The sequence below is a fragment of the Centroberyx affinis genome, unplaced genomic scaffold, assembly GCF_046629955.1.
Source record: "Centroberyx affinis isolate AG114_WGS23_722 - 3 ecotype Tasmania unplaced genomic scaffold, CSIRO-AGI_Caff_v1 ptg000108l_1, whole genome shotgun sequence".
NCBI classification, from domain to species: Eukaryota; Metazoa; Chordata; class Actinopteri; order Beryciformes; family Berycidae; genus Centroberyx; species Centroberyx affinis.
The window spans coordinates 175,237-246,806 of NW_027278810.1; the positions used below are offsets into that span (position 1 = coordinate 175,237).

Below are 71,570 nucleotides of genomic sequence, written 5' to 3' on the forward strand. Positions count from 1 at the left end.
AGATACTAGTGGAGCTCTCTATGCATTAAATTGCATTTGGCTGACTCACATGCACCACCAAAGCGTTGCGAGCATCAGCCATTCAGGTTATTAGACTGTGACTTCTATTCACTGATAATGGATCTGTGGTTCATAAAATACTGTAGTTCAGACTGGCAAGCACCAAATGTCTTTTTCTAAATGGCACTGCCCTCATGCCCCCCCCCCCCCTGCTCTGCGGTTAAAGGCCTCTTGTCCACATCTTTAATCTATTTTACAATCCAGAGCTGGAATCAAAACCTTACTCTGCCTGCCCTTTGTGGTTTCACGGGGCACAGGTTCAAAACTGTCAGTGGGAAAACACAGGAGCCAGCCTCTACACAGCTACTCAGACTGCACTCTAGTTGGAGACATAGAGGTGTTTTTTTGCGTGTGTGTGTGTGTGTGTGTGTGGTTTCTATGTTTTGCATGCGTGTGTATGCATGTTAGTTTATGTGTTTTCTCAGCTTGAAAATGACATTGAACTACACACAGTGCTGTTCGAAAGGGACTCACGGACTCAAAGTGGCGGTCTCTCTCCGCCCTTTTCCACGTTCTTGACAACATCCCTCTTAAATCATCCTCTGATATCATCGACTTCATTTCATGTGTCCAAAAAGTTAGAACAAATCACACATCCACGCATACAAGCATCACAAAGTCCACTTTATCGCTGCCAGCCACACCAGAATGGATGTGACTGACCGAGACTGTGCCGGCCATAGAACACCAAAGGAACGGCTCCATGGATGAAATATAGCCCTGTTTGTCATGGCATTGTGTGTATTTTGACTTTAAACATGTTCTTATTGGCTTTCGCGTGTGAGGCGCAAGTGAGGTTATTAATTATCACAGTCTCTCAGCTCTAGTAAAGGCAACAGCTGCATTTCATAGAGAACTTGCAGGCAGTATTGTATATAAAGAGAGGGCCTGAAATAGACCTTTAAGCCTCACCATGATGTTTTGCCCACAAACTGGGAGGAAAAAAGGAAAAGGGATATTGATGAAGTAGTTTGATTGATGTTACATCTCCTGCTTTTTCCCTAGAAAGTCGATGTGCACAAATTTCTCCCACTTCTCCCATTTTTTTGGGGTGTTAACCAAAACAAACAACTACTTTGGCCAATCAGCTTTCTTTCTTTAGTAAACTGATAGTGAATGCATGAACTACAACTGCTGTACATTCAGTAGGTAAGATTCCCTGATTGGTTTGTGAAGATCCAAGAATGCGAAATCCACTTTGAACAATGTCCTCTATGTTGGCAACACTGAAAATGACCCTGGCAGTTTCTGAAGAAATAATGAAGTAAAGAGAAATATTGATTGTGGGTGACTGTCAAGCTAAATGTCCTCAGCAACCTGTGGCGTTCGCATGCTGGAAGGGGGAAATAGACCTGGTGGTCTCTCTTTGTAATAAGTACATTTCCTTCTGTGGAATTCAGCTGTCGAACGATGGAGACAGAACACACAGGCAGCTTCTTCAGAAGATATGATCATAACCTTTGAAGTGACTTGTGACAGTAGTTCATATATCTGGCAATGGTTTTGTCAGGTGGACAGCCATCCATAAACACATTCCAGAGGCCCAGACATAAGCCGTTTTCCAGAGAAGGTGGAAAGCAATGATGTTAAAATCACATGCTTGTTTAGGGTTTTGCCGAGTGATCACTACATTATGAAACTTTACATCTCTGACCCCAGGGTCTGGACATGCCCACGTGGACACATGGCTTTTTCATCGTCCTTACAAAGCCCATCTATTGTCTGCCTCCATTCTCTGTGTCTCAATCAGAGACTCTGACGCTGCCGTGCGGATGCACCTGGCCCATAAGGTTTCACTCATGCATTCTCCGTCTCGGAATATTGAAACACCTACAAAAAGCGCAATTGAATGGCGCTGCGCTGTTTTTAGCAGACCGTGCTGTGGCGCGATATCGGGTGCCTTTGTCTGGACGGGGTGATCACGGAGGCCAGACAGTTTCAGTTAACAACGGCCTAATCTTTACTGGGGGATATCATGTGTTTTGGGAGACGAAGACACGATTGTTTGAGCTGGGTCTGGGTTGGGTTGCGGGGGCGGAGGTGTTGAAGAACAGACTCTGAGGACGTTCTGAGTCCGACGGTGGCTCTGCCTGCTGGCTTTAGTCTGGGCAGCGCTGAGCTCCTGCTTAGACTTGGTGTGGCTAGGCCCAGTCATGAGCCTAACAGATGTTGTCCTCTCTCTGTTCCTCGTCCAGCGCTGCCATGGCAGTCGTTCAGTTATTCGTTCTCAGAGGTTCAGCCTAGGGAGTAGAGGTTTGGGCCTTGCGTGAGGCCTCCACAGTGTTTACCCTTCATCCTGTCAGCGTGGCTGGATACTGGCTAAAAACAGCCCACAGCTGATGATGTCCAGGACTGATAGAGGTATCTGCTTTCATTAAGGAAGACTCTATTAGCCAATGGTGTGAATTTAACGTTTGTTCTCTGAGGCCAAGCCGCAAATAATTTAAGGGTTATCTATAGCTCTCTAATTGGAACCACCTTGATTCTTGTTTCTCTCTCTCCCTCTCTCCCTCCCCCTCTCTCTTTAGTCTCTCTAGCGAGTGATTTCATGACTTTTGTCCGTTGGCGTCACAAGAACCAGATGTGAGCGAGATTCCTGCAGGTTTCTGTTTTCGATCGCAACCTGGTAGATGGTCGGATTGATGACATTTTGTTTGCCTGTGAACATGTTCTTCATTGGATTTATGGAGTGTCTCTCCCCTTTCAAAACACCTGCTGCGTCAGGGCGAGTGCCAAATCAAAGCTGATACTTTCTCATCTCTGACATCGCCCTGCAAAGGAAAGTCCAACTGAAAAATAAAGGCTGGAAAAGCATGGAAAAGGAAAAATATCTTGTGCTTGACATTATATAATTAGTGAACATCCTGTAATGCTCATGAAACATAGTAGATTGTGCCAAACAGACTATGTTATACATAAAGGAAAAACATTAAAACAGCATCAATCATCAAATTATGCCCTATAAAAGTATATTATCTTGACAAATTATACTATCTTCACTAAAGCATACTCAGGGATGAAATATTACTAATATGTTCTTCAAACACATTGCTTTGTTTTTGCAAACTTCTCCAAGAATTTTGTGAAGTAAGAGTGCTTTCATCTCCATATGATTTATAATTCTAGTACATAAGTCATGGGTTTAATTTGTATAAAGGGAGCAGTATGATATACAATTGAGGCTACACATTATGATAATGACAAAATGATATGCCCTCGGAGTTAGATTATGCTGTTAAGGGTATAATTTCTATCATATAATTGCGGTTACAATTAGAGCCATTCCATCTCATCAATTAGAGTTCAACTTGTCAAGTAGAAAAACGATTAATGTTGGATGTAAACGTTTTCACTGATTTGTGTTTAACCTGTGGTTAACCTGATAACTCTTCGACTGGCTCTGGAAAGCAGAATGATCCTCTATTCTTTCCCTGTCTTTAGAGGCGCTGTCACTTTGCATTAGCGCTAACAGTCAGCTGCAGCCCTGCCTGCTCTGTTTGGCAATCAGCTAGAAAGCCTGCAACACCTGCTCATGTTAGGCAGTTTCCATGGAATAATGCAGTAATTCCATCAGGAATTGATTGGGATTGGGAAAAAAGGGAAAAGGGAAAACAAATATGCGCCTGCACATACAGTAGACTCGACTGGAAAGAATGCCACTGTTTGTTTTGTCAAGCGAAGGAAAAACCTCTTGTCTTTTTTACCGCCGGGAGATCAAAGGGGTTTGTGATATGAGATGGTCTGCATGCACCGCTCCGAAATGAATTACACCCTCCGTTCCCCCGCTGTAAAGTCAAGAGCCCCCTTTGATAATTGTGAAAAAATATGAGCTGTTATATCTGCATTGCCATGGGTATCTGTCCTTATTTATGTGAAATAAGTCAAAGGTCAGGGCTGGGGTTTAGCTCTATTTTCAGATAAAAAAGATACTTGGTGTTTGAAATTCCATACATATCCAAGAACTTTAAATCAGGAGTGGAACATCGACAGGCAGAGCAAATTAAACATGAAGCCTCTTAGCTCCTCGCACAATTTTATGTCTTTGCGGTATTTCCTGGATCAAACTGTTAGCTTTTTTTGGAGGACATGGTGCTCTTTTAATTCCTCCCAAAGCACATGGAGAACTCCCTCCCTCTTCAGTCACTATTACAATCCATCAGGATTTGCTCTCGCTTTTCCTTGGACACCCGACTGTTTTTTCACCAACGGCATCCTTACTGACACGCAAATACACACATGCCTGTATAGCCTTACTGTGAAATTCCCCAAAAAAGCAGTAGGATGATTTGATTGTAAATGCTACTGTTCAGTCGGCCATGATGGCTTTATGCAGGCTTGCAGCAGTGCAGTCTGGGTTTAGGGTTGGGCCTCAGAGCCTTTGCTCCGTGGGATTCATTCTCAAGCTGGTGGGCTTCCATGTTTCCGCCATTTTGACTAATAGAAGAATTCCCACACCTTCCAGAGGGGAGGGGAAAGCGCTGGTGTTCTCGCCAGGACCGGGACTGTACTGAATAAGCTGGGGGGAGGACATGATATGGAGGGGCAGGGGAGGATTTGGAGCGGACTACTTTGAGGTAGCACGCCCCTCGGACCCCGGAGAGCCCCATTCTTCACATCTCTTCACACATCCATCATCCCACTCACCTAGAACACCATTAACGTTGTTATCCTTCGCCCAGTGGAGAACGCTGTTTTCCTCATGCTTGATTTCTCCCCCAGAACATGCGATCTGAATTCCTTCATTCCTTGCCGAGCGCCATCACGCTGTTTTTCAGACCGCCGTCATCCTTGTCAGCATAACCTCATCCTCGGCCGTGCTTTATCTACTACTTCACCACAAAACAATGGTCCGTAGCATTGAAATGTGTCCATCCAGAGCTACTTTCAGCTGCTTCGGTAAACCGCTGCCTCTAGTGGTTGCATGAAAACACAATGTGATATGAGTGGTTACAGCAAGAGGTACTGTGAAGTCAGCTATTGTAGTTTAATGTGTTTGGAAACTTGCATTTTAGCTGGAATGAACTGCGTGCCTTAACACTCAGCAATCACAAGTGTTTAAAAAAAGGTTTTCTATTTATACAGCATTCTTTGTGGCTGATATTTACATGCTATGCTTCCTGCAAATGAAAGTGGTAATGACTGAAAAAAATTGATCTTTCCTCATAGCAAAGCTTGGATCATGCCTAGCTGATGGAAAACCATTCCTGTGTGCGGTGGAACTTTCCGCCTCCCTCTAGGAACAGGTTGTCATGTTACTGCTTTGCTTACTCGCTGTTTACTTTGTCTCCTCAACCTGCTAAGACATGAGATATTGTCTTCCTACTCAGAGGTATTCTACGAGCTGTCTCTCCTGAGCCTACACTCACACACACACGTACACAAACACACACACACACACATACACACACTCAAACAACAATTTCCCCCTGTGTTGACGGGTGAGGGAGGAAAAACATTCCTCTCAGTCAGGAGGTGGAGGTGCCCTGAAGGATTGTGTGTGTGTGTGTGTGTGTGTGTGTGTGTGTGTGTGTGAGAGAGAGAGAGAGAGAGAGAGAGAGAGAGAGAGAGAGAGAGAAAGAGACAGAGAGAAAGAGGAGCCACATCACAGCAGCTTTTCACCCACAAGACAGTGGACACAATCACCTGTAATCCTTCCTGGTGTAGTGCTGGAGACACACACTCACACATCCACACACACCCTAACATGCACACACACATTCACACACACACACACACACACACACACACACACACACACACACACACACACACTGCAAAATATGAAGCAGCTCTTCCTCTTGTTCAGACAGACACAGGTAGCAGAGACACACAGTGTGCTGGATTACATCAGCAGTTGGGTATTACTTCAGGTGATGCCTTGTCATCTGCAGGGTGTTGGTGTTGTACAGGGACTTATCCAGGGAATACTAAGCAGAGACACTTTGTTGAGGGGAAGGCAAAACAGCGAAGAAATAAACATGTTGTCAAGGCAATATCAAGCGTGTTCCCTCACGCCTGAGACTGGCAGCGGAGTGTTTCCGAAGTCTTACCGCTGTTTCCGCGGTGCCTAGACCAGCACTTAAACACCTGTGACACACGATATGAGCGAAGCCTGGGAAAAGCATGGTTGTGGTTCCCTCGGGGAAGTAGGGGGACGAGGGTGGGGATGTGTGTGAGGCCTGGAGACATGTGTGTGAGGCCTGGAGACATGTGTGCCTCTGCGTGTGTGTGTGTGTAGATGTGTGTGTGTGTGTGTGAGTTCCTGGGGTGTTTGCCGTGGGCCCACAGTGCAGTGTGTCGAGCCGAGGGCTGCTGGGGACTCCGGTGTGTGTTCAGCTGGACTCACAGGATGTTTTTATAGGGGAGGCGATCCCCTCCTGCACATGCACGCACACACACACACACGCATGCACACACAGGTGCATATGGGCTTTAGTTCTGACGGCATAGGGTTACGTGGTCAGCGCGCCATGCGTCACTGCGCAATATGGTCGGTATGCAATATGTAGGTCTGTCTTCCTGTAGTCTCTTTCTCTGATGTCTGTTTCATGGCAGCCAGTCCTATAAGTCTCCTCCTCTCTGCTGTCAGTCTGTCAGAAAGCTCGTTCTGAAACCTGGAGGCTTTGTCTGCCCCGCCGGGCCCCTGAGGGACCTCCACTCACACGTTTCCCACAGGCAGGCCCGCCGAGGAGGAGGAGGAGGAGGAGGAGGAGGAGGAGGAGGAGGAGGAGGAGGAGGAAGAGGCCAGACGCTCACAGCCAGTTCCTGTAGTTACAGTAACCGTCTGGCTATTCCCAGCCCAGAGGAGCAAATAAATAAATAAAGGGAACTCCAGTTCATAACATTTTAATTGGCTTTGGAGGCTTAGCTGTGGCTCGCCTGTGGTTACCGCGGTCAGGGAAGTATGGAGCCCAGCAGCCACTGAATGTTTTAGGCTCTCATACACACAAATGCTCCCTAAAACACACACGCACGCACGCACACACACACACACACACACACACACACACACACATGCTGGCTACATACTCCAGCTCTGTCTCTTTCTCTCTCTCGCTCGCTCTAAAAAAGGCCAGCAGCGCACAACACCACAGAGGTTGGCATTTGCTTGCCGAAACCACTTGTTGAAACCCAACTCCCTCATTACACCGTGTTAGAATTTACCGTACGGCGCGGCGAAACATCCGTGTGAACCAACCAATGGCCTATACTTTTATTCCAAACAAGTCACATCGGACTGTAAACACGTCGCACTTGTTTCTGTCCAGCCTCCCGTCCCGCCGCCCGCCTGTGTCTCCTAAGTGTTTTGATGTGTTTTGACTGGAGGCTTTTATGGTGTGTGTGGTTCCCATGCCATTTGCAGCGGCGCTGGATGGGGTCCTGTCAACATGGAGCCTCTCTGTGATGAAGCCTGGAAGTGGCACATTGTAGGGTGTGATGATGTCATTACCTGTAGAAAGCTTAGGAGATTGCTGTCAGTGCTGGGGCCATGATCGTGCTTATGTGTGTGTGTGTGTGTGTGTGCACGCACCCGCATATGTGCATGTGGTGTGTGCATATTCCTTATGTTTGGTTCTAGCAGGGATTAAGTGGTATTTCAGAGTGGCCCCTCAGTTCAAAGGAGATGAGATGATATGAGGACCACTGCCAGTACAAGATGGTGTCTCTATTTCCCCTGCCTGCCTGTCTGAATGTTCCCTGGTTCCCCATACCTCTGAGTGATAGAAAAGTCTCCAATTAGAGCCTGAGCTCATGTCACACATCTGCTGATCCCATCCAGCCAGCTCCAGGAGTTTCCTACCTATTTATGAGAAAGCCATCCATCCGCCTTCACGCCTCCTAATCCCCCAGCCTCCATTATTCCTGGGAAGCACACTGTCACCATAGAAATCAAGAGCAAGAAACAGCAAAACAAAACAAGAGACAGGGAAGAGAAAAAAAAAAAAAACATAATGGGGGGAAAATGTGGAAGAAGAAAAAAGGGACACGGGCCGGGTAAAGGAGGGAACAATTGTGAAAATTCTCCAAAGGTCAAAGCGCTGGTAAAAAAAAAAAGAAAAGAAAAACGAGAGAGCGAAAAATGAAAAACGAAGAAACAGAAAAAAAGAAAGAGCCATGAAAGTGTCAATGTGGAGCTTGTGACGCACTGGCGGTGCGGGGCTTGCCTGCTCAGGCGAATGGGTCTCAGGGGCTCTTTATTTCTGAAGCTTGACTGCAATTTGGATAAGAGAGCCAGTGGTCCCAGGGAAGGAGCCGCCAACACTGACAAGCTGCTGGAGGAGCGCTGCACGGGGTCACACAGCGAACCCCATCCTCCACGACCATACACACATGCACAATATGCACATACGCACACACACATGCATTTATGACTCACACACCTCACCCTCACCACCCTGCAGCAGTAGCTGTCATGGGTTCCTGTGCAGAGGGTGAGTGGAGCGGGTCGCCATGTAGTGCATTACTGTTTATCCATTCTCACTGCCGCCACCTCCCCCACCTTCTCTCCATTTCCCTCTCTGTCTCTCGCTCCTTCACTCTTCCTCCATCTAAAAGACAGGGCAAGGCGCCCGCTGATAGCCTAGTAAATGCTCTGACAAGAAAAGTGTTTCTAATGAATTGTGGCCATAGAAACCAAAAAATCAAAGCAGAGGGCTTGCGAACAAATTGAACCCTGCGAGGCAACATCAAATGAGAAGCTATTTCCCAGCTATTATTCTGCTCAAGCACATGCACGCAAACATGCGGAGACACACACGCACTTGCACGGTAGAATTTCCCCTCATGCTGGTCGCTGGGCTGTGTACGCATTATCACAAAGTGTAATTGGTCAGACCGGTGCTTGATGTCATGTAATAAGGACAAAGAGCGTGGGGGAGAGGAATGTGACATGTTTCTGTTTTGATCAGGAGATTCCATTATAACTCCAAAGGTTATGCCTCCAGAAGGGTGGCTGCTTGACTGGTTGATGGACGAATTAGAGAATACATAATTGTTCGCCAGTCACATGTGTCATATAAATGGGCGCCAAACCCTTTGTAATGAGCATTATGTGTCTTTTCCATGCATTCATTTCTCCACTCTGTGACATTTTTGTGTGTTTGGTGTGTTGTGAGGGCCTCTATCTCTCCCATCCCGACTGTCTTTGTCTGATTACACACACTGGCCAACTACCTTGACTTTCCACTGTGCACTCTGAGATTTTACTGGTCAGTGTGGATACGCAGCACCGTTGGCCAAAACCCGTAAAACTAACACAAGCATGTTTCATTGAGGTACGAGGTGTGAACTAATAGAGATTCAGTGTTTGGCAGCAGGCGAAACTGGAAGTGAATCCTTGGCCCTTGACTGTCTGTAGCTGCTCATTGTCTGTTATTTTGCCTTTACATGAGACAAGTCAAGCTGTCAGTATTCATTATGGTTTATGAATCTTGCTGTTTAGGTGCTGTATGTGTTGGACTGATGAAGCCATATTGGCCTAGTCTTGCCTTAAATGCCTGTGCGAAGCTGTTTATTGTTCAATATATTAATTGATTAAAGTGCTCCCCCAGGCACTGTAAAGTCAAATGGAATAGCTGTAGCTGTGGGATAAATCCTTCAACATGAGCTGAATACAAAGACCACAGTTTCATTCTGTTTTCTCTTTGTCTGTGTGTGTGTGTGTGTGTGTGTGTGTGTGTGAGAGAGAGAGAGAGAGAGAGTCTCCATGAATGTACAGTATGTGTTCTTTACGAGACCTAAACATTTACGTTGGCGAAGCCTCAGAGGGTGCAGGGCGAAGCCGATGTTTGTTACAGGCAGGTGGGTCAGTGGTTGACTTTGGTCACGGTCGGCTAGTTAAAGCTCTGGGCTTTGGGCTGCGAAGATGGTGTTGGGTTACATGAATCATCACCCTGTATGAGAACAGAGCACATCTGCAGGGAGGACATCACCTATCTAGATGGTCTAATAAAGACATCATCTGTAAGGGTTGTGATGAAAAGTACCACTGCTGTGTGCGGACATGTAGCTCAGTGGAGGTGATTTTACTGTCTCCTCTTTATCTCTTTTCTGAAGTTAGATTTATTAGAAGCCTGTGTGTTTGCAGCAGTTTGGGGTGCAGTGTGAAACTTGAGGATTATTCAGAGAAGAGTAGAGAATGAGCGACTGTAATGAGATAAGAAACAATTGAGAGCATGAGCGTATACATGAACAAAAGAAAGAATGTTAGAGAGAGTGAGAGAGATGCAGTCTTCCAAGCCATACAAGGAGCACTGAAAGCTTCTGAGTGTGGTGGAGTGGAGGCAGAAGTGTAGCGGGCCCCCGGGGGGCCAGTCGGGAACTCTCTACTGCTGTGACCCAGGCCCTTTATTTGTTGTGGTCACAGCAATGGCTGCACTCTCTCTGTAAAACAGACACTCTGCTGCTCTGCAACTTCATCACCATCAACTTCATCAACCTCTCGTACACTCACAGTTTCCCATATTGCTGCTTTCCTCTCTCTTTTCTCTCTCTATCTTTGCTGCCGATCTACAGTGTCTGTCTCAAGCTGGTCACATAACAGCGTCTGACACAGATGATTCTAGATGTGTGTGTGTCTGTGTGTGTGGAACAAAGGGACAAAAGTTGCCAGAGAGCTGCTAAGTGTAAATGCAAAGTGATCATTGGAGCGTGCACTGAAATAAGGCTTGGCTGTGGGGGAAGGAAACATTAAGTCTTGCGCTGCACAGCAAACACCAGAAAATGCATTAAACATTACGGTCACATTGTGATTTTACAGCCTGTTTTAGTATTGCACATGACTCTAATGTATGAGTGAGGCAATCAGTGCGCGTGAAGCACAGGAATCCAAATGAACTTTGAAGTGCACATTCGTGTAATGAGTTTTCTCGCACGCCAGGCAGTTAAATTGTGGGAACTGGGGGACAGACCAAGTCCGCCCGGCCTATCAAGCCGTCTGAGGTGTTCGCAGGCTGAGCTGTTAGAGGCCTGCTGCTGCTTAGGCCCGACTGCTGCCACAGTACATACATGGACTGGAGCTAGTCATGGAAAAGAAAAATGTGTCACCAATCTCTGACCAGTGATGACAGTCAAAACAGTTGGTTCCCCCAAGCAACCTTTGTTCCTCATTGTCAGCCGGTAAATGATAAAACGTGCAGGGCTGGATGTAATGTCATTTTACAACTCCATGCTGAAGTTGATAAGTTAATAAGAACATGTTTCTGAATTTAGTTAACCAAATAGAATCATGTTCCTCTTGAGGCTGTGTTTAAAAGATGAAATCTGAAATCAAGTGGGCGTAGTATGTTTTTGTGTCTGTATTCTTTCTGTTTCTTTTTGAGCTGGGACAGTGTGTCTGCATGTAAATGTGTTTGTGTGCATGAGAAACAAACAGAGAAGGCGGGCGTGAGAGTGTGTGCGGTCCTGCTAGTGCACTTCTTCAACACCCTGAAAAGCGTAAAATGGCCCTCGGTGGAGCGAGCCTCCACATTGCCTATCACTCCATTACCAGCCGCGCCGCTTGACTCAGGCCAATGTGCAAAACAGCTGTGGAAAAGGCCTCATGCCTTTTCTTTAATAGAGTGTCCCCTTAGAAATGTTTTTCCTACTCTCTCCGTTTTTATCAGAAGTATAGAAATACCCACCCACTTCTGTCATGTAAGATTGGTTCCCCTCCAAGTATGACATGATGGAGCTCATCTGGATCGAGTTAGGGTGGGGCACCCTGTGGAGATAGAGTGGACGGGAATGTCATTACTGAATCGATAAAGCCTCGTTAGCATGTTTGGACTCACGGTGTGCAACAAACACTGGGCTCTAACGCTCAGTAGGACGCTCGGTCCCCGCGTTCGGAGGTAGCCGCTGTACCATGACGGTGCACCATTTTGCGTTTTTTGGGAGCGCCTGTCTTTATTCCCCCACCCCCGCTCCTGTTTCTGGTATGTAACTTGTGAACCACATGTTGCACAAATTTCAGCACCATTAAAGTGCTCTCTGTTGCCACTCGGGCTGTAAAGCACAGATCATTCTGGCAGGAAGCAGCAGGTTTGGTCCTCTCTGTATTTTTGGGGGCTGTTCGCTAGTCCCAGAACCAGACTGCCGCTGCCCCCACGCTTCTGGAAGCTCAACATTCTTAGGAACATGTTTGTGACTCTTTCTTTGACTTTCTCTCCCCAGTTTTTCTCTTCAGCACCTCTCTTTTAACATCTAACTCTTTCTACACCCTTTCTACACTCCCCCGTCCCTCCTGTCTCTCTGCACTCATTCACCAAATCTTCTCCCCTGTCTCCTTGAGCACAGCCAGTAGAAATAGCCTTTAAACCATGTGCTTAAGGGCTGAAAATTCTGTTTAATTTGTTGAAGCACAATCTCTGATGAGAGTTTATGTGAAATCATATCAAGTAATGGGAAGCAGAAGAGGTCAAGAAACAGAGATTGAGCGAGAGAGAGAGAGAGAGAGAGAGAGAGAGACAGAGTGACAGAGAGAGAGAGAGAGAGAGAGAGCATGTGAGGATTACCTGTATCAGGTGTCCCAAGGCATTACCTGCGGGCCTCTCAGGCTGCGACTACCGCCGGCTCTGAACAGTCCAAACAGAGGCTGAGAGAGGAAGACTGCTGCAGATTTGTTTGCCGTGGCTCTTGTTATTTTAGCGCTGTATCTGAAAATTACCCATTGAGTGACATTTCCTTTTTAGATGACATTTCCTGTACCATATCGCAGTGGTTCCCCATTTTTATGTAAAGTCCTTTCATTCCAGTGAAGAGCAGTACATTTGGATTTGCATTGTAAAAGGTGATTTGTTAAGGTACCTGTATAAGCAGTGTGCTCCCAGCCCTCTGCCTCTGTATCAGGGAAGCCTTTTGCATCCCAACCCCCTAGTGGCTATTTAGGGCAGGTTTTAATCCTTGTAACCGTTTATGCAAGCAGACGTAAAAGCATAGCTGAAATAGCTGACATTTTCCCTGAGTCTTGTTTGATTACGTGAGAGAGGCTCTAATGAGAGACATCGGGCTTGTTTTCCAGCCCTTCGTGTGCATGTCAAACACACAGCCCAGGACCCGGGCCCGCTCTCTCCCGGCCGCTCTTTGATGCCAGCGGAGAGCAATCAGACTAATTGGCCATGGCAACACTGATGAAACATTTCAGAGGGAGAGAGAGGAGGAAAAATACAGGCTTGGAAAACTGAATCAATATCATTAATCACGGGCAGGAATCTGCTATTAATGGTGTCTGTTTTCTATTAGGGGCCGAATACAGACGTGAGTCCTGCGCAGGGACCGGGATGGGGATTATCAGGCCAACGCTGCGACCCCAGCTGTCCCCGACATGACCAGACACCAGAGTTCACAGCCTGAACCTCTCTACCATCACACACACACACAAACAATATAGTCTCATCTCTCTCTCGCCGTCTCTCAGTATCTGTCAAGGTTGTAGTGTGTGGTGCAGAAAATGCCCACAGGTGCAACTGTGAAAAAGTTAGGTGTTAGTGAAAGGGCTGGCATAACAGAGGTGTGTAACATCCAACTACTGTTTGTACCAGGGAGGAGGAGATGAGCCCAGAGGGGTTGTTCTCCAGTGTCTGTGTGTGTGTGTGTGTGTGTGTGTGTGTCAGACTGTCTTTCCTTGCCTCAGACACAGCAGCAGGGTTGACTTTGGAGGACAGACGATATGAGCGTCTATCAGATTCAAAACAGGCGTAGTCATCCTTCCTTTGAGCAAGGCTGTCTGGAGAGTGTTGCACAGTATTCCGTCTGTGTTTCTTTCTTTCTTTCGTTTTTTCATTTTTTCGTTCTTTCGTTCTTTCGTTCTTTCGGTCTTTCGGTCTTTCGGTCTTTCGGTCTTTCTTCAAACTCTTCAGGTCAATCAGGCTGTGCCACACCAAGTCATTTTAAAAAACAAAAAAACTAAAACAAATGACTGATATGATATTGACTCACCACACCAAGTTGCACATCATTCATGACCATTTTATTAGGATGATATTGAGATGAATCAATTATGATGTGATACCTTTTTAGGGTTTTAAGCTGTTCTCAGGAATAGAGAAACAGTTTCTAGATGAGTAACTGCCATGTCTGGTCTTAGAGCATGGGGCAGAGGTGTGAGAAAAGCCAGTGTTGCTAAACAGGAAAGATCCTCAGCAGTGAGAGCAGTGAGCCGGGTGACATGAAAGGCCCTTTTCACAAGCGGCTGGGGTTTTATGAGAGTCCTGTGGCCCAGGACGGGAGCCTTGACTCCAGTGACACATACAGGCCCTCTGACTGCCCACTTGCCCTCCCATCAGTAGCCATCCATCCACCAGAAACAGCAACACACATCCTACAAAGACATTGTAAAAGTGAAAGAGAATTGTGAGAGAACTACCTCAAGTGGAAAGTTTGTTATGCTAATGTGTTGAGGGACGGAGGGGAGAAGTGTCAAGCATGAAGGGTGTATGGCTGTGGAGACTAAATAGTTAGGCTGCCGTCCCAGCTCATAGCTTCAGCGCCGGGGCACTGAGGCAGTGCGTGCCTGTGTTATGTGCCAGAGGGCGGGAAGAGGGAGTGGGGTACACAGGAGCAGTAAGAGCAGCACCCCTCCTCTCTCTCTCTTTCGCTCTCTCTCCCTCTCCTCCCTTTGCAATTCCTGACTTTGATGTAGCACTGCTGGTTATGCCATATTTTTCTTGGCTATTGTATCCGAATGGAAAATACAATGTAACAAAGTTCTCATTGCTGCCCAAGTGCATAGATTTAACTTTTTATGTGACTTTAAAAGATGGGGGAACTATTTGAAGGTGACACTGGCACTCTAATTCCCCCCCTAATCCCTAACTCAACACAGAGCTCTTTTGCGAATGAGAAGTCTCTTCCACACTCTATTTAATGCTGGAGCTCTCCTTTGTATAGAGGTAGTGACATCATCACTACAAGATGTGTCCATTATCAGCCACCTGATGACATGTGGGCAAGTTGAATTTGTTGTCATAGAGACAGAAACACTGCTGTATATACAATGCATATCTCTCTGCCTGTGCAACAACAACATCAGTTGGCAGCGTGATTTTGCAGTAGAGCGACTGGAAGAACTCAGGAGAAAAAACTGGATGTGGATTTTGCACAAATGCATGAATACTGGACAAGGTAACTAACACTTAGGCTGGCGATCAAATTCTGTTGGGGATGTGCTGAAACACATTAACAGTAGTACCATTCTTAATGGCCTGCGCTCTATCCAAGCCAGAAGTACAACAGTTGCTTATAATATTAACCTTACATGACTATCCAAGAGAAACATGTTTCTACCCGTTCAGTTGCTGTTTCCCATCAATGAATCACACACACATTATGAAGTATTCATGTTTGCACTCTTTCTACAGCGATTACTTCTGTTGTCGGATTTATAATAGTCTTTGGAAGGGCATGCTGTAGTGGGCGTAGGGGTCACTGGGGGTACAGTTTGCAGTTTGTGTGTAACTGTGTACTGTATGTTTACTGTGTACATTTGGGACATCACAGCTGTGAGGAGTCACTCGGAGACCCATGGGACCCCAATAAAGGTCCTGTTTGGACCCACGAGAGTCTCTTTCCTGGCAGCTGTCGGTGTGGCTGGTGGCTCCTGACAGTGATGGGACCGTAACGCTGGATCCAACACAGGGGACACGAGGTCAGCTGCCAGGGTTTCCATGACACTGCCAATGGAAAGATGGAGCGTTCAAAATACATCAGTGGAAAGAGCTTCAGTGAGACCAGCTTTCCCCTGCTGATAAAAGGTGCTGCTGCCACTAAAAAATACTGTTAGCACTTATTGATCAAAGAAAGGAGATTAACTGACTTATTCATACATTTATAGTTTTCCTGTAGCAACGCTAGGTCAATTAAAGATAACCGGTGGCAGGTTTCATTAAATATAACATTGTCAAATGAACTGTGATAAAAACTATCAGCCATATGTTATAAAGCCTTTTATAAAGCTTTTTCTCAGCATATTTTTCTTCCTCCTCTGTTTTTGTTACATAACTTACCAGTCTACCTGAAGAGTGTCTTAGATTTTTGGGGGGAATCAAGCCCCAAAATTTGCAAAATGAAACAACAACGCAGGTTCCTGTGTGTAATGGCAACAGTCAGGTTTTTGTTGGCATTAGTTTGTGTCATCACAACTGATTTCACAGTGATCCCTTAGGAGTAATGCAGCATGATACAAAATAGAAGGAAATTTCTTTACAGTATGAGTTACAACTTGCAAGACACATGGTGCGCGTATTATTTTTCTATTTTTATAAGCAGTGTCAGCTAATGAAGTGTTCTTGCTGGCCTGGGCAATGATTTGAATTGGCACATGTGGCCTGTTTGTACGGCTGCCTGTCTGCCTGTCTGCGCTTCAAAGGCATGTATCAGATAGAGGGACCGGTCCAGGTTCCTCGGGGGTGCAGACAAGGTCAAACAACGTGTGCTATGACTACCAACCAGCCCCCTGCGGCTCGAGACTGCATCTGTCAAATTCCTCAGAAAACAAAACAAAACATTGTGACCCCATTTGTTTTGGTAACCCAGAGCATGAAAACACATTAGCGTCTACAACAGGGGGGGCTTGAATGCAAAGGTTTGGATTGTTTAATGTGGTTTACAACTCATTGGCTGCGCCACCTTTGGCTGCCTTCTCTCTTACAGCCCCACTGGCTGCTGGGAGCTCTGCCTGCTTTGCTAACTCAATAACCCCTACACTCCTCCCCGCTATATCTGTTCATCACCCCCTCATACATTTTCTATCTGCTCCTTTTACCTGGATCTCTCTCCCCTCCCTCTCCAGCCACTTAATCTTCTTAATCTCCTTTACCTACTCTTTGTTTATCCTCCTGTCTGCTCCTCGCTCTCATTATTCCACATCCATCTCCAGTCCTCTTCTCCACCTCTCTTCCTCTCTCTCCCCTTCCCACATCCACCTCTCCGTCTCTCTTTCTCTCTGTTCTATTTATTCCACTCTTGCAGGCAGTCTGCCTCTCTGACTTTCAGCTCCTGTGTGTTAAATCGGAGCATGGAAACAGATTCCCCTAAGTACCTGCTCTGGAATTCCACTGCCATCTCCGTCACGATGATAACTCCAGACCCTTTCCATACAGAACTGGGAAAACAGTCAACCAAAACTCAAGTTTTCAGAGGGAGAGAGAAAAAACCCAAGCCATTAAAGTATTTTTTTGCACCCTTTGAAATGTAAATTATTGTCATTGATGGAGTCACCTCTTTATTCGAGGCCTTCGTCAGAATATTTATGAGCTTTTAATCTTGGAAAGCGTTTACTTGTGTATGGTTCAAATGGGGTGCTCATAAATTGCTGTAAGCTGTCGTAGCAGGAGACAGATGGTCTGTTCTCACCCAGATTTTCTCTATGCCACATTACTGTTCTGTCAGAGCTCGGTGCCGTGCATGAGCCGACGCTTATGGAGTTGTGCACATCTGGTACGAGGGTTTTCTGGCGCTGACACTTCAGTTAACCCCCGGTATCGTCGACCGGGGGCCGCGTCCCGTCATGTCAGGTGAGCGCGGACGCTCCAAGAACCACCGCTGTGCGCGAATATGGCCAGCAAGTGACAACCAAGAAATTCAAGAACCAGCACAAAAAAGTTTCTGTTGAGTAATGCCAAGCGCCACCTGGGTTTTTCATTATTGCTTTTCATGCAGTAGGCAATATGTCTGTAAAGTTTATGTATGCTTAGATATTTCTACATCATTAATTCTGACTGATATATAGAGGTCATTCTGTACATGGTGTGTGTGTGTGTGTGTGTGTGTGTGTGTGTGTGTGTACAGGCACAGTTGCGTGTATTTATGAGGATGAGTGACAGAAGCCCATGGCAGAGAAAGACTGATTCGGTCCCATGCGAACCTGACTGGGTTGCGTCAGTAGGACTGGATCATCAGAACCCAATGAGGCCTTCCACTCTCTGCCTCAGTCTATTCCCTGCTGCACCATCAGTGAGTAATAGGCTCCAAATCTGCTTTCTGAAGCAGCAGAACCTCTGTATGGGAAAAAGGGATGTTCACTTTTCTGTGTTCTACTCGTTGCCCTTGCAGTTTCTCACTGCAATGCTCTGTCTCGCTACAGTCTGATACAAGCAGGAGCGAAGGTGGAGGAAAATAACTTATTTTTCCATCACCTACTTAAATTCATATCCTGCCGCTAATCATCCAGAGGGGTAAACTTTCTCCTGGGGGAGGGAGTTGTACTCATCAGCACATCTTTCCTTGTGTGTGGTATTGTGTGTGTGTGTGTGTGTGTATGTGTGTGTGTACATCGTGAGTGTGTCTGTGTGACACGTGTTTCGTGGAAAGAGTACACAAACACAGATAGCGTCCTCGGGGGGAAACTGGAGGTTGGCGCACACAATACAAGGCAAACAGCGTCTAAACCTGTGAGATGATAGACTTTCCAGCTGCCCTATGTGTCCAATACACACTGTACTGATTTCTTTCCCCAACCTCTGTTTGTATCTCACCAGTGGCACTTAGCAGCCACTTCCTCGTCACTCAGCAAAACAACACATATTGATGCAGCCAATAGTATTTATGGAAAGTGAACCCAGGGTGATGAAAATGAGTCTAAGTGAAAGGATTGCCTTTTGTTCTGTCAAGCCTCTACCCAATGGCTCACTATCTCCTAGGAGAAAAGGGGTATTTATAGATCAGATTTTCCGCAAGGTATTTTCAGTGGCAAAGAGGTAGTTAAGTTTAGACAAGACTACAATCAGTGTTTCCGTTTTCAAAAGGGCCTCTGAAAGGGACAAAGCTGCTACACTCATCCTTTGATGTTCTGCTCCAAATATTACCGTGTGGTTAGAGACAATGTATTACTTTTATCACTTGGCAAGATGCAATTAGTCTGTGTGATGACATGTGCAGAGATGAAGACACAAAACAAGGAAACATGTTTTTAGCCCATGTGCTATTGGTTTCAAGGCAACAGAAAGGAGTTACAAATCTATTCTACACAGGATTTCAAGGCACCAGTGATACAAAATACCAGTGAGCACACGTAACGCGCGACACGCACACGGTCAAATTAAATGCTTTTATTAAAGCACATATTGCCCTCCTCGTGGCGCGGCCATTGAAATTTCCATGATTGTGGAAGACACACAGCGCTCCACCCTTGAGCAGATTTATTTTCACACATGCTGGGTGAGGTGTCTGCAATTCCTCCCCGCCCTGTCATTGTTTGTTCTGCTGTTAAGTGTGAATATGAGCAGAGGCCGGGCAGACACACAGCCCTGTTTAAGGGCTTCTCCTGCTCCGCTGAGTGCCGTTTGCTCATGTCACTAACTCCACAGCTTTCCAGACGTCTCTAGTCCTCTGTGTCCATCGGTGCGGTGAGAACCGGCCCTCGCAGTTCAGCAGCTGTCCTCGGAGTCAGAACATTTGCCTGTATGACGTAAGAATGCAGAAATGGCATGCATTTCTCTCATTGATTCCAACATGACATATTCATGCATGCATAATGCACCAAACCGAGTTGGAGAAAACTATGCTGGCAGATGAATTAGAGTACTTGGAATGAGTGATTGCTCATTCTGGTTAGGAATAGTAAAGTTTTTGGACTTTTTTTCAGAGCAATGAATCGGTGTTAATAGGTTAATGGTAGAATGCTTGAATCTTTTTCTGTGTCATGTTAAAGTAAATTGGGAATGATGTGTGAGGCTGGTCCTTTCTAGCATGTTCTGTGAAGTCATAGCCTTCTTGTACTGGTCAGTCTCTCTAATTACTCCTGTGCTCGTGTGTGACTTTTGCACACATACCTTTTGTCTAAATGAAGTAATGTGGGCAACTCAGACAAGCGACTCTTTGATCACCTGGACACACACCAATGACAATATGTTAAGATGAATGCAGACTTTCCAATATGTGTTCCATGTTGACTTCAAACGGGTGCGCACATAATGAATTCCCTGTCCAGACGCTGAAGCATGCAGGGAATGAAATGGAAATGCTATCAAACTCCATACTGCATCTCCCAGTGATGCAAAACAAAAAAACACCTGAAGGCCCGCCAAGGCTCCAAAACAAGAGTAGCTCTAACAGACATAACTAATATTCCCCCCTCCCCCAACACACACACACAAGCTCTCTTTCTCCCCCACACACACATACAGACACACACACCTCCCAAATGAATCACCCTCCCAAGTGCTTAGCATCATCAGCATTCCCTGAATCAGCCGTGACTGCAGAGCAGAATTACATGACATGAGAGTCTCAGGGGTCAAATGAACCGCACACTCTAAGTGCCACTTCATCTTCAAGGCATAACAGCGAGAAGCAGCTCAAGAGCAAACTTAAATAACACCGAATTGTGTCGGCCATTGTGCTTCTCTCACCAGTTAATAAGCCTCTGCGGTGGTACATTGTTAACCCCGGTCTTTTCGCACTTTTCTGCAGCCACGCATGACTTCTCCCCAAACGGGCACTCCTCCAGCCCCTGCTGTCTGTTTATCTAGACTGCCACCGGGGCGGCGTGGAATGCACCTCCAACACGCTCCGCTCACACACACCGCTCAGACGAGGAGTCTGCCCCAACCTGCTGATATGAGGTGTTTGTGTTTTACTATTTCGCGGGGGTAAATGTTTTGATTAAAAGGCCGTTACTATTTTGCTAGTCACAATGGCTTTGTAGTGGAGGGGTTTGCTGCCGTGCTGATGGATGGACGGCCGCTCCCTGCCTCCAGTGAGCGGTTGAGTGAGAGAGGAGCTGTCATCGCCCGGCTGCCGTCACCGTTGCCTGAGAGGGAGAGGAAGGAGGGTGGGGGGGCAAAGAGAGCAGGAGTTGGATGGAGAGCCAGCGACGGACGATGTGTTGAAGTGGGAGAAAATGTCAGGGAGAGGAGTAGGCCTAGAGAAAGAAAGGAGAGAACATGTGTGATAGAAGGGGGGAGGTCAGTAGTGGGTGCAACTCACCTCACACCCCCATCCCATATGGATCCAGCACAGCAGTGAGGGAGTCTGCATTACGTAAAGGGGGAGAGCAGGTGGTACTGTGAAGCACACAAAGCCCCTCTCACAGCCTCCACAAAGCCTGTGATCAACAGTCCTGTTGGGCTGTTAGAGTCCATGGTTAAATGCTCCAGTGACTCTGGGGTCCCAAGACATGATGAAAAGTTTCACAGCATTCAGTAATGGGGAGACTATTACGCTGGTTGCTATGCATTGTGTTGGACGGCAACGTCAGAGGATGACGGAATGCCATAAATCTTTGGAACAAAAGGAGTAAACGAATAAGGCAGCATCTCTCTGGAGGGATGGAGCAGGAATTAATGGGGTATATTAAAGATGAGAGTCGTACACTCATAAACAGAGATCAGCGCTGATCCACTCTTCCACTTCTCCAGTGACATCAACTGCATCAGTCTTTCAGGCATAAGAGCTACCCATGTTTCACTGTGGGGCTTTCTGTTTGTGTCTTACAAGGATAAAAACACAAGCCTAGGTCTAAAACAAGTCTAATCACTAATTCTAAGTCTAATTGGATACCTTGATGTTCAACACACTGCTGATATGCAGGAGTCATATAGGCCTAATCCCTATTTAGGGTAGATATCAAAACTTGCAGAGTGGGAAGAACAACTAACATTGCATTTCACATTAAAAATAATGAAATTCAATCATAAGCGCAATCATATTCAAATATGAGTCCCTTGAAACAGCGATTAGTTAAAGGTGTGTTGTACGATGGTCTATGGTTTAAGAATGGTCTCACAGTGCCTCCCACTGGTGACTTAAGCAATACCTACAAATGGTGTTGATTTAGTTTTTCCCCAGAAATGTGTTCAACTTCATTTTAGAGCCTGTCATTTTACGTGAACACAAAAAAAGGTGATGTAATGTAAAGCAAGTTTGAGTGAAGGAGAGAAATCAATTTTTTACCCATAAACATCTACAGTGTATGAAAAAAGACCTTGTCCAACACACTAAAACAGATTCTTAATTTGTCACTATATTATGTGATTCTTATTGAATTATTTCACCATACATTAAGTAGCCCATAACAGTGCAGGGGAACTACAAAGCGCCTAATGGTTTAAATGGAGAACTAAGAGATCCTCAGCAATGGCACAATATTGAAGATGTTTTATGCCCTTTCAATTCATAATCTAAAACAACTATTTCTAGGTCTAATAGTCATCTACTGGGAGAGGATTGAAGACAGTCTGCAACAAAGCACTGTGATGGAGGCTTTTTTTTTTCAACAGGTTTGACATGGGGATCCCAAGCCAGTTAGCCACCCCACAGCTCTGCAGGGGAACCTAGTGACACCCCCCACCCGCACCTCCACCCCAGCCTATCTAGGTTATATATCACATCCAGCACACCAGGGTCGACACCACAGCCCCGTCCCTCCACCCCAACCTTGCCCACCCGGTCTGCTTTCAACACCGTCCAGCCCCTCCTGCTTGGGGAGAAGCTCAGAGCCATGCAGCCAGAACAGAGTGTTGTTCCCCAGGGAACAGCACTGTCACCTCTCCACTCCACTCTGAGTCACACCTCCAGAGGTTTTCGGATGACTCCTCCATTGTGGGGTGCATCAGTGAGGGTAATGAGGAGTAGTACAGGAGTCTGGTGGTGAGCTTTAGTGCAAGGAGCTGTTAATGTGAATATGAGCACATTTTTGCACATCCTGTAATTTTCCTTTTACTCTTATATAGCACACATACATAAGAGAGAGAGAGAGAGAGAGCGAGAGAGAGAGAGAGATCTTCTCACCTTTTTCATAATGCACAAATTTCACATTGTATTCTCAGTAAGTTCTGCTACCACTGATACTACTACTGTTACTGTAATACTGGAATCCATACTTTTTTTGGGGAGATTTTAATTCACACATTACTGCTTAATAGCCTACATCAGTGTTGGAATTGTCAGTTGTGTATGTTTATATAACCCCTCTTGTCCTTTGATGTATCCTATTACTTGCTGCAATAGGCCAATTTCCCCACAACGATCATTAAAGTTCCATCTAATCTAATCAAATCTAAATGTTGAGCAGGCTGGCTGTGTAAATAGGGGAGGGCAGGGATGGAAGTAATCCTGTGGAAAAGTAGCACACAAATGAGAAACAAGCCACAAAGCTGCAATTCACTGAGCTCATTTATATTTGTGTTAAAGGTGAACCTTATAATTTATGTTCAAAGCAAACAAAATTTTACAGCATTCAGGGCTGACTCAAGGCATGCTGATCATATTTTGCACTTGGGAGTCCAAAGCAATTAGGAGATTTTTGTATGTGTGTGGCCTGCAGGGATTTGATTGAAATCCAGTTGGTTGTGCAACCTACCAAGGAAACAGGCATTTACATGGGCAAACTAGTGCACAAAACAAAACAATTATGGAATCAGACATCAATCAGACTCTATCACAAATTTGAGTAGCATTTCCAGGGGTTATACAGGAACACCTGCCTGCGGGAACCCTGTTCTTGTCTAAACACTGCATTTTATGGGATTGATAGATGTTGCTTGGCTCACAGCAGAGGTGCAGTAGCTCCTGTTGACTTTCCCACAATTCAACCTCTTTGTAGGCCAAGTCTGATTATTTCAGTCAGCACTTTTTATTCATATTGTTGTGTAATCAACTTTATTGTCACGTTAGCCAATCAAAGGCCAGCTCTAACCTGTAATACGACATTAGGATTGATATTCAAAGCGGTTTCTACCCTCTTGAAAGTGTGGTTAATCGCTCCCAGATGACAGGGATGGATAAATCCCAGGAATGGTAGTCGAGCGCAGATGAGGATCGGGGTTAGATGGAATATGGCTCTCTCCAGAGGTTTGAGATGCTGTCAAAGGGTTTTCTCTTGGATACCTGTGCTTATAATAACCTCCGTGGTGCTGTGGTCATACTACGCCTATGTATTTGAGCTATGTTTGTGTAAGTATGAGAAGCTGTGTTTTGATTTTGATTTTGATCGTCTGTCGACATCGCAGACTGCCGCAAGCAGTGTTGACAAAAAATATCGTTAACGTTACAGACAGCACAGAAGCTAGCAGTTAGCAACCTGGGCAGTGTTTTAGGCTGTGAGCTTTTATTTAGGGAACGTTACAATTACCTTTTTTTTTTAAGTGACATTGAATTGTAACTTTCCATGTCATATACATGTCATAACGTAAACTATGTACTTAATACAAAGACAGTGGCCATTGTTGTGTCTCTTATAACCTGTCAGTCACTTAGTAGTGCTAGGTTAGCCGGTTCCTCTTTTAATCTGTCTAACATTAGCTATAACGTCAACAGTTAGATACAACATTACCGTACTGTTGCTACTCCCTGGCATCAGGCCTGTTATGTTATCATGCTGTATTCTTGTTTTTACAGTTACACTCACCAACACTTTGGAAAAAGGTGAGCTCTCCTCTCATATTTGTACTGCATGTATTTGTTCGCTGCTAAACAGCACATTAAGTTTACTTCATGGGCGTCATGTAAAGCAGTGTGACTGATGTTATTCTGTGCTTGCAGTGGCCTATCTACTGGTGTTTCATGTTTGCTTTGTGATGTTCTCCTGGACCTACTGGAAGTCCATCTTCACCCCACCTGCATCACCGTGCAAAAAGGTAGCCCATGCCTTTTAACACGAGTCACAGGCTGAGGTTTGAACATAATGATGTTGTATTGTAAACTAGTATAATAGAGTGAATTACAAAGTGTATCTGTAGTTTATGAGAAGTCTGTTGTGTTGATCATGACGCATGCTTGCTGCCCCAGTTTCAGCTGTCATACTCGGACAAGGAGAGATATGAGATGGAAGAGAGGCCGGATGCTCAGAAACAAATCCTGGTTGAGATTGCAAAGAAACTGCCCATCTTCTCTCGAGCTCAATCTGGAGGTAAAGCACTGCTTTTTTCTGTAACCTATTGTTTTGCCCTGCGGGAATAAGATTAAGTCTAATTATGCAGTTTGCTACAGCACTGCTCACTTGCCTGCCATATCTGAAAACCAGTGAGGTGAAAAGCCAGGCCTCAGCCACAGTTCATCAACTTGCACATAATCTGTGTGTGTTGAAAACGAAGAAGCTAGGGAAATTAGCCGTGTGTGTGCGCTTCTGAGCATCCCCATCCAGAGTAATCAGTCACTGTATCTGTTTCATTAGCGCTGATAGCTCAGGCTAAGTTCTAGGCTGCAGGAAGTGAGTGAAGGGTAAGCTCGGCTCAAATGTCTGTTCTCTCAACTGGTCATCCTCTTGTCTCTAGCTATCAGGTTCTGCGACCGCTGCCAGGTACTGAAGCCTGACCGCTGTCACCACTGCTCTGTTTGTGAAACGTAAGTCAGCCTTTCCTCTCCAATCCATTCATCTAGAGAGATTGCCCCAGGCAAGAAGATATTTGTTGGCCGGAGACTGTTGTGATAATTAGAAGGTGTTGCTTAGTAGGCACACAATCTGTTAGACGGAAAGGCTTAATGATGTTCAATCAGAGCAGCGGTGTAACTTGTACCAAGAGGCATCAGCAGGCTGCCGTCAGACTGCATATGAAGATGGTTGTACTGAAAGTTAGACTGAAAAACAAATGACTGACAAAGTGCAGTAGGAGTTTTATGATGTCTTTAGTATCAAAATATTAAGGTTTTTTATGTGTAAAAACCAGCTAATTATACTGTCAACATTGTATACTTTCTATTTAGACACAAAGGAATATTTTGTGACATAAGGGTATGTATAATGAAACAAGTGTTTGAAGTTTTATTTTGGTCTGATACCTCTGTCATTTTTCAGATGTGTCTTGAAGATGGACCATCACTGTCCATGGTAAGTGTGTGTTTGTTTTACTTGTGTTTTCCTTTTATAAGGAATTCATGTATATTAGTTTTGTTCTGACATTTCTTCTTCTTTTAGGGTGAACAACTGCGTGGGCTTTTCCAACTACAAGTTTTTCCTGCTTTTCCTCTCCTACTCCATGCTGTACTGCATATTCATTGCAGCCACAGTCTTTCAGTATTTTCTCAAGTTCTGGGTGGTGAGTGTCACTAGTCTCATCATCACTCATGTTTCGAGGTCTTGTGACTCAGTATCACAAGTTTGAGATTTGTGTATTCAGCAGTATGGGTGAACCTAGACCTCTGTCATAGATTATGCCGTTTTCAAGCCCATCATCATTTCTCAGGTTTCTGGTTCTCCTGTTTCTCTCTCCCAGGGGGACTTGCCAAATGGGCCTGCAAAGTTCCATGTCCTCTTCCTCATGTTTGTGGCGCTCATGTTCTTTGTCAGTCTCATGTTCCTCTTTGGCTACCACTGCTGGTTGGTGGCCAAGAACAGGTCCACTTTAGGTAAGGGTTTACATATTTATCGGAATACCCGTTAGATTCCTCTCATCAAATTTCACTCAGACTCCTCTCTCTCTTGCTGCTTAAACAGTGGCGGTACCAAGTGCCAGGGGAAGTATCTACAGGAGTTGCTTTATGTTATGAATTTAGGTCCTTTGTAAAAATATATCTGTGTGGAGAATGAAAGTAAAATAACATATTCTGACCCAGATTTGTGTTCTTCCTCTCTCAGAGGCCTTCTCAGCTCCAGTTTTTGTCGGTGGTCCGGACAGAAATGGCTTCAATGTTGGCATTCGCAGAAACCTGCAGCAGGTATTTGGAGAGGACAGGAGGCTGTGGTTCATCCCCGTCTTCACAAGGTGAGTTTGCAGTCAAGGGACAGCAAATAATACACATAATTACCCTGGTTTTCCTCCTCCTCCTCCTCCTGATCTTATTCATTCTTCATTGGTGACTGCTAACTTGATATTTTTAAAAGCACCTGTTCCTGTTTTCAAGACTAGACTACTGTAATACCCTGATCACATGCCTCAACCAAGCTGCTTTGGCTTGGGGACAGAATGCAGAATGCAGCAGCCAGACTCTTAAGTCTAGTCGTCAGTCCCATATAACGCCTGTTGTTGCCTCCTTGCACTGGCTGCCAGTGAAGTATTTAATTGATTTTAAGATTCTCTTGATTACTTTTAAGGCTTTGCATGGCCTGGCTTCAGGCATACATGACTGAGCTGTATTTATGTTTGTATGCATCTATTGCATGCTTGTATGTTTGTGTGTATTCTTATTGTTTCTACTTTGAAGCGCTTTGCAATGCTGTGTTTAAAAAAGTGCTATATAAATAAATTTCAGTTCAGACTTTATGTCCTGTAAAGGAAATTTGGTTTGCAGAAAGGTTTTACAATAGAAACACAGAATAGACACAACTAAAATACAATAAAACATAACAAAAACACAATAAAAGCACATTTAAAAACATACAATATGGACAAACATTGGCTGATAACATGAGACAGGTAGCCAATAGTTGGATACAGTGCAATAAAGGATATGGTGCAATAAAAAGTTGATCATTAGTGCAAAATACAAAATTATTGTATTGGAGCTAAGTTGGGAATGAAAAATAGAAGGAGGAACTGAATAAATGGTTGGGACTTGGAAAGTCTTTGTTCCTTAACTAGCTTCCTTCTTTTGTGCAATGTATTTCTCAGCCAAGGGAACGGCCACTACTTCCCCCTGAAGAACCTGAGTGAATCCCAGAATCCCCTATTAGCTAATGAGGAGATGTGGGAGGAGTCAGATGATTGCTCTGAGGAAGGCAGCTTGGGTGAGTCACTTTAGATTTGTCACATGTACACTTACAGCATTATTACAGAGTATTTTCCAGTTGCTTTTTGTGGTTCCCAGATTACAAATGACTTTTCAATATCAGAAACTTTTGATAAAATACTAGGCGGTGAGATTTGTGCCACCAGACAACTGAGTTTGAATTATGTGTTCTGAATTTGTATGTGATCAGTGAAATTGAATCGTGGCATTTGAATCAGAATTTTTTCTTGGGGCTTCTGTGGTTCTGTCTGCAAGCAACTGCTTAACAAAATTTTGAAACTGTTGAACTGTTCAATAATGAAATACTGAACTTAATACAAGTTCAAATTTTAACAAGTGGCACTTAAGCTGCCTAATGTCCCGCCATAATCACCATATATGAAACATAACATAAGATAATTAATAAGAAAATATTTATGTGTCAATATACTTGTCTTCACATAACATATGAGTGGTATTAATATGAACTCTGTATCTTTAAGCATTAAAGGATAGCTTTGGTGTAATTTTAGTTTTTCCTATCGCCATTATTGCCCATGAAAAGCAGAAGCTACTTCTGTCTGTTCTGCTGCAGGTTTGCCTTTCCTCCCAGAAGTCTTGGGCTCCTGTTGTTTTCAAAGATGCATTATAAACAGCTTGCAGAGACAAGTTGCTGCATTTGCCTAATGTAGTACATCATGTTGAACAGCACATGTATTGCAGTTTTTCCTAACATGACTTTATCATGCAGCTAATTATTGTGTTTAATGGCACCGTTACTTCGCACTGTAACACGCACTGTTACCTCTGCCAGCAGTGAAGAGGCAAAACAAAACTTAAGGCAGAGAGGGAGGCAGATATGCACAATGATCTCTTCACATGAAAATCTGGCAGAATGGAACTACTTTTGTTACAACTGCAATGATTGTGGCTTTATCAATTCATGTTAGGAACAAAATACAATATATGTGTTGTTTAAAATTATGTATTACGTTAGTCAAGGCAGCAGTATGTCTCAGTGAGCTGTTTTTAATGTATTTTTTTTTTAAACAATGGAAGCCTATGACTAACGGGTGGTTGGGCAAGCCTGCAGCAGGACAGACAGTAGCAGCTTCTGACTGTGGCATTAGGCCCTTTTCACATTCTGTCTCTCAATGCTTCTGCATTGAGAAACCGGTGCATTACAACTTCCTGTTTCCAGCTATGGCCTTCACTAAATTACTCCACAGCCTGCCCAAAATGTTATTTGTTACATTATGTATCTAGTGCTAGTAACCATTACAATTTAATTTCAATAAGTCGCAAAAAGAAACTTGCCACGGGAAGTTGGAATGCACCAGTTTAGCTGTTACCATGACAATGTGAAAAGGGCCTGTGGTTTAGACTTTACATTGGCAATAATGGTGATAGGAAAAAATAAAATTACATCGGTGTTATCCTTTAAGGAGTTATATTAGTTTCAAGAAAATCAGTTTTCCTCATTAATATGCAACTTTATGCAGCAAGTTACTCCAAAATCTCATCAGATCACCACCTCTTTTGGGAATACCTCTGGTGTGAGTATTTAGTTTCTATCATGTATTGTTGTTGAGTTATTGTGTTCACAAGAATGTGTCTACACACAGACAGACACAGACGCCACCATGACAACATAATGTCCCACAAAAATTCAGATTCAAATGCCAACATTCAGTTGCACAGATCACATACAAATCAGAACACATAATTCAAAGTCTGTTGTCAGATGGCACAAATCTCACCGTATAAAATACTGTTTGTGGAATTGTTCCAACCATAGTGCTCTACTACCATCTGGTGGTCGTCTGCAACATAACCGCTGTGTGAACTGTGTCAGTTACAACAAAAACTTGAGTGAGTCATTTGTATGCTCAATGTTCAGTGTTTTTTTGTGTTTTTCATTCCAGTTGATGACCGAGACCCCTCTGTTACCATAGAGTTGGAGGAATAGAGGAGGGGCGTGCTCAATCTATGGAACAATTTACAGTGGTACAGAGAGTGTAGATTCATGTGGCACACACTCTGTACCATGAGGCAAATGCATTCCGAGTCTTGTGGATGTTCAGAGACGCTGAAAGAATTCAAAAGGAAGCCAAACGTCTGGATGAAAAACCTGCAGTTGTTTGTCATTGCCACTACCCCGGTGTTTTAGTTAATCATGGAAAGAAGGAACCGGACGGACGACCGACAGCATCGGCCCTCCTGCACGGATGGATAAACGACAGTATCACTTTGATTTGGAAAAAAGGAAAAAACAAAAGCCTGTCAAACATCAGCTCACATACTCAAGAGACAAGTGTTGTTTACTATGGGTCTTACACTTCCCTCTGGTTGTTCATCTCAAGGCATTGGCCTCGGTGGGACTTATAAATGATTGTTCATTGGGAAGCTTCTGTCTGGCACTGTGCTCTTCATATATATATATATATGTATATATATATATATATATGAAGAGCACAGCATATATATGAAGAGCATATATATATGTGTGTGTGTGTATATATATATATATATATATATATATATATATATATATATATATATGTATGTATATATATATATGTGTATATATATATGTATATATATATATATATCTCTCTCTGTTCCAGTGTTGGGCTCTGAGTTTACAATGTTGCACCTCAGAGTTTGGTCTGTGCAGGGTGGGCTATCTAATTTCAGTTAACACCCATAACGAGGTCTCCTGTAGCAATACGGGAGACTGGGCTCAACCAGTCTCACAGCACATTAACAGAGGATTTCTTTTTTTTTGAATACCTGACTAAACCTGCGCCTTATCTGTTCCTGTGTTTTGGGAATCTTTTTTCCAAAAGAATGTATCCAGCGCCCCACACTGCGCCCTGTCTGTGCCAACATTTTGGGCACCTATTTTCAAAAGATCCTATCACAGGCTTTGATGATAGTCTGTCTCAGCAGTGATATTAGAGTAAGAATGCCATAGCCGATGTGCGATCAGACTGGCGGCAACAACAATAATAATAATAATAACAATAATAAATTTGTAGCTTTCAGTTCACAGCTACAGCTCATTATGTTTGAAAATTAACCTGAAATCTCACACAGTGTAATTTTCCAGCATGTTTGGTTGAGACGACATACCGCTGTGTGGGTGTGAAGTGACGGGACAGGCGAAGAGAAGCTTAAATTAGTCATAGGCACAAAATCACACTTCAGAGAGAGGGTATCTTTCTCTGAAAAGCTACCTGGAACTTAGAGAATCACGTTGGTCTTGTCTCCGTAAATCTCTTAAAATCTTTGTGGACATACATGCTTTGACCATTCCTGTTTTCTACAGATTAGGTAGTTCAAAGAGTTATATACAAGGTATTGATGACTGATCCTCATCCACTGGTTGGTAGAGGTCAATGTTCTTCTGCAATATGGTGTTTTGATTTTTTTTTTCTACCTGTGTTTATGTATTGTAAAGATTTTTAAAACCAATGAAATTAATTCTCCTCATTGAGATTGTTTGGTTACAAGAGTATTTACTCATGGGGTTTCAGCCAGTGTACTTTGTTGAAGACCAGCCTACAACACTGTAATTCAATAGACCCATCTATTCACTATAAGGGGAAAGTTAGGCCTATATCAAAACCTTTATGGTGGCGTTTGATCTACTTGACACTTTTGCTTCATTAGATCTGTTTTTCCACTATGTTGGGCAAGCCAAATCAAATGCTCCTCATGTCTGAAAAATTCATTCATATCATATCCTTTCATATCCTTTATTAATTACATTTTTATATTAATTTTATCTGTGACGTATGATTCAGTGTTTGAAAGCATGTGTAGAGAAATGAAGAAAGATGTGGATGTTGAGTGTTTCATGTGGTCTTGTGTCTATTTATTGATATGCTGTTCAGCTTTTTTCTGTGTACTGAGTTTACTGATTTGTCTGTATATTTTGCTCCATTATCATCATCAAGTGACACTTAAAATAACTATTGAAACAACCTGGACTTATCAAATATTTGGACATTTATTTAACATGGGTAAAGGACAAATCACACCCAATCCCTGTGTTGTACATGAGAAGTTTGCATACTGGAGTACAATATTGTTAGATTACACATGATGATCCCTCTTAAATGGTCTTTGTCAGAGTATGTGATTGTGGGTCTCCCTTTTTCAATACCTCTGGACCATCAAAAATACTGATACTGTTTCACTTGCTGTTCTGTCTGTTGACAAATATAAATTCTTTATTGATCCATCAGTGGATGTAACATGCAAAATAAAATTATCCAAGTCGAATTCTACATGTGGTTCAGCATTGTTTTGTTTCTATAGCATAAGTATACACAGCAAAAAAATAAATACGTTCAACCAGATTAATCGTTTTGTATCAGTTTAGGAGCCTTTGGAGATCAAGTAGCAGTTATTTGGCACAACAAGGACAACATGAGATACATTTAAATAAAGGTGACAAAATAAACTCAAGACAGTTCCTGTATCATGTTCCTCAAGTTGTCCTCGGTTTAGTCCGTGCCGAAGTACCTCTGTCCAAAATGTGTTGGGGCCACTGGATGCACCTCTGTGGTCAGGATGGTGATGTCTGGGAACTCCTGGATGATAGATTTGGCTCCTAGGAGAAAAATAAATGCTATTACATACTGAATGGAGTTCTTATGGTGTCCTAAAAGCCTAAAGGACTACTGATACTGATAGGTGAGAAAGGGATTAGTTAAAGGAGTGGTTGAAAGCGAACTGTGCATTCACGTCTACTAATTTTCTCTGATCAGGAGAAATTTCTAATGATTTTAACAATAGCTGCTTTGTTTACTCATTTGTCACCATGGAAATGATGCACTCTTGTTGAACTACTGAGTGAGAGTGCCCATCAATAGCTTTGTACTAGCATTGCTATATTTCTTGCCTATTGTACAGCACAATTGGCGTTACAGCTACCAATCAACTAGCTCAGATTGGCCATCGAATAGCAGCATGGCCATGTGGTTGCCAGTGGTATGAAGACATGACACACTGGGTACAGGATGGGGGGAGGAGATTGGAGACTAAATTGGTGATGAGTTGCAGTTGCAGGGAGCTGGGTGTAGCAGTATACCATGAGGTGTGGAGAAGAGGCTGAGGAGGATAATGTGTCTGGGCTGGACACCATGCTCGATCAGCACCCTCACTGCCTCAATCACAGTGTTCCCGGTACCTACGACAGACGCACAGAAAGCACATGATTAGACGTTTCACTTCACATTCCACTGGTCAGATTCTGCTGAAACTCTCTCAGTCCATTAAGAACACATCTCCTGTTTTACAGACCTGACAAGCATCAATCAGTAATCTACCAACATTTCAACGTCACAGTCAAGCTGAAGCCATCAAAATCAAAAGGCATCACATTAGTGTGCAGTGTCCGAAATTAACTTTTTGACTAACCTGCCAAGGCCTGGTAAACTATAAAAATGTACCTGCCAAGATTTTTTTTACCAGAATATACTTTTTTCATAAGAATATATTAATAATATAATATATAATAATATAATAATAATATAATATATAATAATAATATAATATATCATATTAATATAATACTGCTACTACTACTACAAATAATAACATTATTAATAATAAATCACCCTGTCTGTTTCCAGTGCCATTTCATGCATAGAATCAGGAACCGTGAGTTAATTTAAAACTTGCTCACTTATACAATGGATCAAGTTCATAAATCATCAGGAAATGTAACAGAATTCAAATTAAGCAAATTGATATTTGACCATATATAACCAAGGCATTCAAATGTTACTGTCTCAAAAAGTTACCGACCAGTGTGGTGGGTGACCCTTAATGATTTATCCACCAAAGACAAATTTTACCAGCATTCTGTGCTTGGCAGGTGTTAATTTCAGACCCTGTTAACGTGCATCATTGTAACCACATGTCCTATCACTCAGACATGATAAAACATTCCTTCAACCAGGTTTCATTACCATATTTTTTTTTTTTTTTTTTTTTGATTGGGAGCAGAAGAAAATGCTGCTGCTTTGTGACATGGGGACGCCATGGCTATTAGGAAACTATTTCTGTAGACCTTCATTATGCTATTCAGCAGCTTGGTGGCCATCTCACAGGCAGTGTATAATTTCCTCTTGAGAGCTATAATTATCAGAAGAGAGTGAATGGGCCTGTATGATGTGGAAATGTAGAGCTGGTGGAGAAGGTCAGCTAAAAGGAAATTTTAAAAAAATAAATAAAAAAAATACAAAAATAAACCCGTTTTTACATCTGCAGAAGAAAATATATAACTCGTGTCATTTATGTGCTGCTGGAGGAGGTGAACAGTTTTGAATCATCAGTGGGCTGAGCTCCGGCACAGGGCAGTGTGCTCAGTGTGGAGTCCGTCACTTACTGAGGATGGGGTACATGAGCAGCACTTTTCTCCTGTACACATCTGGGGGGAACTTGGCATAGTAGACTTTGGCTTTCTGTGTCTCCTCGTCACTTTGGATGAGGATCTTGCCAATGCGGATGGACCGGCAGCAGTCCCTGAGACCCTGCTCCATGGCCTCACCTGTGGGGAGACACACAGCAGGCTTTCTTCCCTTATGATCCTTAAAGTCACTCTGAAATGAAAAATGGCTTTTTTGCTCATTCTAACTATCATATCATACACCTATTTGACAATTTATGCCAAAAAAAAAACATGACAAGAAAATTATTTTATTGCATTTCTATATCAAAATCTCATTACTTTCACTTCATTGAAAAAGGAAAATCTTTAGTGGTGACTTCATTGTGTACCAGGAGATGTACCCTGACTGATATCCCATTGGTTTACACTTTCGAATGATTCCTCCACACGTTATGTCCCAACCCCAATATCCTGTTTCAACCTCAATCCAATTTCAATCCTGTTACTGCCTTCCCACTGGCCTGGATAGAGTGTTTGAGGTATATTGTGTGTCCAACAGGCCTACTTTCTTGAATTCTCTTCCCTAACATAACTGTCACAAAAGGTAGAACGGGTTTTGCAATAACTGCATTAATACAACTACAATAACATTATGTAATGTCTCATTAAATCTGAGTGAGAGAGGACAAGAAAGGAAAACCAGGACTTCAACCTACTGAGATGCTTTCAGAGAACATGTAAAAGTATGAAGTATCTGTCTCAATTGCGCCATGTGACAGGTTCTTACTGTACCGCTTAGTTTTCAAAAGATCTATCAATTTTACTGAGAGAAAAGGGACTGACTGCTGGCAGAAAGGGTATGATCCAGCACACACAATGGCCTGGCCTTGTGAATAAGGGCAGAGCAGAATGTATGTAGGAGTGCACAGTCTGCACAAAGCGCATATGCCTGGAAGACATAATACATGCTCTTACAAAGGAGAGACTCTAATTTGGTAGGTGTGCTATGACAGGTTCTCCTTATCCTTTGACTTACCACTCCTCATAATGCTGACTCCACAGTTGCCTCTTTCAAACTTGACACCTTCATACTTGTACCCTGGGGGTAAAAACGAAACAGGAACAGTCAAAATGCAGCTCTTCTGAACAATCCCACTCAGTCATAAATGTTGGCTGTAAAATATTGGAGAAAGCCCTGCTCTTATTTTTGCATAGTAGTCATTGTAATTAATTTGTTCAATCTCACATGCTGGAGCTCAGATCCTGTGTCCACCCTGTCCTTTTAAACCCCAACACTGAATTTGTTACTCGAGGAAGAGATCCTCACCTGTTGGTGTGGTCACAGTGCACTCTGAGTAGGGGAGCTGATTCAAACCCTCTTCAACCACTAGCCTGATCTGTTGATGGAGAGACAATGAAGCACTACATAGCTCAAAAACAGACACACAGTTTGTGCAGTGATTAAGTCATGATCTTACCAGTCGGTCAGCACAAAACACAAAATCTCCTCTGCTGGTGGTCCTGAAAATGGGAATAAAACTTGGGATTATCGAGATTTGATTTCCTAGTTTATAATGCACTTTATTTACCCTATGGATAATGCTTAATTGTATCCAGCGGGACATCAACAGACACACAGCTCAGTCAAAAGGCAGCCAGCAGCAAGTATGATATGTGTACAGATGGCGGAGTAGGGACTCACTTGTCTCTGATTATAGTCTGTAATTCACGAATCTGGTCGTTCAGAGGGAGCAGTTTAAGCTGAGGTCCCAAAACATCTTGGTTTACGGACTGTATGCTGACATCAGCTGCTTCAGAGTTGGACACCACTGCAGCGACACTGCTGCTGCTGCTGTTTGCAAACCGAACTTGCTTCATGGGGTGCTCTTGGCCACTGTTGACATTGTTCAGTTGTTGATTGTGGCATGGCATCCTGAGTACACTGTGGCGGTAACACAAAACAATCAACGCTTTTCTTTGAAAAGTGTGTAAAAGTGAAAAGCTAACGCTATTTCTTCGTCGTACGCCCACTGACCTGCTGTCTGACAAAGAGGACCAGCCAGGCAACGTGTTCTTCCTTAGCTTTGGTTCCCGATTCGAAGTCGAGTGCAATTTCCCAGTCACACGGCTATCACGTGTAAATAATAAATTAGGGTCACCTTCACAAACTAAAATATACCCAATCACGCCCGGTCAATATCAAACAAAAGACTGATATTTTACAGGAATATATCCAGCAGTAGCTCGTTAGCTAGCTGTGACTCTGACAGCGCTGTTGAAACCGGAAATGACGAAGCCGGTTTGTTGACTAACTGCCTTCCTTCGTCAACATGGCGCCGATGTTGGTCCCGCTGAAATGTGGGTTTCACTTTCAAAGACGAAAATTAGCCCTACTACTTCGACAGACGAGTTCGTATCACGTTTGGAGCAAAAGTGGCAGCCAAAATGGGACGGAGCATAAACGCCAAAGTACATATCTGGTAAGTGATACGTTGAATAGTTGGAAAGGACACAGTGTTTTTGGTGTGACAGTCACTACGCAAGGACAGAGATGTTAATTATTTCCAACTAGTTTCAGCGTTACCTAAGTTAGGTTAGAACAGCTGAGTTTGTTTGTTTGGTCTTTTTGTCTCATTTGCTTTCAAGCGCAGTCGCTGTCATGTAACTTAATGCTAGTTAACTAGCATGCTACGTAACGTTTTAGCTAACTAGATAGGTTATGTATGAGTTTGTTAGCTAGCTCAGCCACTCTCTCCTTCTAGGTTGTACAATGAAATAACGTCAGAAAAAACTTGTATTCTTCTTAGATTTATTAATATGTAAAGTTACAGAAGTCTGTGTGCTTAGCGATGAATGTTAACGCTTTATCAGCTTGTAGTGTCTATCAGTACCCCCCCCCCCCCCAGTCACGTGTTGCAAGTGCCGACTGACAGTAACGTCTCTTGGCGTTAGATAAGACCACTGTCTCTCCCACCATAAAACCTCCTTGCTCCCACCCCGTGAACCTGCTGATGTAATTGTCATCACGTGTGTTAGCAGCCGGTTTCTTATTATTTTTCTTTGTTTGTTTTTTAAATCGCTGGCATGTGTACTGTCAACTTGTCTTGTCCTAATCAGACTGTAATAGTAGAGGAACTAAGGCCCCTAAAAGTTGAGATACCCCTACCCGAGGTAGAACAAAGCACAGCCATGTTTTTTCATAACTTTAATATGTCTAGTTTTTGAAATGGATGGTTGTATAAAAATATTTTACTGCAAAATTAGTTTATTTGGTTGATGTTTGGATCCTCCCCAAAACCGAAAATAGTGAAAATTTAGGCTTCTCCAAAAGGGACAGCGTCTGCCTTATCACATATATCTCTGGAAATAATGATCAGAATGTCACCAAATTTGGACTGGATGTTCACAGACAGTTATTACATACAATAAAGCAACGAAACATAACTCTCGACTCAAAGCTACAGCTCGATGGGAGGTCTAGCTCGCTGGGCTGCTAGTCAACTTTACTTTTCTACTGTTTTTATCTGAAGTCATAGGTGATAAAGTCATAGTATACATCTATTTTAAATAGTATCAAACTGATGTTAGTTATATAAAGTTACTGTATTTTTGTTTACATTGGTAGATATTTGCCTAAAGATAAGCACCGTTTAAAGGTCACAGTTTACCCACGTTTTAATGTACCATTTCATCACCCCCGCTGTGTATGTAAACAAGGTGATCCCTATATTAATCAAAATGTAAGTGCTCATCTGGACCTAGTCCAGGCTGTCTGTCTTATAGACAATTGCAATTCACTTTGTATTGAATAATGTACTATTTATACACAGCAGGTGGTGTAGTTCTTAAAGTTCCAGAAATATGATATTGCACTATCTGGTTGGTCACTTTTTAAATTTCTGAACATTTTAACTGCAATATATAGTAAAGTCACAATGAATCAGCATTTTGAGAGCATCTTGCTTCCTTAGTGTGATGTATTTCCTGTTCAAACAGGATGTTGGGGCGGGACGTAACGCATTTTTGTTATGTTTTGGTATAAATTGTCAAATAGGTGTATGGTATATTATTAGAATCAGTTAAACAAGTGAAAATGTTTCATTTCAGTGTGACTGTAAGAAACAAGATAGTTTTGTCTTCTTGCCCTTTTCTTAGCTCAGCACTACAGCTATAACGCTCAACATAGGAATAACCTTTAAACTTTGACCTAAAGCATCTGAGCATTTGGTTGAACAAACACAATGAACAAAATATTTTGTGCTTGTTTTTTATTGCAATTGGATGTAGTTGGATTTGACTTAGCCTACACTTACTTTACCCCAAACCCGAGGATTATGAGTTTAAAACATGAGTGAGCAGAAATTAGAAATATCAGTAAAAAATAATCCATCTCATATGTTTCAGTTGTCTTCCACTCCACACCCAAGAACAGCAACATGGAGTGTCAACAGGAGCGAAAACAGTCGTCGGATTTTGGAGGCAGCAAAAGTAAGTATGGCAGAAAGACACTGCAAATGGTTCCTCAAGGAAAGGTCTCGCAAACCTCAGACTATGTCAGAAACACTTACAAACCAGTGTCGGTTATCAAAATCAAATATTAACACAAAATAATGACGTATATAACTAAATTCCTGTCCATCTAAAGTGGTCTTTACACAGCTGACCCCGCTAAAAATGCCATAGCAGAACCAGGATAGAAGGATGGGAGGGTGGGGGGGATCTGTGGGAACCACTGTATCTTATACAGCAATACAGGATGGTGTAAAGCCCTTTGAGACTTGATTGTGATAAAGGGCTACATAAAAAAACTAGACCAGACCAGCAATACATTTTATCTTGTGGATGATTATTGTGTGATTGTTTTAAAACTAGGCCGTTTATACGTCCGGTAGATTCAAGGTCTTTCGTTAATATCTGTAGTTTTGCTAGCTAAACTGCTTGAATTGAAACAAAGTCTCCATTAACCATTAGCTTTGATTTTTGCGGTTCTCCTGACTGCCACAGTTTCCCGCTGTTAGCCCAACGCTTGTTCTGGCACGAGATGGTGACTATGGCATTCGCACAGGCTTTCTACGGCTTTACTTTCCACAGAACAAATACCGGGTCAGGTCTAGCTTTTTTCCTGCTTTTAACCTAGGCCGTGATTTGGGTCAGAGCCGAGTTATTTTAACCACCCCCCTTTCCCCGGCTTGACATCTTTACGCAGAAATCAACCCTCGGTCAGATCCACCAATAACCTGGTATGAATAGAATGAGGCTGAGGAGTGCTGCTTTGCTTACCAGGTATCAAAGAATGTGCTCTTTGGAGTCAAGGTTTACATATCAGAGGGCAAAAGACAGAATTAAGCTCATTGTTTTTCGTTAAGAAGGAACACTTCTTTGTTGAAAAGGTTAAAAAGTCTGTAATATATTGGCTACACCAGTATAAATGCTCAAGTGTAAAGGCGGCTTTAGTGTGTTAACCATGTGTTAAGAATAAATGTATCATGGTAATTTGTCACCAGTTGTGTCTTTTTCTAAGCGTGTTGTTTTCACAGCATTTGCAGGTGACAGACAAACGAACATGTTGGCACGGAAATGCGGGAGGACGACTAAATGCAGATCCAAAAAATGTGGTGATTACTTTATCTTATCATATTCTTTGCTTGTTGTAACTTTTTAGGCTCTCAGTTTTTTTTGGGCTCAACTTTGGATAAGCTCATGAAACATAAGGACAAGACTGCATCAGAATAGCTGATGCAAGCTCAGGCAGATGTGAATACAGAAACTGCAGAGGGCAATTTTTTGTCAACACTTAATGAGTCTATGCGACATGATTTTTTTTGCACACTAAAATGGATGTAGATTGTACAAAAACCTTTTCCTTTTTTGTTATTCATTTGTTAACTATGATATGTAAAACAAGTCTCCAATGTAAATATGTTTAGTCTATCAACTTGCCAATCAATACATTTTTCCTATACATACAGTATAATGGAGTTTAACTATTAAAGACTACTCAAACTATTAAATAACTCTAATTACATCTGAGTAACAAAGTCACTAAATGTTAACAGTCATATTGTGAATATAAACAGAAATTGTAATTAAGATAGACCAATAGACTTCTGTTTTTTTGATACATTGACTGGAGCGCTCCACATGATACATGGACCTTCAGTAGTGTATCCAACGGTTAATGTTAATCCTGACTCTCTTGGTCGGTGTCAGTTATTGCCTGATTGCATTTGATTAAAAGCAGGTGTTGGGCACAATTTCACTTTAATTTGCTTGGTGGCGCTGCCATGCAGCAGCATCATAACATGGTGCCACCATATTGAGTGGATTAGAGGAATTACTGCATATTCTTCGGCCCTTGGAGAGTCCCTGTGGCAGGTGTGTGGTGGAGCGTGGGTAAACAGCCATGTTGGCACCAGTGGATTCTCAATCTCAGCTGGGATGACAGCCCAGGTGTCTCTTGGGACTTGTAGTGTCAGGCTGGATCCTCAGGTCCACCTGGAGATTCTGCTGTTGTTGCTGCTCCCAGACCTCCCAAGGGACTCCCCTTGACATTTGATGTTTCATGTGTATGCCCAAGGAGCCCTGCCTTGGCTACTGTGATTGTCACATTGAATGCAAAATGCAAAGTTAGCTGCCAATATTGGCAGACCGATATAGGTCCGAAAGTTCACGCTGTGGTAAATATTTTTCTGTTTTACCCATCTGACCTGTACTTACAAGACAGATTTTTTTGGACTCATGGATGAAGCAAAATGTGCTATGGTCTAAAGAGAGCCTTGGCTTTTGTTGTTTTCTTATCTACAGCTGAAGGAGGTGAATTCATCCACAATCCTGTCTGCAATGCTTTCCTACGTGTGGCCAAAGGACAGGCCAGACCTGCGGGCGCGTGTTGCCATCTCTCTGGGCCTGCTTGCTGGAGCCAAGGTAGGCTGAGAGACACTGCAATTGGCTTTAAAGAGGGTCTATTTATTATACTTGTTTGTTGTTGTTTGTGTTACTGTGGATGGATGCCAATTGCATCAATTATTGCAGCAATTATTTGAACACAATTGGCACTTAGACATAGGCACATAGGGCAAGTGCATCAGGGTTGAGGAGGCTTTGCTCTTGGCGCAAACAAACCTGTATGGAAACAACAAACAACTTTAAAGAAAAGGAAATTAGTAGTGGAACAAATTCATCACCTAAAGCAGTTTCCCGTTCTGTCAGGAACAAGATGAAAATGAACTTAACACATGAAGGAGAACAAATCAGAAATATTGGGAAATACGATCAGATATATGCCAGTGTCTTACCCAATGTCCAGCCTGAGGAGAACATCAGCAACCTAAGACCTGACCTGGCACTGTGATCCAACAACCAGCATGCTGTCTACTTTGTAGAGCTCACTGTGTCATGGGAAGATACAGTACATGTGGCAAACATATGAGAGGCAGAAACCTGGATAGACCAGGCTAGCAGCCAAGGCTGAAAAGCCAGGATATGCCAAGTGGAAGTTGGCTCCTATTGATTTCTAGCCACATCAACTTACAATTTATTCAGATAGTTATAGGGATTTATGAGTACAGCTTATATGAGGTCAAAAAGACAGCATCAAAAGCAAGTGACTAGTGATTCTAGCTTAAGAGAAGGATCCCAGTTGAGAAATATATCATATCATATATATATATATATATATATATATATATATATATATATATATATATATATATATATATATATATATATATATATATATATCATAAGTAAGGTAGATGCCTGAGTTTTATTACATGATGGTTGGGTAGTCGTACATTGTTCACAGCTGCTGGTAATTTTTTTTACATGGATAGTTAAATCTATTGTTTGCCAATACAATGCAGTTTATGGCCTGCTGAGTCCGCTGTTGCGACCCAGTATGGTCAACTTTCCCATTAACCTTTGGTGGCTTCTGAACTGCTTAACAGGCTGTTTCAAATCGGCAAGTTCAGTCATTTCATTAGCTTGTTGTTATTGTCGGCACAGTATGGGTTCTGAACTGCTGCACTGGCCATTCTGTCTAGAGGGGTCAGCCATCACGTAGCCTCAGATTGGTTTGTGAACTGCTTGGTTTAGCTTACTGACGTGAGATACAGTAGATGATGTTGATTTTGAAAATGACTTGTTGTGGGCTAAGTGTAAGCCTGTGTCTTGGTGCAGTGTAGTAGCAGTGTTGTAACAGAGACTGTGTTCTGATCAGTGCCAAGAGAACACATGGATAGGGCTGGTTTTGGGATGCCAGAACTAATTGGTGAGCCTCTTGGAGGTGTTACTGAAGTAATCTGACAAAATTTAGCCTATGTGATTGGAAATACCTACTTGATACCCCAAATGATTCACTGCACTGATGCCCTTTCCTCTGACATCCAAGCTCACATAGGTTATTGCACAGCCTAGACCCTGTGTAAAAGTAAGCTGAAACGGTATGCATTTTAAACAGATAACTTTTTTTTTTTTTTTTTAAACAATTGATTGCAAACATCAATCAGTGTGTGATGTATTTCCTCTTCCTTTGTTGATGGTCTCTAATTTACTCCCTGGAAAACAATCACAGATTCACAGCTCCTAGATAAGCATATCCTGCTGCCACTCAGCATGGCTCCCTCTAGTGTGTACCAAGGAGGAGAGAACACACATACACGCCAATCGTCTCCTCCTATTTTCCTGCTTGGCTGGAGTTAGCCTAGATTTCTTTGGTTTGTCTGTTTGAACTGAAACCACCAACTGTGTAGAGACAATTGTTAAATCAGCTGAATAATTATGCTGTTACAATGCATCACCCCTCTGCACTCCACATTATCAGTGACATTTTCATTTCATATCATTGATGATCTCCTTGTTTTTGTTGGTCTCAAATGAAGTGCTCTCTGTCTGGGATTGACCAGCAGCCTTGTCTCACCACCGGTCCGTGTACCTAAGTATCACACTGTAAGGATAGGCTAATTCCTGATAGCCTGAAGGCTCTCCTTCACTATACTTGACACAATATCTCTATTATGAGATGTCATATCTCCAGGTTAGGGCTGGGCGTTATGGTTGAAATCACTATCATGATAATCATAAGGATTTTTCTCTATCAATATATATCACGATATGGTGCATGTATGCAAAATCACGTTAAATAATCAAATTAATGTTCATCTCATTGAACCGAATGGTAATGTTAGGTGTGATGTCAAACAAAACAGAAATATTCAAATAATATTCCTACCATACCTAATTTTATGAGAGTTTTTAAGTAAAATTTGCTTGTCATCATCAATTTAGACAGCAGAAATGTGTCACGATATCAAAATATCTTCATATCATCACGATATGATTCCACTGAAAGACGATAAACGATAATATTGAATTATCGGCCAGTCCTACTCCAGGTACAGATTGACATGTTGTGTAGATAATCTCTGGTGTTGGTCGTAAATGGATAAAAGGCACACATCCAACCTTATCATGTATCATGTATGGCAGAATTGAGGACATGTTTTGGCCGGGTGATAATAGGCTCAGGCTATTTTTGTGTCATGTTCTGTTGTCTTGGTAGCAAAGTGGCTGATATTGTTTTGCCTTGAGGGACTCAGAGGACTTCTATTGTCTGAATATAATGCTCAAGGGTATGAAGCAAGAACCCTGGAGATGTAGCTTTTACAGTATAAATGGTGCACTATTAGGCGTCTTTACTTGAGCAGGATTGAAATGGATGTATTTTTTTTACCCTATTTAGTGCATAATTTTTTCACCAATTTTTTATCAAAAGTGTATCATGCTGAATTTGACAGAAGGAAAGGAACAAAAAGAGAAGTTAAAAAACAAAAAAAATATGATCTCCGCTGTGTTAGGGGTTGAGAGGTTCAAATGAAATGGGCCCCAAATGAAAATGCTTTGTGCTGCTGTGCTCTCTGGCTGTCCTAATGCGCTGCGGTCTGCCTAGCCTGAGTCACACAACTGTCCCTGTGCTTTTAATTAGCCCTAATAACCATCTCAATTCCATTAGCAGGAAGCATCAGCCACCTCACTAGCACCAGCACAGCCAGCCGAGGAGAAAACACACACACACACACACACACACACACACACACACAGCATCACATACATACATACAAATATACCCCTGAATGCACCTGAATACCTAACATTGGATTTACAGCCTAACAACAGTGGAAATCCACTTCTCTAAGCTTTTGGAGTGCACACACACAAAGGGCCCTACATAGGTAGACCGGCCCTATATAGGAGCAGTAAAACAGGACTGGGTTATTTTGAAATTGTGGCCTAAACGGGCTATTGAACCTATTTCCCCTCTTTTTTTTTCTCCTCCTCTCCGAATGCTTTCTCCTTCCCAGATGACCAATGTGATGGTGCCCTTCATGTTTAAGTATGCGGTGGACGAGCTCAACCAGATGTCGGGACACATGCTGAACCTGAGTGACGCGCCAAGCACTGTGGCTACCATGGCAACGGCCGTGCTGATTGGCTGTGAGTCCCAGACTTGTGTTCTGCTGGCAGGTGCCGAGCTCATCAGAGGGGACTGTGGGACTGCCTATTATCTACAGGCTGACCTTTCCCAACACATTCATATCAATGCCACTCCGCAACCTCCGTTTTCCATCCCATTATTTACATTATGTCCTTCCTTCTGCGTCTGAGTACATGTCTGTTAATCCAGACGGCCCTCTCGTGAGTGCTGATGAGGTTCCAGTATGTTACTTGTGTGCAGACAGAGTTGGATACATCTGTAAAGCAGTGGGGTGCAGTGGGAGTTTGTTAATGTCCTTTTAAATTACTGGGATGGTTATTAGTTTTAGATGTTTTTTTTTTTAATTTTATTTATGCTCTTGCCTTTTCTCTTCTCCTTGTCCAAGTGGGCCCTGTGAATGCAAAAGGGGTCAAGGGTTAGTTGTAGTGTGAATGTGAAGTTCCTTCCAGCTCCTTCCTTCCTTTCTTCCTTCCTTCTTTCTTTCCTTCCTTCCTTCCTGAGTATTTCCTCTGAGGAGCTGATGAAAAGAAAAGAAAAGAAAAAAAAATCAAATAAATATGAACCTGGCACTCGGTGCAAGTCACTCTGGGCTTGAGTGAGATCAGCTTGGATGCACTGTACACTTAGCCCTGTAGCTACTTATTTTAATGAGCCCACTTAGGTCCTGCACGCTAATGCTGCCTGTGGAATAATTGGAGCACAAGAACAGAACTCCAGACGGGGAGAATTAGGATGAGGAGTAAGAATGAAAGGGATGTTCTTAGAGAATGGAGTTGTGTTCTTTGTTCCCTATTTGCGATGCTTGTGGCCCGACACTTGGAGCCTGTGGTGGCGGGTGTAATTTGGCTGAAAAGGTTACTCAGTGTTCATCCTACCTTGTCAGATGTGGACACATTGTTCATTAGATGAGCATTCCTATTTAACGCCACATTACAGCCCATGAAGACCGGCAGACGGAGCTATTATTACCCTGCCTCTGGTTTCATCAGACAAGTCATGTATTCACACAACTCGGTAAAATCGCCACAGGAAGGCCACGTGTCATTCAAACACAGACTAATATTAATTTGTGACAGTCATGCAAGCCATCTGCTTGTATAACAGTTCATAATAACAAGTTTACTGGTTCAAAGAATTTATGTTCTTAGAGTTAGATCTAATTTGCATTACGTGGAGCAGAAACTAATGGAACTACTTTGGTTTTGCTGCTGATCAAGCGGCTTAATTTTAAAAGTCTCAAATTATCCAATAAAGAAAATAAAGTGAAGAGAGGCTGTTTTGCTTGCATCCATCCTCTCTGTCCAGATCAGTGAGAGAAGGGCTAGGCCTAGACAGCGGTGAAATTAAGCTTGCTCATTGACAAGTGTAGTCATTTCTTTCCCCGCCACTCTTATTAAAACCTCCTCCCCCTCTTCTGGTATTCTGCTCACACATGTAGCCCCTCCACACCACACACACACTCACACTCATATACATACACTCAAATGCCCTCCTTCCCTTCCCTCTGTCTGCAGTGTGCTAGCCTGCCATAGTAGCGAGGCTTCAGACAGCATTCTGCTCTGTAATTACAGAGTCTTGGGGAGGCTGCAGCTCTAGCACTGCAGGGCTTGCAGACCAGGGATGATGCGAAAGACCTGCCCTACTGCCTCTTACAAGCCTTCAATTAAGAGCGGTTGACTAGCCACAACCCTGGCTTGTCTCTACTCCCTTGATACTCTGTTACATCTTAAAGGACAGGAACCGTATGGGTCAGGTTCTTGCTTTGCTGCCTCATCCCCCTTAGAGCTACATAACTGTCTTTAGCTTTTAAGATGAGGATAGATTTAGTCACAGCTATTCTCACTTGATAGCACCCAGCCCTGCTGTTTGAACCTCTCTGCTTTTCACAGCAGATGTGCTAAACTCTCTCTCTCTCTCCTCTCCACGATCCCAGATGGTGTGTCACGGGCGTGTGCGGCCCTCTTCAATGAGATGAGGAACGCTGTGTTCGGCAAGGTGGCACAGAGCTCCATCCGCCGCATCGCCAAGAACGTCTTCCTCCACTTGCACAACCTGGACCTGGGCTTCCACCTCAGCCGCCAGACAGGAGCGCTGTCCAAGGCCATCGACCGTGGCACACGGGGCATCTCCTTCGTCCTCAGTGCACTTGTCTTCAATCTAGGACCCACGGTCTTCGAGATGAGCCTCGTCAGTGCCATCCTGGTGAGCAGAGTCCCAGGGTGAAGTCCAGAAGCACAGATACTGAAGATTGTAGTTGTTAGTCTCTAATCTGTAATGACTGGCTTGGCGGTTGGTATTTTGTAGCATACTACTAGAAACCTCTGACTTTCCTGGCTCTTGATTTGTTTTCTTGTCGCTGTTTTAGGTGAGTTGCTTCTTCAGATAAGTGTTTAATACAAGCAGGCTATTCTGTTACAGTCCCTCATGTCAGCTCAGGACCTTCCATCACCTTGGTGCTTTTCACAGCAGATTGTCTGGAAATGAGTTTGGGGATATTGTCTCATTTGCATTCTAAATGGAATATGAATTCCCATGAACTTTTGGTGGCAACATGGAGCCTATTAGTGTCAATGATGAATCCCAAAGCTTTGTATCCGCTTAATGTCCTCCTGTGGAGTATGCCCTGAACAGATGCCCCCCTCCTTGGCCGGCACTAAAAGAATGGCTCCTCTATAGTTTCATGTTATTATCCCACTCTGGACCATAATGTCAGCTTGTCTGTAATGAGGGCAGACTCCATTGCCCAAATAGCTAAAGCATTAGCACGATTAGTTCTTGTATTTTCCCCTCCATTTGTAACACTCAATTTCATAGTGGAATGGCCAAAAAGAGTGCATTCTTATAATACCTTGTGATGCCAGTATTGGAGCGCAGCAGTCAGATCTGGTTGCTTGACTTTTTACCACAAAGCTCTTGAGTCACAGTATACATAAAAGATGCTTTGTCTTGACCAGGCATTTCTCCTTCTCTACAGTATTACAAGTGCGGTGGACAGTTTGCGGCAGTGACCGTGGGGACCCTATCAGCATACACCGCTTTCACCATTCTAGTCACTCAGTGGAGGTAAAAACACTTCTGTCTGTAGTTCTGTGTAAGGACTGCCTCACCATTGATTGTTATATTAGTTCTCAATTCACCATGATTCACTCAGTTTCTCTCTGGCTCTCTGTGCTGTCAGTAACAATGTTTAGTCACAGACTGAACTACTTCAGGCTGTGCTTAAGTCTCTGCATGTCCATTTTGCACACAGGACTCGTTTCCGGATAGAGATGAACAAAGCTGACAATGAGGCAGGCAACGCAGCCATCGACTCCCTCCTCAACTATGAGACCGTTAAGGTGAGATCCTTCCCCTTTTACCCACCCCCACCCCCTTCTGTAACCTCCCTGCACACACACTCCTCCTCTGCAACTTGCTCCTCATCTTACCCAAAATTCCTCCCTCCCCCCTTCTTTCAGCTCCTCCTCCCTCATCACTCCTTCCCCCTCATCTCTCCCTTTCTAGTCTTTCTCCTCTCTCCATCTAAGCCAGGCACATTGATGTGAACAAATATTTACTCTCCTGTGATAATGTGTTTCATTAGCATGATTACCACTGTCAGAATTTGCCTTTTAATTAAATAAAAGTCCCTCTCTCCCTCTCTCTCTGTTTCTCTCTCTGTATGAAATGGTCCACTTTTTTTTCTAAATATAATTTCATTTGCTACAAACAATGAGACACTTATCACTGGACACTCAGGACTCATTTCCTGGTTTACTCAAAGACACAAGTTGTGTCTCAATTATAGTTTTGGACTGAAAATGTCTGTCATTGGCAGTTTAACTTTGAATAGAAATGTCTGATGAGGATCAGGATGGTTTGTGGGGGAACATGCTCTTACAGGCACCTGACTGTTGTGAGATGTGTGAATATAAACATTACCTTTATACTCTCCTCAGTGTCATGGTTAGCCTGCGTTTTTATCCTTTCCTGTTTTAAGCCTCTTTCTAGGTAACCTGGTTGTACACAGTACACATACAAACATAATCACCATCCAGCTTCGGATGCTTTGTTGGCTGTTCCAGATATATTTTGGTACCCGTGTTATTTTCTATGCTGTATTATTTTGCGTCCTGTTTTTCTTAACGTTTTGTTCTGTGTTATTTTGTGTCATCTGTGTCAATGCGGCTGGATTTAGCATCACTGTGAGCTGTGAGTGTGCATATGTAATTAGATCTCCGCCCACTCAGAAATCCGTTCCACTTTCACAAAGGGCTGGATGAGAACCTGAGCACGGTGCCTTGCACTGCTTCAGTCTGTCCTCCATGTGCTACTTTTCTCTCTCTTATTCCCTGCATTTCCCTATATGCAAATCAATGGCACGTCAGTAGCAGCAGCACCACTGCCGTTGGCTAGAGAAGCAAATCGCCCACTTAACAAGAGCAGAGAAACAATAGTGCAAACTAAACAAACAGCGCTATTAGGTAATAGGCAGCAGAGTTTAGGAGTGTTGTTGTTTTGATTGCGGTGTAGGTTGTGTACTGGCAGAGTTTAACTGGGATGTGCTTTTGGCTGATTCATGAGGCCTGATGTTGTTGTTGGGTTTTTTTTTTGGGGGGGGGGGTTGGTCCCACCCTCATCACTGGCAGCAGATTTTACTCAGGACGCATTTTCAGCTAGTCAAGGCATTTAGACTGAATATTAGATGAGGGGCAGGCTCTCCAGGCTCACACTCACCCTTGTTTTTCTTAACTAAATGAAAGCTGTAAGTCTAGATATCAGAATGAGTGAAGCTGTGCTTGTGTGGCACAATTCTTGTGACCCATCCCTACTCATCCAGAGGCTGAGTAAGTAATTCCTGTGTTGGATAGAGGCGACTCTGTGCTGATCCCTTGTTTGTTCAGCTTACCGATGGTGTTTAGGTCTTGTTTATCATTATATATCTTAGCCTAATGTTTTGCTTGTCTAAATGCCCATGTCTAGGGCCGGGTGATAATTCAATACTATTATTTATCCTCTTTCAGTGGAATCATATCATGATCATATGGTGATTTTGGGATATTGTGACGCACAATTCTTCTGTCTCAATAACGAGAACATTTTATTTAAAGAAAATGAAGTATGAAACATTTTAAGGAATATTATTTGTTTGACATCGCGCCTAACGTACCCATTCGCCATACCTTGCCTTTGCCATGATCACTCTCTTCTCCCATAGTTTCCTTTGCAGAGCAGACTCTGGATTTTGTGCTATCGCCCACCAGGTCCTTTTAGATCAGTGGTGAGGAGATGAAGATACGATACAGAGACATGAAAAAGAGCTTTAGAGGCCAACCGAGACCCAGACAACACTCAGACTGGTCACTGAGAACAAATGCAGCCTGGAGGCAGGCTGCTCTAAAGTGTCTGTCTGACACTACACTCTATGATTCCTTAACCTTTAACCTTAACCATATTCTGTGTCTCTCCGTTTTTCTCTCTCCGCTAACACTTCCCTTCCTGTTGTATGTCCTTCCCCTCTCTCTCTCGCCCCCTCCTCCCCTCTCTCCTCCCGCTGTTCATGTCTCCCTTCTCGGCTCTAGTACTTCAACAACGAGAAGTACGAAGCTGAAAAGTATGACGGATTCCTGAAGATCTACGAGTCATCCTCTCTGAAAACCACGTCTACGCTGGCCTTGCTCAACTTTGGCCAGAGTGTCATCTTTAGTGTCGGCCTCACTGGCATCATGGTGCTGGCCAGCAAGGGTATCATGGCAGGTGAGTGCAGGGGGGAGGCAGGCTGGAGTGGATCAGTGAGAGATAGATTCAGAAAATAGTTTAGTTTATTTACATATTGATATAACACAATATTCAGATGCAGAAAGAAGAGAAAACAAGTACAGACTCTGTACAGTCCCGTGGCAAATTTGTAGTTTTAGAAGCTAGTTAGCTAGCTAGCTTTCAGAATACATTGTAGAAGTGCAAGTATTGTACGTATCTCACGTCATATAATTCATGTCAGTCTGTGTTGTGAATTGTGATGTTGTGAAATTGTGAAATTTCCTCATGTTGAATAGTCAAAGACAGAGTAGACTGAGTAGTTCTTTATGAATTCCAGAAGAGGATTGTGGGAGTTGTGAGAAAATTTTCAGTTATGGTGTTAAGGTTAGAGCTAAGGTAAAAATTTCCTCAATAATAGAACTTTTACTTCCTTTTATTAAGTGCGTACTGCTTAACAAACAACATGATTTGTGGAAAAAGACTCTCTCAAGTGCTATAAACCATGATGAAGTTTGATATCGTCCAGGTATAGAAGTGTGAAGTTTCCCACCCTGGGCAGACTGACCTGAATTTGCGTCTTGATGCCGTGGCGACAGCACAGTGGGGAAACATAAAATTTTTTTCAGTTGAAATACAAAAAAAAAAACAATGTTATCGTCAAAAACATCTCAAAACAAAATCAAATGAACAAATGAGAATGACAAGCAAAGACGCAGCTCAACTGGATAGCAGAAACTAAATGAGCACAAAGCACAGCAAGGATAAAAAGGTGACATGAAAGGGAAATAAAATAGCCCTGATGCAGAAAATGAAATCATAGGGTTGGAGATGGATTCAAACTGTTTCATGCTTTGAATGCTTTCACAAGTTCACAGTAGAACTGGGTTGTGTGTTAGTTTTTATTTTTATTTTTTTTTAATCTTGTATCCCTAGATACTAAAGATATTGAATCAAGAAAGCTTGTTTAATTTCCACTCTGACAGAAGGTGTGTGGACTGTGATTTGTTTGTTGCTGTTGTGCAGGCTCTATGACAGTGGGAGACCTGGTGATGGTGAACGGCCTGCTCTTCCAGCTCTCCCTTCCTCTCAACTTCCTGGGCACAGTATACAGAGAGACCAGGCAGGCCCTAATAGACATGAACACCCTCTTTACCCTGCTCAGCGTAGACACCAAGATCAAGGTAACTTGTCAGCCTGACCGGCACTGCATTACTCTACATTCTAGCAGAGAAACTGAATCACAAAATGTGTGTTTTTTTTTTGTTTTTTTTTCAGTAACAAAATGAAAATGTAGGGCTGAGCTTTGACACAAAAGAATGTGAATTAAGTGTTCAATATACGAACCAAAAGCAAAAATAAAGTCAGAAACAAACCTACGTCTTTTATGGATGCACCTTCCGTCAGGTTTTGTGGGGCTGTATCCAAATGCAGATGATTTTTTTAAAAAATTTTTATTCATTTAAATTGTGATTGGCCGATCACTGATCTGATTTTCTACCAACAACAGTGCATCATGTATAATTGCACAGCAAGCATAAATAGTAAATCCCAATACAGCATTGTTTTCAACAGGTTGTACTTAATGGCTGCATGTGTAAATAAATACTAGCTTTTATCCAAACATAGTAATTATGTGTTAGTGTGTGCTTGATGATTCAGGTGCTTACTCATTTAATGCCACCTGTAGCACATGACATTACATACTGCAACAGGGTGATCTGTATCAGATATTGTGAAAATTGCCACAAGGGTGACATGCCTACGCTGCTAACGTTCTGCTAACTGATGCAAATTGGCTCGTACTTTTTACGACATGCATTTGACGACTTTCCTGGTCTGGCAGTGTTTGATCGGGCAGTTTGATCTGTTGATTTGTAGCAACTTTCCCAGAGGCTGAGGTCAGAAATTCATTAATGCTACAAAGGTGGAGTCTCGTCCCTATCCGCAGTTCGCATAAACCATTTTCTAGTTCTAGTGGGAGGAGGCGGGATGCAGCTGTGAATTCATCTGAAAAGCATGTACAAACATTAATGAATCCTATCTAAAACTAGATCCTTTTCTTCAGCTGTACTAAATATTTTTGCCAATACAATTTGGATTTTAAACATGTAGGCCTATAATGCACTATCAGTTGTATTTTTGAGTGAGACATTTCTCTGCAATTTTTTTTTCCTTTTTTTTTGTACAAGACCCGACAGCCCATCTTGCGTCACACGAGTACACTTAAGTGCAAATGTGTGCCTGCTGCTTAACAATACGAATGCCATTCCTGTCTCCAGCCTGTAATTACAGTAGGAGAAATGAATCTGTCCAGTTATTTTCACTCATCAGTAATGCTCCTCTCCATTGTGTTTCCCTGTGGGATGGCACTGCCCAGCAGCCCATTACTGCCTGAACACAGTCGTTCTTTTTTTTTTTTTTTTTATTCTTTCTTTTTTTTTTGGAACACATTGGCCTATTATGTAGATGTAAAATCATTCTAAACTCCCCCTCACTTATAACTGCTCCACAAAATTTTAATTTTATTTTGGTTCTGTTGTCTTTTTTCCATTTTGGGGTGTGTGAAATTAGCATCTGTTTATACTAATGGATTGCATGTTATCATCACTATTCACTGGCTGCGGTGGACTGCGGGTGATTATGTTGCTATTAGGTAGTATAGAAGCAGAACAGGCTTTTACTTTTGGAGGTAAGGGCACTGCTTTATTCACTGCTGACCTTGGCTCAAGCCCAGCACAATGGAAAACTCATTATGTACAGAAAGTTTTCACGACTATTGATCCCTGTACGACCATGAAGGACAGTCTGAAGAATGAGCCAGTCTTTTGAAATAACCTCTTAAAATCACTGCAAATGTATCTGCTTTCTACAGAGGGTGTGGGCTGTTTATTCCAGTACTGTCCCCAGTGTTTTTTACAAGGTGTTGGAGTGATGTTGCATCATACTGGGCCTAGACTGCCAGTGGCTCTTCTGTATCCGTCTCCTCTAACTCCACTCTGCTGGTTTGTTGTAGGAGAGGGATCTTGCCCCGGTACTAGCCGTCGCACCGCAGGATGCCACCATCCGCTTCGAGGACGTCTGCTTTGAATACCTGGAGGGCCAAAAAGTCTTGAACGGAGTGTCCTTCGACGTGCCTGCTGGGAAGAAGGTGGCTATAGTCGGCGGCAGCGGGTCTGGGTACGTATTGGGGAACTCGCCTTTGGTGGCAACGCAGACGCCTGTTGGCATACGTGCTATCAAAGCTCTAGCCCAGTATGTGTCATCTCATTTGTATGTGCAGCTTGTTTTATCACCTGGTAACATCAGTAGACAGTGGGGGTGCAGCCAACAGACAGGATGATGCTGACGATTGGTTCCACGTCTGGTTGCAGGAAGAGCACCATCGTGCGGTTGTTGTTCCGCTTCTACGAGCCCCAGCAGGGGAACATCTACATAGCGGGGCAGAACATCCGAGACGTCAGCCTTGACAGTCTGAGGAAGGCTGTTGGGGTCGTACCTCAGGTCTGACACACAACAGAAAATATAACAAGGAAAAAAAACTATATACAGAACATTAAGGAATTTCACCAATAAGATGGCAATTAGTTTATTTGTTTATTCTATGCTGGGACCTTCTTTACCATGAATGTCAAATGTGCATGTTTCCAGATTTCCATTTACATCTATCTATCCACATCTATCTATCTATCCAAAGGTAATTGTAATTCACTGAGATACTTGAAGTAATTATACACAACAAGGGGGCAGCATAGAACAGTGTAAAATTAGTAAGCACAACAGAATTAAAAATAAGCTGAATTCAGTTAAGCTTTCATTGCGGTAAGCTTACAATCTGATCTGAACAGATGGTACATGAACAGTATTTGTCATTTGCGTTCTTTCTCTTTCTCCCTCCTACCCTTCTCTTTTTTATCTGCAGTCCTCTTTTTCTGTCTCTGCTGCAGTAAAAATATTCTCTGAAGCCTCATTTTTGTCTCTTACTATGCTGTTGTCAGGATGCCGTTCTGTTCCACAATACCATCTTCTACAACCTCCAGTATGGGAACATCAACGCTACAGCAGAGGAGGTTTACCAGGTAGCACGTCTAGCAGGCATCCATGATGCCATCCTCAAGATGCCCCATGGCTATGACACCCAGGTTGGGGAGAGGGGCCTCAAGCTGTCAGGTATGCTGCACCACTAGAGCTATTGTTGTTAGTTTAAATATGCTTTTCGCTGCCGTACATTGGCTGCATTCCCCTGAGTGTCATATTGAATTGAAAACAAGGCAAACGAGGAAGTGATCTCAGTAAATGCCTGCTAAGAATTTTATTCCAAAATATCAATTCAAGTATTAAAATGACTGTAAATGTGACAGAAATAATTTTCAAGTATTAGAATTACTGTAAATATGACAGTTAGAAATAATTTTCATAACTATTATTATGAGCAACTGTCTTGTAAAGTCAGGAATAGTTAAACACATTAAGCAGGGTAAGTGCATTATATGACTTATTACTCACTCCAAAATTATTATTTTATGGCATGTGACAATCCAACCTTTATTTGTGAACATGAATACATGTTGATGAATGATTGTATTCCGTTTTTTTGCTGCATTGTTGGTGTTTTATTGTCATCTGCTGTTTGGCATATAGACATATATTCTTGCCAACATGTTGCCTGGCAGTAAAAGTGATCCTCATTTGATCTGAACTGATAACGCAAGACTGAGTAGTATTTGGCTGCTAGCATCACTCCATAAGTCATTTAGCCCACATAAACATACCACTGTGAGCACTTTCACTCAACATTCAAGACGCAATTACTGGCAGCACAATTTTCTTTATTTGGAGTGACTGAGTGAGTGAGAGAAAGGGTAAAATAAAGAGATGACTAACTTCTCATTAATTTCACTGCGGCTGTACGTGACAGCTGCCTGTGTGTGTGTGTGTGTGTGTGTGTGTGTGTGTGTGTGGGGGGGGGGGGGGGGGGGGGGGGGGGGGGGGGCAGTCAGGGCTGTGAGGCTCCTAACCTCATGTGCTGTTCTCCGCTGCTGGCAGTATTTATATCTGCTGAACACCAGTTGCTTTCAAGAGGCCACACACGGCTCACATGTAATAAAGGCAGAGTCGGACACAGTGGGAGAAATCTTTGTTCCCCGCTGATTTTTGTTCACAATTAAGTGAAAGTCTGTTTTTACCACTCCGAAGCCTCTAGTGTTTGCCCTCCATTTGAGGTAATTATCTTATGAGAAGGGTCAGAGAGGAACCTGCTGTATCCTCCTCACACACATAGCTTCAGGAATCCTTTTGTGAACCTTTTCGCCACGGCCGGTCTGTTGGTTTGTTTCAGGAGGAGAGAAGCAGCGTGTCGCCATCGCTCGGGCAGTACTGAAGAATCCACCTATCCTCCTGTATGACGAAGCAACATCCTCCCTTGATTCTATCACAGAAGAGGTTAGCATGATGGTGCATAAACACGTATTCACCGAAAGGCTCTGGCATGCATTACACACTGACAAACACCCTTTCTGTGCTGCACGTACAGGTTGACACCTCACTGTGCCTGCTTACACACTCAGCAATACAAACACCCACTCGGTCACCTGCTGTAGGTACACAATAATTCAGCTCACTCCTGCGTCATATCCCTGCTGTGGCATACACACCCGGCACACACCACCCCCATGTTCTCCCTTGCCACCTGCCACTGTTTTCCCCTACTTAATCTCCAGCTCAGTCTAAAGCCTACAGTCTTTGTAAATGTTAAACTTAATGAGAAAGTTCAGCATGCCCTCCCTGAACTTCGGGAAAGGAGTGGGGCATTAGTTGTAGTAGTTCACTATAATTAGTAGTTCATTTGCAAGATTTGAGATTTTCATATTGCTTCCTATTGCGATAGCTTTTATTTCATATTATCATATGTAAACACTGGAAAGAAGAACAATCACCTTCGTGAGCATATGAAGGTAGATGTTGCTGAGCAGCATTCTGTTGACTTAGCATTACCTTAAAGTTAATTTTTGGGAGTACATTTCATATATATCCTGTCACTCATTTTTTGCATCTCATTTTTGCCGACCACTGTAATTGCAAACCTGTGATATTACTTTATATTTTTCTTTGGTTTAGGCGACACTCTTGTAAAGCTTACCAGTCTGATAATATTGTTATTTGCCTGTGTGTGCTTCCAGAACATTCTGAGTTCAATGAAGGAGATGGTGAAGGACAGGACATCAGTGTTCATTGCCCACAGGCTTTCCACAATCGTAGATGCAGACGAGATTATAGTACTCAATCAGGTAAGAACTCCATTTACTTCTTTTATTTGATCTTGTACCATATAGGCTGGCTTCTTCTACCTCCAACCATGTTTTCTGATTAAATATTCCAGTTGTAATGGTAGTTTGATAAAAAAGCCAATTATACGCCGGTTCAGGTTTTTCCAGTGTAAACGTGCGCTGTGTTAATTACCAGTCCAATTAGATGATTGTGTACTGATGGGAACAATGATGACCTGCACACTGCGTGACCTTCAGTACACTCTAATAGCCAGGAACAGGAACTTAGCAAGTAGGCTCCATTTTTGCCACTTATTTATTTTCACTTACCTTTCTTCCACGTCCGTGATGAAAACACACTTTGTTTAGCTGTTCTCATTAAGTCCGACAACAGGACACTGTTGGTAGAAGTGAATGTATTATTTTCTCCATAAGGGCTCATTAAAGCAGTCAGACTCGACTGGCTGTTTTGGTCAGATGGCATGATGGAAGGACAGTCTTGTTTGTCTCAATGACTAATACTGTATGGGCCAGCTTCCCAGACACTGATGAGGCCTTATCCAGGGCTAAAAATGTCTTTCAATGGAGATTGCCGTTCAAGTGGTTATACAGGTTTTGGCCAAATCTGCCAAAGCCAGGCTTAAAGGTGCCATAGAGAGACAGATGGGGTTAAAATGGAAGACATGGAAAGAGTGAATCTTCTTTGCATTGTACATGAGAGAAACACCCATGACGCCAGCCCCACTCATTTAAAAGAATGACAGAAAAATGCTGGAGGACAGAACGGTTTATGCGTTACGATTGAAGACATCCGCGCAGAGTAAGGTCTGTTGAGATCTGGAAAGCAACAGTTAATGTGAAATGCAACACAGGTGAAGTGACATTATCCATCAGTGCCAGAGTCAGATGCGATAAAGTGAGAAGTGTTGGTTCCTTTGAACTGCAGAGAGCGAGCGTGTGCCGCTCTGCTCTGAGACGCCCATGTTTCCAGCGTCAGATGGCAGGGATCAGAGGGTCGTGGCGAGGAGGCATGTTTGCGTGTGATGTCGCCATGGCGTTCGCTGGTGTCATCAGCAGAGGACTGCCTGGGGGTGCTCATTAAAATAACGAGTGGAAGCAGTCACATGCTCATCTTGTGCGCGCTAAAGATGATGCCAACACCTCTGCATGCGCTCGTGGGAGGTGGGGGAAGGGGGTGCCTTTATTTGTGTTTGACTGTGTGGGAGGGATGTGTGTTTTTTGTGTGTGTGCATGTATGTGGATGTGTGTCTGTGTCTGTGTGTCCATGTTTTTGCGACGGGAAGGCAACAGTTGTTGGGGAGGCGGCAGGGATTCTAGGGGAGAGCTGACTCTCCGCAGAGAGTGTGTTCAGGGTTTTGTGGTCAGGAAGAGATGCTAACTGTAGGACTTGGTATTCATGGCCCGTTCCATTTTAACTCCATTTGTGTTGCAGCCATTTTTGTAAACTTGGGGTTCAGCTCGGCTGAGGCTAATTTCTCTTTATCTCCTCTATTCTCTTATCCTTGTCTTTCTCTCTTTCCTTTGTGGCAATGTGGGGGGTGAGTGGGGTCTTATGTTCTGTTGAAGAGGATGGAGAATTGATGTTGAAATTTTAAGTATGACTAACGTGTAATTGTTGCAGGGTTTTCTGTCTTTATATTTTTTTTATTCTTTATTTCTAGCTGGAATTGAGAGGTTTTTAAGTGTGGTTCAGATGGAAGGTCTTTCTGTGGAAAAGTGTATGCTTTTAAATGGTGATAATGAAGGCCTTTTGGAATTTGAATTCTCTCTTTCTCTACCAGGGTAAAGTGGCGGAGCGGGGAAGCCACCACGCCCTCCTCAGTATTCCGGGCAGCTTGTACGCAGACCTGTGGAACACCCAGAACAGCAAAATCCTCAGCAGCAACAGCAAGACGGAGCCGGTGGCCGAGCGCCTGTCCCCGAAGGAGGAGGAGAGGAGGAAACTGCAGGAGGAGATCCTCAACAGTGTCAAGGGCTGCGGAAACTGCTCCTGTTGAGAAGCTGCCACCTCCGTGTCCTTTTTCCTCTTCATCCCTCACAGATGGCCTGCACTGGAATCCCCGGCCTGTGGGGCGCTGGGAGTACGTCCCCACCACCCAGTCCCGTTCCAGCCAAGCCCCCCGCCCATGTGACTGCCCCTCCCACTCCTCCTTCGGATAAAGGCCATCGCTCGCCAAAGGAAAGAGGGGGAGCAGAACAGGGAGCAAGTGTGTTTACCACTGGCTGATATCCAGAGATGGTGCTTCTACGCCAGTTGCCTCAGCTGAAGCCAAGTATAGGAGACCTTGTATATCACATACGTGTGTGTGTGTAAAAGATCTGTTAGTCAACATGGTATTCGCCCCCCAGCCCCCTTTTGACATCAGGTTCATTGACATCCTTCATTGCATTGGAGACAGATGAGAGTACAAGTGTAATGAATGACATATATGCCTTGTTGTTGATATAAAACTTATGTTGATTGAGTTACTTTTTAAATTATTTTTCAATGTAATTTGAACCTGTAGTTAGCATTTTTTCTACTAAGGATGTGTACATAATACTATCATGATTGAAAAGCCTCGGATTAAAGATTGATGCACGTTACTTAATTGTTTTGAATAATGCCATTTTTCACAAATCAAGTATTTCAGTGTGGTTCAGTCATGATGCGCATTTACTCTTCTAATGTTCATGTCATGTTTTTCAATGCCCGGCATGTTCTAAAAAATATTGAATTTGGCAGATAAGCAGTAGATTCATCAAGCCTTTTCTAGATCCATCACAACGTGTGGATATTTGGATTTATAGTGATACAAATAGCCCCCAAGTGAATTAGCCGTATATGTTACAATCACATTCATGCAAGCGTAACCCTTAGAGAAGCAATGCCAAGAAATGGCGCTAATAAATCATGAATGGTTTCCGCCACAGTAAGAACCACATGAGGCAACAGCATGAAAGCATCCTTTGGGGACATTCTACAGTCATTATATCATTTAGCCTTGATATTACTGGGCTCTTCTAATGGTAAGTTATGATGTTTGGGGTTTTAACGCCATGTTAATTTTGCTAAGACAGCTTTATGAATTGTATGATCAGAATAGGCCTCTTCATGAAGGTTATGTGTAAATGTTGATATTTACAGACTGACAATATTTGTATATCCTCATTTTTTGAGGGCTTATTTTGCTGTCACATGCACATTTTTATTAGGAATCTCGCTGTGGGATTGTATCTGCAAATGAAGAGAATCATTAGTGGGGTATCTTGTACTGCACAAAATGTAAAAGCTCTTCCACAGCATTCTGGTCCATGTGGACTGTGTGAGTACACTGTAGACAGAATAATAAACATTGGCTTTTGTCTAAATAAAGATGAGTCAAAGGTTTCCAAATGTTGTTGTTCTGCTCTGTAAGGTTGACATTTTGGTTCATAATTACTGTACATCCGTAAATTCTGATTGTAAATACTAAATTCGGTTTTATTTTTTTAATAGCAATTTATGTTGCTTTCAAATACATATTATGTTTCCATATCCCGTATATATTATATAAGTGTATTCCTTGATTCACAGGGTGATAAGGTAGAAATTGAGTCTGCTGAAGCCATGAGAGCAGTCAAAGAAATCGTTGGTTTTAGATTTCATAGTAGACAGGTTTGTGAACAGTCTTTGGAAAAAATCCATTGAACATAAGTGGATAAGCTCTGTCATAGAGCAGGAGTCGAGCATTGTCGATGACATCCATTTATCTGCCAGGTTCAGGACTGCGACACCGAATGCACCCAAGGTTTTCATCTGTAATGTCAAACATTGGACCAGGGGCTCTGAAAGACATTAAACCATGGAGCCCCATTTGATGAGATTTTGTCCCAAGGAACACCATCTGAGAACATTTTTGTTGCCAGTGTGATTTTTTTTATATAAATGCCAAACTGTCTGTGCTATAGATGGAGGGATATGGGTGGGTACAGTGTGTACTTTGAACAAAATACTCATCATACATTCTCTCACTGGGCTCATTGTATAGTGGATAAAATGATATTGAAATTAACTGCTCCCCTTTTTGCCAGGGATGCCATGGATCCCCCTCAAGGACACCTGGGGGTCCCTGGCTCCTACTTTGGGACCAAATGCATTAGAACACACTTTTTGTAAGGCCTTTTGCAGGATTATAATTGAAACGGATAATAACAAAAGCATGCATATAAAGTGACAGACCGAGCCCTGCTGGGCCGCATAGTGTAGCCCCCACCACCTCCTGAGAAAGTCACACATTATAGATGAAAGTAGACTTTGATAGAGCTCTGCTTAAAAGGAAACCAACCAGATGATTACTGGTTGGATGGGGTCTCCTTTCATGCGTCAGATGTCCAGGCTGATGACTTGATGTTAATGGCGTCCTTCTAATCTAACCTAGGAAGAGATTATGAGCCTATTCATTAGCGACTCCCAACAATGTTCAGCTGCTGCCTCTAACAGGTTATTCGCTAATTATTCAGTGAACATAATTCACTATGATCCGCTCGGTTTCTGAGAGAGAGCATTGGATATTACACACAGCAGAATGTTCGCATTTTCCCTTCTTTGCTGAGGCTACAACAAGCCTTCTGTGTGTTGGTACGGTCAAGGACAGGGCACTCTTAAGTTTTGCACACAGACAGATTTTATTTTTCTTTTCTGGCTAGTTATGTTATACACCCTGACTGGCAAAATCAGTTGTTAAATGACCAAATTGTTTTGTATGGTGTGCATGTGATTAGTGCTGTTGTGAGCTGTTTGTCTGTGTTTCTTCAGGAGGTAATGAGCAAGCCATCTCCCTGTTTACTATGCAGCATAATGCAGCCGCAAAGGCAGGCAGGCACACAAAGGCCTCTAATAACATCCTTAATATGGACCGCAGCAGGAGAGTCAGCCCCTAATGCAAACCACGACCTTCAGATCTTACATCCTTAAAGGAGACTCACAAAGAATACGCTGCTGATTCGTCGATGGGATGATCTCTTCTTGTTGCACACACTGATGCGCTGTATCTATCCATACCACGCTATGTTATAGTCGTATTATTCTGCATGGTAATTCAGCAATGGATTTAATACGTAGAACCTGATCCTTTAAACATGCTCAAGGTGCTTTATTCATGGTCCCATGGAGCCTATTCAAAGTGGACAGGTGATAAGAGGGGTTCAGCCACACACATCAAATCCCCAATGAGCTTCCCATGGCCTGTTGATGAGGTCCGCAGCATTCTTTTTCATCATGATAACAGGCAGAATAGGCTGAGACCCAGGGCTCTCCCTCTGCACCAGACAGTCAGCTCACTCCCATCTCACTACAATGGAACTAGTATGTGGCCAAGGGCGTCTACGCCTTGATAAATATGCATCGATGCCTCAGAGAAGATGTAGTTATTTCCACCGTTTTGTGTGGGAGTGTAAATTTATGTGCGTAATCCCTGTGTACTATATCAATGCTTCTGGTCAAAATGGGAATGAATATTCACACATGCATGCACTCACACACACACACACACACCACTGATCCTTTAAAGTCAGGAAATGCAGATATGATGGTATTACAAACTCTAGACATGTACAGTATGTTGCAGATGATGCAACCTGAGCAGAGCCGGGACGATCCAGGCCACAGAACACTGGTCTAATGTGTGTTTGCCGCAGATAGAAAACTTATGAATATCTTATATCATGTCTTGTTACAACTTACAATGTGTTTCATGCACACAGGCAAAATGTATCTTTAATTTTTTAAGCAATGAAGGCAACTGAATCTTTTCAACATCTCACAAATCATGCTGAGCTGAGTAACAATGCATCGTTGTTGAAAATGAACGGGTCTGTGGGTTTTAAAAGTTATGTTCTTGCTTCAAAAACACCAAACAACACATATCTGTTCCTTTATTCTTTTTTACCCAAACTGTAATTTTCTGTAAGATGCTTCATGCAAAAGGCAACTTTGCACAGAGATAAAGAATGACACTTCTCACACTCTTACTGTATGCAGTTGGTAAGATGGGGCGCTATAATTAATCAAAGTTAGCACACCATTTACTTGATAGTCATGAAACATGCAGCTTAACTTGGTCTACAAACTTTTCACTTGGACATCAATGTTTTCCACATTACTGTTAAAACTTGGTTTGTTTTTGGATGAATTGCACCAGACTTCATTCAAACCATGAGCTACACAAATGGTGTCCAATTCAATTCTGTTGGAAAACAACATTGCTGACATTAAACAGTGATTGGCCAATAAGAAAATTGGTCATAACTTCATGACAGTTTCAAACCAAGTCATTATAAAACTCCAGTAGGCTGCAAAAGCTAGGTGTGTAAAGGCATTTAAAACTCTATCAATAGGGGGTGCCAGAAAAAAAAAAAAATATTTCTCTGAATCTGGTGAACAGAATGCTATGGAATTGGAGCATGTGCCTTAGGGTGCAGGTATTGGCCAGAATGCTAAGTTTATCATGTCATTGTTTTAAACTCAAGATAGATAGGACATCAAAGGGATAGGACATCTATTTGAAACATGCTCACCAAATTTCATGCAGCTCCAACTAATGGGGCCAAATGGCACGTTCTCAAAGGGATTGGCCAGTCACACTCATGTTAATACAAAGACAGATGCATGCAGATTATAACTGTCACAGTCTTATTGGAGATTTCCCTATCTGTCAGACTTTGTGGGAGCATCAAAGCCATAAACTCAACATTCACATATGCAGCTCTTAACTCTTCATGGCCTTTAATCTTAAAATTTTCATATAGACTTGAATTCCAGATTCACCTCTTGTAGCTTTCTTCAACTGCTCAGTCTAGAGAACCCACATCTTTTTTTTTTTATAAAGTAAAACATTTTGTAATCATGTCAAGTCTGTCAGTTATTCTTTTCACACTACACAGGTTTATAGCGGTTTACATACCTTTGCCATGACATTCACGATATTCACCACTTGCTGGAAGTTCAATCCACAGTCTTGATTTAAAAATCTAAATATATAAAATCTATTAAAACTCCAGTTTCAAGTCAGAACATTATTCTTATCAAGAACGTGGACAGCTTTTACTAATGTTTTTAATATTTTTGTATGATATTTATATTAATATTTACATCAGTGTAGTAAAGTTATTATTTTGTATTTCCTACACACAAAGCCCCTTAGTTTAGCTTAGTTTCATAGGGAATGTTCATTTAACACATCCATTCATTTCATAAGGATTTTCTTTGCAATTTCACTATTCTAGTTGAACACAAATGATGCTGCAAATGATATACCACAAATCCCATATCTCACAAGAAACATGAGCTGCACTTACTTTCCCCCACAGGTTTTGAGTGGCAATATTCATCTCATAGCTGACTTCAGTAAGACACTTAATTGGGTAAGCATCTGTTGAAACAAATATTATGATGACCTTTATGATAATTACATCGTCTTTAATTTATTAATTTATACTTACTAATATAAAACACTTTATATCATCCAGATAATGAATGGCTGACATTATGCCATCTTTGTACAGTAGACGAGCATTTTAACATTCAAACTTTCAACCTTTCAACCCAAGGCAAGAACACTCATTTTGCAATCACTATATTATTCAGTATTAGAACTACTTTTTCCTCATCTATGCCTTAGTGCAAATGTGTTTTTGTTGAGGATATTACTGTATCCAACATGCACATTCAGACACAGTACATGTGTTAAATTACTTCTGTTTATTGTACAGATGTGAAGACAGAAAGTATTATCATACTGGCAAGAAAATGTTCCGCTCTCCTCAGTTTAGAAAGCACTTTTATTTATCAGGTTGTGCTGCTAAGCCAAGCTGTAAGACAATTTGTCTCTACCTTGTTGAAAACATCTGTAATGGTTACTGGAGCTGGAAAGGTATTTTAAGAAATGTGGCTATAATTTCTGTTACTATGGAGATCATTAGCCTAAGTCCTTGTGCTTTAAGTGAAAAGAGAAACCTGCTAATAAAATAAGTGCTACTCATCTATTTCCAAGGTAGGCCTGTGTTCTTGTGTGTCTGTGTGTGTGTGTGTGTGTGTGATTAAGTGAGTGTGTGTATGTAAATGTGTGAGAGAGACGCAGAGATAAAGTGAGAGAGAGAGAGAGAGAGAGAGAGAGAGAGAGAGAGAGAGAGAGAGAGACCAACAGTGAGTGACCAATACACTTTTATTTTATTTTATTTATTTTATTTATTTTTCTCTTTGAATGTTATTGTGTACTGCATATAAAATGTGTGTAACCCTTGTTACCAACAAACATTAATTCCTTCACATAGTTTACTGATCCTCACTCTGTGATGGAGGCTCTGGGTACAGGAGCTGAACACGCAGCAACCCAGTTCCTCTGTCCAGGCCACTGACTCTCTCTCTCTCACACACACACACACACACACCTAGACTGATATTCATCTTGATGCTTTGGCAACATTGTCTGTGAACTTTCATGCCAATAAAGCACATTGAATTGAATTGAATTGAGAGAGAGAGAGAGAGAGAGAGAGAGAGACCATGCATGTATGCCAAAGTGCATGTTATGTGTGTATGTGTGTGTGTGCTACAGGCAGAGCGGAGCAACAATAACAGAGAATATCAATCTTTCTTTTTACATATAAGATACTAATAATGAGATCTGTCATAGAGCTGCAGTAGATGGACAGAAGTCTCTGTTTTGATGGAGGCTATTATAGTTAAATCATGTACTGCTACAACAGCAAATGAATTGTTTTTTAGCTCAGTGGGGCTTCACTGGGCATTCATGAGACATTTAGCTCACACAGGCATTCACACTAGTGATGAGTGATGGGAAATGAATAGCCTCAAGATGTCTGATAGGCAGATAGACATATATCATTATTTCTTTTTATATTTTATGATGTATGATTTTGCATTAAGATTTGTGCTTACACTCATCTTGATTTTAACAAGGCAGCTTATAAATTAAAAATTCAGATTATAAAGGGCATCATACATCTTTCCAAAATATATTGAGAAATGGAAGTGCAGGTTTTTGCTTGTCTGTGCATGGTCCTGCTCTCCATTTTTCACATTTAGGCTATACTTTATAGAGCTTGGAGTATAACACTGTGAGTTGTCACATGGCATATAATATATGGATCTTATTTGTCATATTCTCTGAACTTATATGACAAGTTCAGAGAATATGACAAATAAGATCCATTGACTAATAACTAATACATATTCATTAAGCCAATCTATTTGACTGTAACATCCTATTGTACTATGTTTTCATACTACACAATTCTTTTCATTCCATCATTGATTTAATTTCTTTCACAATTTGGGTGTGAAAGCAGGTCAAATAAAAAAAAAAAAAAGAGAGAGAAAAACCCTCAAGTCTGAGCCGTCCAAAAATGCTTCCATCCCGGTAAGTGGTATGAGTGGGCCTATCATCCAGCATAGGCATACATGAGTAGCCTATTCATTATTCATGTCATTGCAGTTGCCCTGTTATGATACAGTCCTATTTGGAGTGGGCTACCTGATTTGCTCAGCGCGTCCGTCAAGCAATGCGTGGCCCTGCGTCGGCTGGTTGTGCGCGCTCATAGGTCGGACCGAGAAGAATCGGAGGGGGAGCAGGCAAAGTGCGCGCCTACGAGACTGCGCGCCGCAAGGAGGGGGAGAGGTCCAGCTGCAAAAAAAGGAAGAAAAAAATACGCCGTGACAATGGCAACATCAAGCATCTCGTAAAAGGTAGATAACAGGCGAAGGGGCGCCACGAATCGGGAGTTTGAAAGGCGACGGCCCCTGTTTCTCCTGTGAAAAGCGGCGATATTAGGACATGCTGGCTGCCCTATAGCGCGTTTCCTGGAATACGAATTCTTCCGTAATTGAAAATGGAGCGGCGGGGGAGAGGAGAGTCGCGCTGTCTCCATCATTGAGAGGCGCGTCCACCTGCTATTACTGGAGGCCCGGCTGCTGCTGCTGCTGGTGGTGGGGAGGGGGGGACATGCAGGGGAAGTGTTTGCATTTCGGGGGAAAGACGCATCTCTGATACTGTCAAAGGCAACTGAGAAGGATCCCATTGCGACGGGGGAAAAACGCAGTTTGGGTGCATACGCTCTGGAGGTAGGCAGTGAAACGTTATTACGCTGCTATTCAGCGTGCCGTGTGTATTTGAATAGGGAGCGATCTCTATTAGGTAGCCAAATGCCCGTGACAGCTTGATTTATACATAATCCCTGCTATTCTTTTTTTATTTGATCGGACATTTTATTGAAAGGAAGAACACACCAAGCATGCGGTGTAGTAGCAGCCAGCCCTGCCTCCCTGGGACAGCTGTCGTAGCCTACATTCATTCGTCTCTGCTCCATCGATTACCTCTTCCCTGCGAAAAATACCCCCACTTATTCAAAGCACAGGCTCTGACCTATTCGCTTTCGGCCCAGAAATACAACACAAATAGGGATGCCACGTGTGGTCGTTCATATAAGAACGAGTTAAGGGTCCATTACCTTCCACTATTTGTATGTTTTGAAGACAAACAGTGGCCTGTGGACGTCATTTTGAATCAACGTTATGCATCCCGAGCTGTGCAGCCCCAAAAATGAATAAGGGATGAATAAAGGAGAATAATCTATAGCCCAAAACTAATCAATGATTCATGAATGGGTTATTGAAACCCAATGGGATAACACATCATCTTACAGCTAGGCCAACGCACTGCCCCTCCACTGTGATATACGGCGAATAAATGATTCATAAACGATTTATAAACACAAATTTGTGAAATTGGCCTAAACATGCCGATAGCAGAGCACACACAGGTGCAGCAAGGCATGTGTGAATGTCTGCACTGTGGGGTCACTAGATCAGTAGCTTACTGTGTCTCTGCTCCCTTTAAGGATGCCTCATGACAGATGTTTACTGGATGTCCCAGTCAGCCACACAGCCAGCCAGACAAGCCATGCTAGAAAATAATGAGCTGCAGCCTATAATAATAGGCTTCGTGCTCAGTTTTGTGGAGGTGTTAGAATTAGTTGTTAACTTTGTTTTAAATAGGATTTTAATTGGATTAGAATTTAACGAGCAAGGAATTTGCCTGGCTGTTTATTGCAATGCTTTATAAACTGGGATTTTAAAGTAAGAACTCGTGAATCTATTGCCATAATAACAAACCGCTCAGCACACATTTATATTTTGACCTGAGGTGACTTGAACTGATTCATATTTTGGCATTTTCCTTTACCTAGATGAGAGGATGTTGTCATTCTTTCCCAGCATGCATTGGCTACTTGTTGGAGGATTTGGTCTGGTAACTGAGTAGAGATCAGAGTGTTGAAAATATTAAAATCTAATATTAAACTCATTAGGTGAGCAGCTAGCAAGTGCCTGTCATCTCCCTTTCCAAATCCTCCTTCTCTCCCTTCTCTAATGTGAAGACAGCAGTGGAAACCAGATGGAAGGCCATGCATTGATTGAGTCAAAGAGAGCCCATAAGAGGGCCAAATTGAGTTGACACGTTGATGTGGGTGTCATTATCATGTGTGACGGCACAGTGTGCCATTGGGCCTGAGGCTACGTGACGTGAGGAGGGGAGAGGGCCTCCTTGGTCTGGCCGCCTGGTCTTGTTTGAAGATCATAGATGCGGAAACTGACTGGAGCGATCATATCAAACTACATCTTCATGTGATGTGCCACTAAGCCCACAGTATAGGTTTGTCTTCTCGGCATTTGTCATTCACATCTCCTCCTGGTCAGTCTCTTTGTTTTTGTGAAAGTGCCATTCTCTGTTCAGTTTAAATTGGGTGAGAAATTGCGTCCAATGAAACATTTCAACATCATGGCTCTATTCCACAGAAGCCAGGGTAGTGTTGGCAGGTTTTCTGAAAATGTGTTTAAAATGCTATTCGAGCGTTATGTTGCAGCAATAAACCCACCAGCTTGTGTACATAGTCTCTTATCTTCTCTTGCCCATGTGTGCTCTGTGGCTTTTCCTCTGCTTCAGCCTTAGGCACATGTGTTGGGCCTCTACTACCATGTCTGCCTTATGGGAGAGCATCTCACTTATCCAGAATGAACTGATCCTCATCACTCATCCTTTTCCTTACCTCTCCTTCATGCCAATAATAAGTGAGGATCACGTTTCTAATTAACATTTCTCACCTTTTACGCTGTAATCACTACGGATAAAGGAGAATAGATAAAGAACGGAAACAACAATTAGGATACAACGTCTGTCCCTCTCCTCATTAAGTCTGGCAGTCAGTACTAAAGCATGTTTTGCCTTTATTTTAATGTGCTATATATCACAAAAGCTTAATTATGTATGACTGATTGTTTTCAGTTACTAGGTATTGCTTGATAGATATTATAACAGATTCTTCCTTGTGCTTTTTCAATGGCAGAATACAGGCGATGACACCTGCGTATATCTCATTAAGCATACATAGAGAGGAATCCTTGCCTATATGGAACCATGCTGTGTTTTCTGTCTCGAGCGCTGCAGTGTCTCTGCACGGTGTAACCCTACAGTATGGAGCCACCTTGGCTCTGTCCCAGTCCATGTAGAAGCACGCTGAGCCTCTCTGGGCCCATTGTATGTTTAAGCACACTGTGTGTATGTCAGGCCGCTGTATGCAGAAGCCTACTGCGTCGACCTCAGCCCGGTGTAGGGGCTGTGACATGCTGGCTGCGGCCCAGCAGAGGCAGCCTTTCTCTGTGCTGCCGCTGAGTTCTGTAATTAAAGGCAGAGGTAAGTCCAGGGGAGAAGGCTGGGCTCTGATTGCTTTTCATGGCCGCGAGGAGAGAGCTGCAGCGTGTCCTGAGGGACTGAGGCGCTGCTGAGCTCTTTGCTGCCTGCTCTGCCCCCCAGACGGGAGCTGTTCCAGGAAGACACACACATTTGTAGTCGCACGTTGCTGGTATACACACGCATGCACACGCATAAACATACACATGCGCACACACACGCTGGCACACATACATACTCGCACACGTTGTGGCTGAGAGAGGCAAAATTACATCTGTAGCCGACAGGCAAACTGTGCTAATCTACTTTAAAGAATGCCCCGTTTTAGAAAATATGTGTCAATACGAGGTGTGAGGCACCGAGGCAAAACTGTTACAGCGCAGTCATGTAATGAATTAAAAACAGCCCAATCAGAAAGACATTAAGGAGCTCTCCCTCGATTGGCTGATGGTCGGCATTGACAGAGCGGTTGATGTGCGATTGGGCTGAGTATGGATGTGAGCAGAGGCTGCCTGTGGTTGGCTGGGACCGGTGCTCTGCAGGGGGAGCTGTGCTCCGGCGGGGCTGGGGCGCAGAGCTTCCCCCTCCCCAGCAGCAGCCAAACCGGCAAGGGCTGCTTTTGCGCTCTAAGGGCCTGGCAAACATGGATGAGATCACATATAGGATCTGGGTGGGCCCCAACGCTTTTGGGGGAAAAAATGGCCTCAGTCCTTTCCTCTTCTCTTTCTCTGGTTTCATTCATGACAGCTGGCTGGTTAAAGTACACAGAGGGTTTAAACTATCATGCCTTACAAGTCCTATCAGAGAGATTGTCATGGAAGGGAGAAGCAGCAGATTCAAGAGCACTCTGAGGATAGGAGATTAAAAAAATGGAGGGAGGCAGGCAATTGGAGGCAATCTGGATGCCAACTCCAACCATATTTTTCCAACATGTTCATGAATTAGTTCAGCCAGGATAATTAAAGGAACGCATCAGGATTTCTGCCATTAACAAATAAAAGTCCCAATTAAACTGTGGTCTATAAAGCCACTTTCAGCATTGTCGACTTGATCTCAATATGTAGGCTTGTGGCCACTGGGACCATGAGCATGCAGGCTTCACATTCATAGCTCATTTCCTGCTTTCACATCAGACCCTTATATTGCAGATGGATAGATAATGTGAAATTTCCCCTGCTCCGCTCTCACTCTCCTGGGCCCCCTGTATTTGAACTCATGGGATTCTTGAAACGGATAGTGAGATCCGATGCTGGGAAATTTGAGAAGGAGCAGGAGGAGGTGGAGATTTAATGCAGTGGACACAGGTGCACTGACATGAATGGTGTGAAAGCAGCATATTCACAACATGACTCGGGAGAGAGGAAGCTATATGACTGGGCTGGATTTTAATTGGTTTCACACAGTGTGCTCCCATGTATTGTTCCCTTTGTAATGGCACACACAGTGGCGATAACAGCTCTGGTTTTGGTTATATAATAACACTAATAGATTCATCGCCCCTTGTCTAATTTGAACATGTTTCTTTTTGAATTCCTCCTGGTGGAGCCGGAGGAGCTGTGTAGCCATGTTACGCTGGGTGTGTATACTGCCAGGGTCCCGAATACCGGAATAATAAGACACCTTCGTTAGCCTTATCTTTGATTCAGTGGATGGAAGGGGGGAGGGGGTGAGATGAAAAAAAGGGGTTGATGATGAGAAAGGGAGCAAAAACATAGGGATAGGATCTACAGTGAGAGAGGTAAAAATAGAGGAGCTGCTGGAGAGAGGGGGATGGACACAGAGGGAAGATTAGAGGAAGAGAGATTGAGAGAGGGATGGACAGACAGAGGCACAGAGTACAGAGATGGAAGGGGACAGAAAAAAGGGAGAGGCATAGTTATTGTTGGTGGTGGGGGTTCAGGGTGCGTCCTCCCAGCACAGCCAGTTGGAACAAACAAATGGTCGTGAGACAGACAGTGTTGTTTCTAATGGGAGAGAAGCTTGCTGTGCCCTGGATGTTTCCCTGCACCTTTCATTTTCTAAACGCTGTTTTGTCTGTTCACCACTTAACAAGCCACCAGTGCCTCAGAAAGGAACCACGCTTTATTTGCTGCTGTACATAATTACCAGCCATTCAAGACAGGCTTGTTTGCTACTCTAAACGATGTTGTGAATTTATGTACAAATAAGAGACAGGCTATATTCCCCTGTAAATCTTTCACAGCGTTCGATTTGAAGCATTTAAATTCATGGTGTTGCAGCGTTCGGTCTAAGATTCGTTTTAATTCATTTCAATTTAATTGTGCTGCTGTTTTTGAAGA

General features: G+C 42.9%; 3 protein-coding genes across 5 annotated transcripts; 2 read left to right on the plus strand and 1 right to left on the minus strand.

Moving 5' to 3' along the window:
* Positions 1-23,792: 23,792 nt before the first annotated feature.
* Positions 23,793-30,072, plus strand: zdhhc15b (zinc finger DHHC-type palmitoyltransferase 15b). Its single transcript, XM_071525005.1, has 11 exons — positions 23,793-23,934; positions 24,379-24,405; positions 24,523-24,617; positions 24,769-24,889; positions 25,254-25,323; positions 25,775-25,807; positions 25,895-26,015; positions 26,193-26,325; positions 26,555-26,681; positions 27,528-27,643; positions 29,550-30,072. The coding sequence occupies exons 1-11, from the start codon at positions 23,793-23,795 to the stop codon at positions 29,591-29,593; spliced, it is 1,029 nt and encodes a 342-aa protein (XP_071381106.1). The 3' UTR covers positions 29,594-30,072.
* Positions 30,073-30,251: 179 nt separating this feature from the next.
* Positions 30,252-36,301, minus strand: uprt (uracil phosphoribosyltransferase (FUR1) homolog (S. cerevisiae)). 2 transcript variants are annotated; one of them, XM_071524754.1, is made up of 8 exons: positions 36,066-36,301; positions 35,733-35,924; positions 35,509-35,551; positions 35,358-35,427; positions 35,067-35,129; positions 34,028-34,189; positions 32,726-32,824; positions 30,252-32,245 (listed from the first exon to the last, which is right to left on the minus strand). In XM_071524754.1, the coding sequence occupies exons 2-8, from the start codon at positions 35,906-35,908 to the stop codon at positions 32,139-32,141; spliced, it is 720 nt and encodes a 239-aa protein (XP_071380855.1). In that variant the 5' UTR covers positions 35,909-35,924; positions 36,066-36,301; the 3' UTR covers positions 30,252-32,138. The 2 variants fall into 2 exon arrangements, with proteins under 2 accessions (XP_071380855.1, XP_071380847.1); XM_071524746.1 differs by having other exon boundaries at positions 35,733-35,972.
* Positions 36,302-36,338: 37 nt separating this feature from the next.
* On the plus strand, positions 36,339-59,900 carry abcb7 (ATP-binding cassette, sub-family B (MDR/TAP), member 7). Of its 2 annotated transcripts, none has more exons than XM_071524730.1 (16): positions 36,339-36,575; positions 38,431-38,518; positions 39,568-39,645; positions 40,835-40,954; positions 44,389-44,521; positions 46,456-46,724; positions 47,497-47,585; positions 47,773-47,860; positions 50,084-50,258; positions 51,285-51,442; positions 53,275-53,438; positions 53,633-53,762; positions 54,257-54,428; positions 55,597-55,700; positions 56,438-56,545; positions 58,327-59,900. In XM_071524730.1, exons 1-16 carry the CDS (start codon positions 36,361-36,363, stop codon positions 58,540-58,542), a joined length of 2,307 nt encoding a protein of 768 aa, XP_071380831.1. In that variant the 5' UTR covers positions 36,339-36,360; the 3' UTR covers positions 58,543-59,900. The 2 variants fall into 2 exon arrangements, with proteins under 2 accessions (XP_071380831.1, XP_071380838.1); XM_071524737.1 differs by having other exon boundaries at positions 36,340-36,510; positions 38,435-38,518.
* The last annotated feature ends 11,670 nt before the right edge of the window (positions 59,901-71,570 follow it).

Coding starts and splice junctions, on each gene's coding strand:
- zdhhc15b (XM_071525005.1), top strand. CDS start 23,793: ATGAGGATCGGGGTTAGATGGAATATGGCTCTCTCCAGAGGTTTGAGA. Junction 24,406..24,522: donor CACCAACACTTTGGAAAAAG/GTGAGCTCTCCT, acceptor CTGTGCTTGCAG/TGGCCTATCTACTGGTGTTT. Junction 25,324..25,774: donor CACTGCTCTGTTTGTGAAAC/GTAAGTCAGCCT, acceptor GTCATTTTTCAG/ATGTGTCTTGAAGATGGACC.
- uprt (XM_071524746.1), bottom strand. CDS start 35,962: ATGCCATGCCACAATCAACAACTGAACAATGTCAACAGTGGCCAAGAG. Junction 35,552..35,732: donor CAGACTATAATCAGAGACAA/GTGAGTCCCTAC, acceptor TCCCATTTTCAG/GACCACCAGCAGAGGAGATT. Junction 35,130..35,357: donor CACTGTGACCACACCAACAG/GTGAGGATCTCT, acceptor TTTTACCCCCAG/GGTACAAGTATGAAGGTGTC.
- abcb7 (XM_071524730.1), top strand. CDS start 36,361: ATGGCGCCGATGTTGGTCCCGCTGAAATGTGGGTTTCACTTTCAAAGA. Junction 44,522..46,455: donor AACGGCCGTGCTGATTGGCT/GTGAGTCCCAGA, acceptor CCACGATCCCAG/ATGGTGTGTCACGGGCGTGT. Junction 56,546..58,326: donor AGATTATAGTACTCAATCAG/GTAAGAACTCCA, acceptor TTTCTCTACCAG/GGTAAAGTGGCGGAGCGGGG.